Source organism: Pongo abelii, chromosome X (genome assembly GCF_028885655.2).
Source record: "Pongo abelii isolate AG06213 chromosome X, NHGRI_mPonAbe1-v2.0_pri, whole genome shotgun sequence".
Taxonomy (NCBI): domain Eukaryota; kingdom Metazoa; phylum Chordata; class Mammalia; order Primates; family Hominidae; genus Pongo; species Pongo abelii.
Genome location: NC_072008.2, coordinates 25100506 through 25171955, shown reverse-complemented (window position 1 = coordinate 25171955; position 71450 = coordinate 25100506). Strand labels below are relative to the sequence as shown.

General features: G+C 46.2%; 3 protein-coding genes across 5 annotated transcripts in view; 1 reads left to right on the top strand and 2 right to left on the bottom strand.

Moving 5' to 3' along the window:
* Positions 1–34695: 34695 nt before the first annotated feature.
* On the bottom strand, positions 34696–35450 carry LOC100433628 (platelet-activating factor acetylhydrolase IB subunit alpha2-like). Its single transcript, XM_054544203.2, has one exon. The coding sequence runs from the start codon at positions 35448–35450 to the stop codon at positions 34761–34763; it is 690 nt and encodes a 229-aa protein (XP_054400178.1). The 3' UTR covers positions 34696–34760.
* Positions 35451–49172: 13722 nt separating this feature from the next.
* On the top strand, positions 49173–61143 carry ARX (aristaless related homeobox). The gene is made up of 5 exons (XM_024240811.3): positions 49173–49596; positions 51342–52218; positions 54797–54842; positions 57695–58023; positions 60215–61143. Exons 1-5 carry the CDS (start codon positions 49401–49403, stop codon positions 60453–60455), a joined length of 1689 nt encoding a protein of 562 aa, XP_024096579.1. The 5' UTR covers positions 49173–49400; the 3' UTR covers positions 60456–61143.
* Positions 61144–68032: 6889 nt separating this feature from the next.
* Positions 68033–71450, bottom strand: part of POLA1 (DNA polymerase alpha 1, catalytic subunit) — a 304169-nt gene continuing 300751 nt past the window's right edge. For all 3 annotated transcript variants that reach the window (XM_009234677.4, XM_024240735.3, XM_002831471.6), the window contains one exon: positions 68033–69206. In XM_009234677.4, the coding sequence (XP_009232952.1) occupies positions 69061–69206 (146 nt within the window). In that variant the 3' untranslated portion in view covers positions 68033–69060. The remainder of the gene's footprint in view (positions 69207–71450) is intronic.

Below are 71450 nucleotides of genomic sequence, written 5' to 3'. Positions count from 1 at the left end.
TATTATTAAATAAGAAGAGCTAGCCTAATAGTAATGAGCACTCCATGACCCAGATTGTGATTACTAAATACTAATTCCCATTAAAAGGAACCAGGACTTTTTGGAGAAATAGCAAGGACAAGAAAAATGTGTAAGATGAGCCTGGATCACCCTGTTATGCCAGAAAGCAAAGAAACTATAATAATCCTGGTGCTGCATCAAAAGAACTAGGGCGCCAACTTGAAGAGTCCATTAACCAAATAGGGGATAATGGGAATATCAATAATAATAACAATGGAAATTAATTTAAATGCATCAAATATTTGAAAAATCCATGAGTTCATAAAATCACTTTAAAAAAACCCCAAAATTAAACTCTTGTTAATCACCTTTGTGGATGCAAAGGAACCAATTCACTTGTATAAAAACTAGTAAATAAAAGCAAAGAAACAAGCATTTATCTTGCCTTCTTTTAACAAAGTCTGCCTCAAAGTAACGAAATAATAAATAAGGGAAAGTTTCTATTCATAGAATTATTCCAGCTAACAATCAAAGAAGGAATGACAGAATTAGAATAACCTCTAATGAATTAATGGACCTAAACAATGATCATTAATTGCTGTTAACATCACAGAAAGAGAAACCACTGGATACTATGTGTCTCCCGTATACAACACTCCTTATGAAATATTCTTGCCAAAGAATCAAACCTGAATCTGAGCAAGCCTCTGTGTCTAACTACCAATTTATCAATTTATGGAAAATACAGGAAACAAAATAAGATGTTAAATGTCAACGTAGGGATGCAACTGGCAAAATCTAGACCCTGGAAAATTCTACAGGTCAAACAACCCAGATTCTTTAACAAATAAATAGGAAATTTTGAAAAGCTTAAAGGACTTGTAGATTAAAAGAGAAAAGAGATATTGAAAAATTGCAATGAATGGGCCATTTTTTTTTTAATTTCAACTTTTATTTTAGATACAGGGTGTGCATGTGCAGACTTGTTACATGGGAATACTGCGTGATGCTGAGGTTTGAGGTATGGACCCCATCACCCAGGTAGTGAGTGTAGTACCCAATAGATAGTTTTTCAACCCATGCCACCTCTAGTAGTCTGCAGTGTCTATTGTTCCCACGTTTATGTTCATGTGTGCTCAATGTTTAGCTCCCACTTATAAGTGAGAACATGTGGTATATGGCTTTCTGTTCCTGTGTTAATTCACTTAGGATAATGGCCTCCAGCTCCATCCTTGTTGCTGCAAATGATATCATTTCATTTTTGTAAATGGCTGCATAGTATTCCATGGTGTACATGTACCACATTTTCTTTATCCAATCTACCATTGATGGGCACCTGGGTTGATTCCATGTCTTAGCTATTGTGAATCGTGCAGCAATGAACATACAAGTGCATGTGTCTTTTTGGTAGAATGATTTACTTTCCTTTGTGTATATATCTAGTAATGGGACTGCTAGGTTGAATAGCAGCTCTGTTTTAAGTTCTTTGAGAAATCTCCAGACTGCTTTCTGGAGTGGTTGGACTAATTTACATTCGAATAGGCCTTATTTGAATCCTATTTCAAACAACCAGACTGTTAAAAACTAGGTTTATGGCACAATTGGGGAATTTTTTTTTTTTTTTTTTTTTTGACACAGTCTTACTCTGTCACCCAGGCTGGAGTGCCATGGTGCAGTCTCGGCTCACTGCAACCTCTGCTTCCCAGGTTCAAGCGATTCTCCTGCCTCAGCCTCATGAGTAGCTGGGATTATAGGCGCCCATCACCACGCCCGGCTAATTTTTGTATTTTTAGTAGAGCCAGGGTTTCATCATGTTAGCCAGGCTGGTCTCGAACTTCTGACCTCAACTGATCTGCCCACTTCAGCCTCCCAAAGTGCTGGGATTACAGGCATGAGCCACCACACCCGGCCACAAATGGGGAAATTTAAATATTGACTGGGTATGAGCTTATTTTAAGAAATTACTGTTGGCCAGGCACAGTGGCTCATGCTTGTAATCCCAGCACTTTGGTAGGCCAAGGCGGGTGGATCACTTGAGGTCAGGAGTTCCAGACCAGCCTGGGCAACATAGCAAAACCCTGTCTCTACTGAAAACACAAACACTAGCCAAGCATGTAAGCCCAGCTACTCGGGAGACAGAGGCAGAAGAATCACTTCAACCCAGAAGGTGGAGGTTGCAGTGAGCTGAGACTGAGCCATTGCACTCCAGCCTGGGTGATAGAGTGAGACTCTATCTCAAAAAAAAAAGAAGTTACTGTTTTGTAGGTATGATTATGGTATTGTGGTTATGCTCTAAAAAGAATTCTGTGGTACATACATACAATGGAATATTATTATTCAGCCTTACAAAGGGGTGAAATTCTGGTACATGCTACAACATGGAGGAATCTTAAAAACATGCGGCCGGGCATGGTAACTCACGCCTTTAATCCCAGCACTTTGGGAGGCCAAGGCGGGCAGATCACCTGAGGTCAGGAGTTTTAGACCAGCCTGGCCAACATAGTGAAACCCTGTCTCTATTAAAAATACAGAAATTAGCCAGAAGTGGTGGCGCACACCTGTAATCCCAGCTACTCAGGAGGCTGAGACAGGAGAATCATTTGAACTGGGGAGGCAGAGGTTGCAGTGAGCCGAGATTGCACCACTGCTCTCCAGCCTGGGTGACAGAGCAAGAATCCATCTATTTGTTTCTCAAGCATGAAATGATAGCCTACACACAATCTTTTCGTATTGTAGCCACTCTGTGATCTTTCAAAATGAAAATAAAGAGGTCTTGTCACTAGGTGTACAATCTGTTTTCCTTGACTTGAAATCTCATCTTTTTTTTCAAAGCGCATAAGGACTTTTTCTTTTTTTTTTTAATTATATTGAGTTTATTCATTGATTTCAGTCACTTGTATATCTTTTTTTTTTTTTGAGTTAATTGGGCAATCTTCTATCTGCATGTGTGGCCAAGGATTTTTCATACTGTCTTATATTGGCTGGGAAAGTTGACTTCTGAGTTCCCTGACAAATCTGAGATTCTATGACTTTATTAATCATAACTATTAATAACTACAGGTTATATGTTAATAGTTATAGTGGTTATAATTATTAGTTATAATTACTATTTTGTGCAATAGATTCTCAGAATCTGAAGCACCATAGAGGTTAAAAGAGGTAATAGCCATCTTCCTGTCTATAACAGTCTCCTTTTCAACATCTTGGGAGTTAACAACAGCAACTACACGCTCTGCTCAAACACCTCCAACAAAATAGAACTCCCCAGGTCTCACAACCATTTTTACTGTACAGTGTTTTCCTGTCATAAGAAAAATAATTTGCATTCACTGTAATAATTTTAGAAAACAAAACCAAAATGTATAAAATAAAAATTAAAAATATCTGTAATACTAAAAAAAAAAGAATCCATCTAAAAAAATTATGCTAAGTGGAATAAGCCAAATGCAAAAATGACAAATATTGTATGATTCTATTTATAAGGTACCTAGAGTAGTCAAATCCATAGAGACAGAAAGTAGAGTGGTAGGTGCCAGGGGCTGATGGGAGTGGGAGTGAAGCGTGTCGTTTAACAGGTCCACAGTTGTTGCGGATACTGAAAAACTTCTGGAGACTAATGGTGGTGATGGTAGCACAACAATGTGACCGTACTTAATGCCCTGAAATGTACACCTAAAAATGGTTAAAATGGTAAATTTTAATTTGTAAATATAGCCATCATTTTTTAAAAGTCCTCATCTTTTAGAGATGCAGATGTAGTGATGTCTGGGATTTGCTTCAAAATATTCAGGATGGGAAAGTGAATGAGGATAAGAATAAAGCAAGAGTTGATAACTGTTGAAGATAAGTGATGGATTCATGAAAATGTATTATGTTGGTGGTTCTACTTCGAGATGTGCTTGAAATTATCCATTAAAAAAAGGAAAAGGAGCTGGGCATGGTGGCACGTGCCTGTAGTGCCAGCTACTCAGGAGGCTAAGGCAGGAGGATCATTTGAGTCCAAGAGTTCTGGGTTGTAATGCACTGTGTCTATCAGGTGTTTGCACTAAGTTCAGCATCAATATAGTGACCTCCCAGGAGTGGGGGACCACCAGGCTGCCTATGAACCAGCCCAGGTTGGAAATGGAGCAGGTCAAAACTCCCACGCTGATCAGTATTGGGACTGTACCTGTGAATAGCCACTGCGCTCCAGCCTGGGCAACACAGTGAGACCCTGTCTCTAAAAATAATAATAAAAATAACAAAAAAGAAAGAAGAGGAGAAAGAAAAGGAGCAGACTGATTTATATTCTGTCATACATTGTCCAGGTCAGCCCATTGATGCCCTTCATTTTGAGTAACTCAGCCAATCTTGGATGGAACCTCAGCAGGTGAGGTATGGAATTAGTTATGCTGCTATCAGCCCAGGACCCAGAGTGACTACAGTTATAACTGGGAATACACAGCTCTCAACATTTCAGTTCTTCCCTAATCCTTCCAAGTAGTCACTCATACAACAGTACTTCTATCTCAATTTCTTGCTTTGTGCCCTATCTCTCTCCTGGAATACAAACCTACTCTAAAGCTGTCCACCTATCTGAGACCTTCACACCCTGTCTCCTCCCTGCTTTTTCCCTTATAATCTCAGCCTCTGTGTTCAATTTCTCCCTCAAGGAACAAATAATAAAAATATAATAAACACTTATGAAGTACTTATTGCATGCCAGGCATGGTTTCAAATGCATTACATATGTCAGCTCATTCAATCCTCACAATAGACCTATGATTCTAGTGCCATTTTAATCTCCACTTTGCAGATGAGGAAACTCAGGCACTGAGTGGTTTAAGTCCCATGCCCATGCTGACATACCACATGCCAAGGCAGTGGTAGAGCTGGGATTCAGACCCAGGTACAGTGGGCCCAGAGTCCTTGATTTTCTCCCCATATTGGAGATCTATGTCTCTTTCAAATAGAACATTCATTTCACTTACTAACAAATCCAGCTTACTTCTCCCCTGCTAAATCCCTACCTAAGGCTCTTGAGTGCTTTATTTAAGGTCAGTGGCCCTGACGGTCAAGCAGCTGGAATTGGAAAAGTTGCAGCAGAGAAACCCTGCTGCTGATGACAGAAATTCTGGCTGCCTGAGAGCGTTGTGAATCCACGCTGTTTCATCCCCAGCCCCTCAGCTGGAGAAACAGGGTATGAGAGCTGGGAAGGCAATTTCTATCGTACACCAAATGATACAGGAAGTATTTGACACACCTGCAGAGTTCACTGTAATGGTATTTGACCCGTACTAAAAGTCTCTAATTTGAAGAGAGAAAATGAATATTTGTATGTTGAGGGCGACACAGAGAGGATACATTATAGTGTGACAGATGGAAATGGATTTACTAAGACATTAATAGTATCTAGACAGGTTTTCAAGCACACCTGGGAATACATTACTGACACATTACAGAAATACACTGATACACTTTTATTCCCATAGCAGGCAGAAAAACACTTTATCTTTTACAATTCAAAAGAAAACTGCACTCCAATGACACCCGAATCTATTAATTTTGTCTTCTGGGCTAAAACTCTCAATCTTTCTGAGTTTTGGGCATCATTGGTGAGGGGAAAGTATTTTGGGGAGGAAATTCACCAAGATCAAGTCTCTCTTTTGCTATCATTTCAATGTCATATGGCTAATAATATGTTAATCCTTCATAAATGTATTACATACACACAAAATACACATTCATCCATGTACATAAACATATATACATTTATACATACATACATATACATATATAAATCTCACTATTAAAATGTGAATTTCTCCTAAATGTATTATACATGTACATATACATACATTTTTATATACATTTGTGTATGCTTTTAATACTCTCCACCAGAATTCTAAGTAACTGAGTTAGGAGTGGAGGAAAATGATTTTGAAGTTCATGTGGAAGAATAAATCACTGAAAGTTGATTACCTGTATATTTTTAAAGTGAAAAATAGTGAAGTCTTATCTCAAGATTAAAAATTACTTTTAAAATACTAAAATAAAAACAGGATGGCATAGAAATAGATAAATCAGTAGAAGAAAATGGAGAGTTCAGAAATAAACTGAAACATATCTAAGAACTCACTACATGAGCAGAAATTCTGCAAAAATGGAATTCCTAAAAATTCACATTTCAACAAAGGTGGAATTTCAAATCTTTGCCAAAAGGATGAATTATTTAACATACAATGCTGATATCATCGCTAGCTATTCAAAAGGAACCAAAACTAGACTCTGTCATATCATGTAATAAAGAAAAATAGAGGCCGGGCATGGTGGCTCACGCCTGTAATCCCAGCACTTTGGGAGGCCGAGGAGGGCAGATCACCTGAGGTAGGGAGTTCAAGACCAGCCTGGCCAGCATGGTGAAACCGTCTCTACTAAAAATACAAAAAATAGCCGGGTGTGGTAGCAGGTGCCTGTAATCCCAGCTACTTGGGAAGCTAAGGCAGGAGAATCGCTTGAACCCAGGAGGCTGAGGTTGCAGTGAGCTGAGATCACACCATTGCACTCCAGCCTGGGCAACAGAGTGAGATTCCGTCTCAAAAAAAAAAAAGAAGAAAAGAAAAATATAGTAATAATAAAATAAAATTTAGGATAATTTTATATTATCTTAGTGTAGGGAGACTTTCTGAAACCAGACAGGCAACCCAGGAACCAGGAATCATAAAGGCAAAGACAGACATATGGGACTACATTTTTCAAATCTAAATTTTTTTATATAGCAAAAGAATCATAAGTAAGGTGAAATATTGGGGGGAAACAGGCAAAGAGTAATAATAGAAAAGGATATCTAAAGAGTAAAAAATTATATAATAGGCTGCACAGCCTCATTAGTACTCACAGACATGCAAAATACAATATAGGATTTTACCCATCAGACTTGGGGGGTGGGGATTAAAAGGTAATTATATCCAATAATGTTGAAGATTTGGGGAAACAAGCAGTCTCGCATACTGTTGATAGAAATGTTACCAATTTTTTGGGAATTTTGTAATGCCAAATACAATTTTTAAATGCCAAATGAATAAATAAATGTCAAAATTAAAAATTTACATGCTTCTTGACCCACATTGGGAAATCTATTCCACAGAAATACACACACCAATATTTCAGAACGCTTAAATTCAAGATTGTTCATGAAACAATTCAGTGGCAAAAAAAAAATGGAAACAAACTGAATGTCTACCAATAAACAAATGCTTGAAGGCCGGGTGTGGTGGCTCATGCCTGTAATCCCAGCACTTTGGGAGGCTGAGACAGGCGGATCGCTTGAGGTCAGGAGTTTGAGATCAGCCTGGCCAACATGGTGAAACCCCATCTCTACTAAAAAAATACAAAAATTAGCCGGGCATAGTGGTGCGTGCCTGTAATCCCAGCTACTTGGGAGGCTGAGGTAGGAGAATTGCTTGAATCCAGAAGGCAGAAGTTCCAGTGAGCCAAGATAGCACCATTGCACTCCAGCCTGGGTGACAAAGCCAGACTCCATCTCAAAAAAAAAAAAAAAAAAAAAAAAAGAAAAGAAAAAAGAAAGAAAGAAATGCTTGAATAAACTGTAGCTTGTTTATTCATATTTATTCATATAAACAGGCTATGCAATGTAACATTACACTTATCTTAAAAGAATGTTAAAGAAAAACATACCTTTAGAACAGAAGAGGTTTGGTGGTCACCACCTTAACCAATTTATCAAATCACTTACAGTGGGACAGTCTGATATTACACACCTCCTGATGATATATAATAGAAGTACACAGAATCATTTACAAACTATTCTTGCTAAATATATCCAAACCTAAATCTAACCAAGCCTTTAGACTTAACTTTCAGTTTCCAGGAAACACAGGGAATAGAAGAACAAGCTAAACAACACCCAGAGGAAATAATCGGACAAATACAGAATGTGGGGCATTCTGCAAGACAACTGACCTGGTCTCTTCCCAAGGTCAAGAATAAGGAACAAAAAAGGTGGGGAACTATTCTAAATTAAGAGAGACTTAAGAGACATAAAATGAACTGTAATGTGTGATATTTTATTGGATTCTGATTCTTTAAAAAGTAGCTGTAAAAAGATTTTAGCCTGGCATGGTGGCTCATACCTGTAATCCCAACACTTTGGGAGGTCGAGGTGGGTGAATCACTTGAGGTCAGGAGTTCGAGACCAGCCTGGCCAACATGGCAAAACCCCATCTCTACTGAAAATATAAATATCAGCCAGCCATGGTGGCACATGCCTGTAATCTCAGCTACTCAAGAGGCTGAGGTACTAGAATCACTTGAACCCAGGAGGCAAAGGTTGCAGTGAACTCAGATCGTGCCACTGCACTCCAGCCTGGGCCACAGAGCGAGACTCTGTCTCAAAAAAAAAGAGAGATTTTAGATACAATGAGGGAAATTTAAATATAAACTGGATATAAGCTATAAGGGAATTATTGATTTTCTAAGATATGATAATGACCTCATGGGTATGTACAAAAAAGTCCTTAAGTTTTAGGCAATACATGTGATTTATTTATGAGTGAAACATTATAATGTCCAACTTACTCTGTCTCAAATGATTCAGGAAAAAATATTAGGTTGTACTGTATCAAAATGCCATTTTTAAGATCAAAAACAGTTGAGTATTTAAAATTTTGCATGGCTTAACCTGACGAATGGAAGGAAGAATATGAGCACAAATATAGTAAAATGCTAATAAATAAATCTAGACCAAGGTTACATAGGTATTCGATATACTATTATTTCAATTTTTCACACTAGAAATTGAAGGAAAAACACAGACCTATGTCTGTTGGCCTGGATTGATACATGATATATTGTCTAATTTTTTTTAATGCTGAGAAACATTTATAGAAGACACCATGATGATTTGGCTCTGTGTCCCCATCCAAATCTCACCTTGAATTGTAACAATCCCCATGTGTTGTGGGAGGGACCCAGTGAGAGGTAATTGAATCATGGGGGCAGGTTTTTTGGTGCTGTTCTCGTGATAATGAGTAAGTCTCACGAGATCTGATGGTTTTATAAAGGGGAGTTCCCCTGCACATGCTCTGTTTGCCCGCTGTTATGGAAGACGACCCTTTGCTCTTCTGCCATGATTGTGAGGTCTCCCCAGCCATGTGGCACTGTGAGTCCATTTAACCTCTTTCCTTTATAAATTACCCAGTCTCGGGTATGTCTTTATTAGCAGCATGAAAATGGACTAATACAACCCATCAAAGGAGTGATGCAGAGGAACAACCTAAATGTTTTTATAGATATGTCTACCCACAAAGAAAAGTGTTAATTGTGAATTAAGCTATTAATATTTTTATCTGAGGATAGTGAGAATGGAGGGAGCGAAAGATTAATAACACTTTTTTTTTTTTGAGATGGAGTTTTGCTCTTGTTGCCCAGGCTGGAGTGCAATGGCGTGATCTCAGCTCACCGCAACCTCCGCTTCCCGGGTTCAAGCGATTCTCCTTCCTCAGCCTCCCGAGTAGCTGGGATTACAGGCATGCATCATCACGCCCGGCTAATTTTGTATTTTTAGTAGAGATGGGGTTTCTCCGTGTTGGTCAGGCTGGTCTCAAACTCCTGACCTCAGGTGATCCGTCTGCCTTGGTCTCCCAAAGTGCTGAGATTACAGGCGTGAGCTACCATGCCCAGCCAATAACGCTCCTTAATATATCTCCAAATTGTTTCACTTGTCAAAATGAGGATGTTTTACTTGTATAATTTTTGAAAACCTAATTGAAAATGCACACACGCTCACACATACCCCACCTATACAGAATCTCCCAGAAATTTGGGGTATGTACTATTTTTCAAATGGCCTACAAAGATTTCCCCAATTTTTTAACCCTATATTTTCATTTAGATCAGGGGTTGGCAAATGCCATACTATGGCTAAATCCTGCCCACCACCTGTTTTTGTAAATAAAGTTTATTGGAACACAGCCAAGCTCATTCATATAAATATTGTCTATAGCCAATTTCACAATACAATGGCAGAGTAGAGTTGTTGTGAAAGACTGTATGCCCCTCGATGCTTAAAGTATTTACTATCAGGTTCTGTCCTTTACAGAGAAAGTTTGCTAATTCCTGATTTAGATGGTCATCTTAATGGATGTTCTGGATAACCTGGACAATCTGCCCTATAATGAAAGGTTACTATCCTATTTCAGTGCTCTAATTTTCAGACGGATTTATAATCATTTCAGCCAGAGTAAAATGGCTTGGATTGTGGTGACCTAGTGATAAAATAATATAGGTAGGTTTAAAAAGTAATTCCAGGGTGAGTACGGTGGCTCATGCCTGCAGTCCCAGCACTTTGGGAGGCTGAGGTGGGAGCATTGCTTGAGCCCAGAAGTTTGAGGCCAGTATGGACAACATAGCGAGACCCCATCACTACAAAAAATAAAATAAAATAAAATAAAAAATTACACAAGTGTGGTAGTACATGCCTGTAGTCCTAGCCCCTCAGGAGGCTGAGGCAAGAAGATCCTTGAGCCCAGGAGTTCAAGGCTGCAGTGTGCTATGACTGCCCATTGCATTCCATCCCGGGCAACAGAATGAGACACTGTCCCAAAATTTTTAAAAAAAGTATTTCCAGAAAAACAACATCATCTTTTGCTCTAAATTAATATTGTTAATTTAAATGTTACAGGGTATATATTTGCTAGTTATATGCTGCTTGATTTGGTTTTATACTTGTATAAAAGCTGTAAGCAGAAGGAGTTATAACTGATCATATATTAGCACATAATAAAAATAATTTAGGTCAACACTGGGCTCCAATAAATGTTTTCTCTTTTAAAAGGTTCTGAATATGTATGTTGAAAATTTCCATAATAAAAAGTGTATAATTAAGTAATTAAAGATCTGTATATTATTCACTTTTGAGAATCATTCCCTTTTACAGTTGAAATAACAACCAAGAATATGAAGCTAAAAAAACCCTCTGGGTCTAATTACACAGATTTAAGTATTGACTCAAAGTTGCCATATTTGTTATATACTTAAATAATATACTATAGTATACAATGGAATTTCCTTCTTTAGATTTCCTTTTCTCTTTTAAATAGGAGAGTCAAAACTATCTATAAAGATTTACCCCATCTTCCCCTCTGACTCAGGAAGTGGCCTATTCTAGAACATTTCCAGATGGGATTCCCTCCTGTATTTTGAATTTATGAGTGAGAAATAAATTCTTTTCACCTTCACACACAATCTAAACACTCAGGTGATTTCCTAAACTTAACAACACACACAAATCCTTTCAGCTTCTAATGGAGATTTTTTTTTCTAATGGAGATATTTTAAGGTTGGCTTTCTCTCAAAACAAACAAAAAAGCAGGATATTTTTAAAAGGCCATCACAGTTGGGCATATTTCAATTATTCTGAAATGAACATTGGCAAAAATTAACTTCCAAAACGACCCTGTAGCAAACACATCCTGCAAATGCAGCCGGATTCCATTGGCTCTGCCTCTCAGCATGCTTCTCAATCTGAGAAACCAGAATGATGCGAAAGCAAGATGCATGTCTGCAAGGAATATGATGCAATAATCATGTGTCTACAATTCCATTATGATATAATTAATCTTAATTACACATTAAATTCTGCCTGAATTAAAAGACTAACATAGCTTGAATCTTGTTTGTGTTGCCTATAATTTTACCGTGTTATTTTAAGAAATGTAAAATAAACCTTCTAAAGCAAAATGGTGACTTTGGGGTACCCTGTTCCTAAGGGCTCTTACAGCTCAACTGCAGTCATCCCAGCCCATTTTACCCATTTGCTGAGGACCAGGCGGGAGTGTTTTGTATCCTTATCTCCCATTCCCAGGCTCAGAGGTAGTCAGGACATGGGAAAGGAAGTGCTGATTACATATCCAGTCACCTGACAGAAGGGGGCATCACCCTTACTCTCCTTGTATTTATGTCTCTCTACATTGTTCTGAAGCCAAACTAGAGACTTGGCGTTTGCCTCCTTCTCTGTGCACCATTGTAAGAATTTTCTGAGTTACCTTTCAGTCTTCTCTCTCTTGCTTACACAGGTACTTGCTAACCTTCTGAAGCTTCTCCAGGCACACTCAACAACTACAAGAGCAGAGGATCTTCTTAGAAGGCAGAAAGCTGCACCACAGCAGCCCCTTTATTGTGGTACAATACAGACACAGTCTGTATTATCTGTGGGGCCAGCATCATGAGATCCTTTTTCCATTTCTACCTATTGAGCCATGGTGCAAATGAGAACTGTTTTTTGTTTGTTTGTTTGTTTGCTTGTTTTTCCATTTCCATGGAGATGGGAATTCCAATGTCCTATGCCTTGCCAAGGGGGCAAAAATGTCTGGAACTACTAGAAAAACTTGATGTCAAAAAAAAAACATGAACATAAAACAATGGCTTATACATTTTAGCAGAGCATATTTTGACCCTGAGAAAGACAAATTTGCTTATTTTTGGAACAGGGAAGAAAGTGTTCACTAAGAGTTCTGCACCAAAAGTGGAAATTACCAAAGGCACTATGCTCCTCATAATACTGAAACTCTCGGCTAAGAAACTGGAGCAAAGGTGGCAAGGAATGATGGAGGGTGCCCTGGGAGAGAGGAAGACACTGAACACCTGCAGTAGGAAAGATGATAAAAGAGTATGGTAGCTGGCAAATGGGAGGCTCCACATGGAAGCTATAACCACTCCATGAAGCCTGGGAACACATCTACATCCTTCCTAGAGGATATAGTAAAGTGGAACATCGATGCAGAAACCCTCAAACTCCCCAAAAAATGTCTGAACTTAGCCTCTCTCTTCTTGATTTTCCTGTATTTTCCAGGGAGGTTACTGAATCATAAAAAGTCCCTTAGGTCAGGCACAGTGGCACACGCCTGTAATCCCAGCACTTTGGGAGGCTGAAGCAGGAGGATCACTTGAGCTCAGGAATTCAGGATCAGCCTGGGCAACATAGGGAGACCCCTGTCTCTACAAAAAAATTAAAAATTAGCCAGATGTGATGTCACATGCCTGTGGTCCCAGCAACTCGGGAGGCTGAGGTGGGAAGATTGCTTGGGTCCAGAGGTTGAGGCTATAGTGAGCTATGATTGTGCCACTACACTCCAGCCTGAGTGATAGAGTGAGACCTTGTCTCAAAAAAAAAAAAAAAAAAAAAAAAAAGGAGTCCCTTTATCTGAGATATACCATGTTCATAGATTAGCGCACTTGAGATTGTGTAGATGTCAATTTTCCCCAAAAAAGTCTAGAAACAGACCTGGTTTATGTAACCTGGTTTATGAAAAAGCAGAGAGTTCCTGGAGTGCTGTTAATGTACTGCTCCTTGATCTGGGTGCTAGTTACATCAGAGTGTTGAGTTTGTGAAAAATTAACAAGCTGTACATTTATGATATGTGTACTTTTCTGTTCATATATTCTACTTCAATTAAAACTTTGTTTTCAATCCCTTTATAAGCATTCAAATGGCATTTTTCAAAGACTAAACTGTTGTTCAAAGTCAAAAAATAAAAGAAAATGTTCAAAATTTGGATGAATTCAATGGTGATTTGGTTCCTAGTTTCTTGCTTGCCCCTTTTAAATACCTAGATAACTATTTGTTTTTCTCCACTCTTGCAATATTCTGGCCTCTTTTCTTGGACTGTTTATCTTCACATTCTTTTTCCTACCAGTATACTTCAAGGCATTTGAAAAGCTATTGATTAACAGATCTCTTCCATCGTGCAATTAAACCAAGTGCCCCAGGATGCTTTGCTCCAGCCGCTGTATCAAGCTTCTTTGTTAACAGAAAACAAGTAGAGTAACTGCACTGAAGGAAAGATATAACTTAATAAGTGTTTAAAAGTCACACTTCAAATGTTTCCTCCTCTCCCACTAAGAAACTCCTCACTTTTACAGGGAGCGCACAATTCTTCCTAAAGGCTATTGGTACTGAGACTGTTACATTTTCTGTGGTAAAGTCACTTATCTTTAGCTGAATGCTTTCATAGATAACAAACAATTAGGTTTTGCGGGACACCCTGTAAGCCAGTAATGATCATTTATTACTTAGCTCCGTTTGGAAATCTGTAACCCAAGACTCACTGAAGTCAATAAATAGTGGAAAAAAGGGTATTCTGGCATGAAGACTGTTTATATGTTATACTGGATTTGTGCTCATTTTCCATTAAACTCATTGAAGGTGCCTGGAAATTTGATTGTTTTCTATTTCGGAAATTCCACTTACCTAGAGAACCATCCCCAAATAGTGAAATAAGATACATGGCTTTACATATCATATGTGCCTCTGGAAAATGAGGGGCACAGACAATGGCAACACAAAGATATATTAAAAACTACATAATGTAACTTGTCTTAATATACTTTTCTGAGTCTAAAAATATGCCAGACCAAAAGAAACATATTTACATAAAAAGCAGACAAGGTCAAATAACAAAGAAAGCCCTTAATTAGTTGTAATCAACTTTAATTTGCATACCGTATATAATTCCTAAATGACTGTTAATAATAACTTTATATAATGGACTTCCAATTTTCATGAAAATGGCACATTTTGATAAGCAGACACAAAACCCTAGTACTAATAAGGTTTAATTTGCATACATTAGACTGATTATCCAAACAAAAGGATTACAGTATTACTTCTCCATACCTTTATGTCCTTATTATGCACATTTATTAACTTCACAAAAGCTAGCTGTTAGTGACAAACAATAGCCATGGTTGAAAGAGAAATCTACCGAATGAATAAGGTACATTTTAATGCTAAGGAGCAAAGTTTATACATCATAAATGCTGAATTTAACTGTTTGTTAGCTAAAGGGACTAGAATTACACAAAGGGTGCTTCATCCTTTGCATAAACCAGCTTGTATCTGTGACCTGGAAAAAATATGCCCTAACACACTTTATCACTCCCATTTCATAATGAACTTATCTCAAGCTAGGAAGCCTCAACACTGTAGTACGCTGACAATTCATGAACAGCCACAGAATGAAGCTTTAAATGTGTAGTGCTGGGGTGCAGTGTTAATAAATATATTTCAACAAGCTTAGTTTTCAGCAGAGTAAATAATAATATAGGTGGCATTAGTATTGATATCGGTTCCTAATGGTATCATTTGTACCCTGCAATTAAAGTTTAAGCACTAAATAAAGCATTATTAGGAGATCCGGGTTGGCTTTTCTTATATGTGAACACAAATGAAGCTCACAAGTGTTTGGATAAAAGCCAAAAAACTTGAAACTTAACCACAAGTTACTTCCGGGGTTTTCCTCCACATTTTTGCTACTTGGCAAGATACAGAATTAGAACACCAGGAAATGATTTCCAAAGAAGGCAGGAGGAAATGGAAGCCCCAGGAACCGAACTGAACACCACCATGGTTAACTCTGAACATTCCACAACATCTTTGCTGAAGGATCTTTAAACCTTCCCATGTTACCCATGAACTGCTGCTCTCTGCTCAGAGCTCCAAAGAACTACCAAGGGCTGGTTTAGGAAGGAGATGCATTTTAACTGATAATCCCGTATTGAGCAGGATTCTCCAACTTTCCTTCTTGCATTTTCCAGAGCCTAGAAAATACATGATTCAAACGACCATTCAGTGCCCCTTTCTCAAATGCCTGAACACTATACAAGGAATGCTGGCTCAGAGATGCCCTTGTCCACTCCTCACCCCCAGGTGTGATTTCCCCACTGTAAATTCCTCACCTGGGAGCTGCTCTAAACGGCCACAGACATCTGACGTGAAACATCTTTAAACCAATCTAAGACTGGAAGGCTAATCGAAAGTTATGTTCTTTAAAGTGAGCAATGGAGTTCCAAAGAATTTTGTTTTTCCCAGTATGAACTTACAGCCTTTAAATCAATTTCAAATTGGACAAGTAGCAGTAAATGTCTCCAGTATTCAGTGTAAGAATCACCACACAAGACACATCAAATAACAACAAATGCTACTGCTCTGAATAGAGATATTATCATGACCCCAAATTAGGGTAGTTAGAATTTCAAAATACCACAATAAAACAAGAATGCATTGTTTTTACCGTGCAATGACTACATTGACATGAGATGGTGATAGTGACTCTACTATTTTGCCAATCCCAAAGTCAATATCTGAATGTGTCCAAGATGTTGCCGTTGACTTCAGCAGGGTCACCTACATATACAGGAACACCGAATTTTGGTCCAGAAAATAAACAAACACTATACTAATTCAGTTCATCCAAAGACAAAAATTTAGATGGCGACTTTCTACAAACTCAAAGGTTTGGCAAGTTGATCATTTTATTATGTCCTCAATTATCTCTCTTTACATGTGGACTTGCAAAAAGGGGAAAGTATGGCCCAGCCTGGTTAGGGGCGTATTCCTTTCGACCAGGGACAGAGCTGGAATGGGCATGGATTAATCCTCTCACCCAGGCAGCTGTTCCTTTTGCTGTTCCACTGTGGCCCACTGAGTGGGAGGCTATGCTTCTGGACCCAGCACACAAACATAATACAACAACATGAGACAGGAAACGCAGTCTTGAAGCAGGAACATAACCTCTATTAGCATTTCCTTTGCTCAAACTGATAGCTCACACTCCTGAATAAATAAATTCACACTCCAATTCTCTTTCTACCTTGTCTCTGTGCATTGTGAAATAGAAATAAAGATCTCTTTGTCAATTCAGACGTGCTGCTTTTCATGTGCTATGCTGCAGATCAGAGAGCACTTCAGATTATGCAGAGAACAAACGCCAGCTTGCCTACTTACCTGATTACTGAGAAATGTCCATCTATAGCTCTGCCTTCTAATAGTACATCAGCTGCCACCGTGATTCAATCACATTCCAGCAAGACTTCTAGCAAAGGTATGAAACCTACCTCAAGCTTTAGAAGATAAGAAACACAAAATGAAAACGTATGTAAATTACTGTCCTGTTAATCTCACCTACAAGTCCCCAAATCATTCTGGCCTAAAGGGGCTAGCTAGAACTGCACCCAGGCTCCAAATGAATCATTTGAAACATTCAAATTCTGTGCATACTGTTGAATCTCATCTACTTGCATGAGAATATAAATGCATTGTACATTAGTTTGCCTGGGATATGACGCTACTGAACCTACCCTCTTTTGCTTACTAATTCCACTAGTTAATATCTTTCAGTGAAGACTTGTCCAATCTTCTTTTCACCCACCACAGTCTTCTCTGAGAGTGAAAACTCAAATTACTTCATTAAGGTTAAGAATGCTAAAGCAATAAATCCTTCTGGTGAATTCCTAAATGCCCTTTGGAAGCAAGAAAGAGAACTGGCAATGGTAAGTTTTGTGCTTATTACTTTCCTCTCTCTCACTTAGCCCAGGATTCCTGTCTGTGAAACTGAGATGTTACAGCATATCCAAGAGAATGAGCTTTTAGGAAAAAAATCATTGTGCATCACAGATCTTATGTCACCACATCATCGGACAAAGCAAGTATATATCCACTGACATTTCACCTATGCCTGGGTGATCATGTCTCCCATTTTAGCCAAGACAGTCCTGGGTTTTGCCTGTTGTTCTAGAGTAACTATTAAACACATTCCACTCCTTTTCACACTCCAAAGTGTTCTGGTTTGGACAATAAACTATATAGTCCATTGAAGGTGTTTCTCATCATTAGCATATGTAAGCGAGTACTAGATAACATCATTTACAGATGTCTATGTTGAAGGTCCTTCTCAAGTTCTAGAACATTAGTTCAACTTCATATTGATAAACTATATTGATATTTCATACTGATGTTTCATATTGATACTTTATATTGATATTTCATGCTGACATTTTAACATTTTTAAATCACTTTTGGGTATTTACATTTTTTATCCATATAACAGGCCCACATAGTGTAAGTAGAGATGTTAGCATCCTCATTGACAGCTAAGACAAAGATCATCAATTTACCTGACCAGACAGTAAGCCTTCTTTATTTCTTACTGTAGAAGTACTCTTTCTATCATGCCATAATAGAAGCCTATATAATAGTACCCCCACAAATATGTACAATTTTATGTGTCAATTAATAACAAAATAAAATACAAATAGTTTAAAATGGGCCTATAGAATACAACTGAGATCTCACTGACTATTTTTGAGACATCATTCACCTTATTAAGTTTTAACTCAAGCTTACTTCCCCAGCAGAAGGATGCTTTTGAAACAAATCCTACAGCTTTTTGTGGCCTGACAATAACCCTTTCACAAGAGTTGAATTTCTCATCTCTCCGGATCAAATCAAACCACAACCTGATTTAAGACTTTTTAAATTATAAAGTCGGTGGGGTTTGGACCGCGGAAGGAAAGGGACTCATGACAGTGGGGTTTTTTCTGTTTTGTTTTGTTTTTTGAGACAGAGTCTCATTCTGTCACCCAGGCTGGAGTGCAGTGGTGCAATCTCAGCTCATTGCAACCTCCACCCCCTGGGTTCAAGCGATTCTCCTGCCTCAGCCTCCCAAGTAGCTGGGATTACAGGTGCCCGCCACCACGCCCAGGTAATTTGTGTATTTTTAGTAGAGACGGAGTTTCACCATGTTGGTCTGGTCAGGCTGGTCTCAAACTCCTGACCTCAGGTGATCCATCTGCCTCAGCCTCCCAAAGTGCTAGGATTACAGGCATGAGCCACCGCACCCTCAAGACAGTGTTTATAAGACTTCACATGTGATTCAGGCAAGTATTTTAAGCCTTGAAGCTCTGTCTTCTATATTAAAGAGAAATGAATCAAAACAGAAACATTTTCCACCAGGGGCATTTCCTAAAATGATACCTACCTAGTACTTTCTTTACATCCAACCTAGAATCACTGGGACCTGGGACACCAGAGAGCAAGGAAGACTGAATGTCCTCTTGCCTTGGTTTTCAGGACACCGCGCTCTCCTGATTCTACCTGCCTGGCCACCCCACATCCTTTTGTACCAGACTATTCTATTCTTTTTTTTTTTTTTTTTTTTTTTGAGACAGTCTCACTTCTGTCACCAAGGCTGGAGTGCAATGGTTTGATCACGCTCACTGCAGCCTCGGCCTCCCAGGCTCAGGTGATCTTCCCGCCTCTGCCTCTCAAGTAGCTGGGACTACAGGCGTGTACCACCACACCCAGCTAATCTTTGAATTTTAAGTATAGACAGAGTTTCACCATTTTGCCCAGGCTGGTCTCCAATTCCTGGGCTCAAGAGAGCCACCCTGCCTCAGCCTCCCAAAGTGCTGGAATTACAGGCATGAACCACTGCATCCAGCCCTATACCAGAGCTTCAAATTTGTTCACTCAACTGAATTCCTCACAATTTTGTCCTACACACTCTTCCTTGCAAAGGCTATCAAATGACAGCCCCCCTTTAATACACATGTGTTTTATTTGGCCCACATCAATTTTTTTTTTTTATATATACAGAGTCTTGCTCTGTCGCCCAGGCTGGAGTCCAGTGGCACAATCTTAGCTCACTGCAACTTCCACCTCCCGGGTTCAAGTGATTCTTGTGCCTCAGCCTCCTGAATAGCTGGGACTACAGGTGGGCGCCACCACACCTGGCTAATTTTTGTATTTTTAGTAGAGATGGGGTTTCACCATGTTGGCCAGGCTGGTCTCCAACTCCTGACCTCAAATGATCTGCCCCCCTCTACTTCCCAAAGTGCTGGGATTACAGGCATAAGCCACCACACCCAGCCATGGCCCACATTAATTTTTCAAATTGAACCAATATCTAAACCCAAGACATTTCATGGTAAAATCCAGATTCCTGGCTTCAGTTGAAAATCCATGCAATTCCATTTTCAGTTGAAAATCCATGCAATTTCAATACAGCTGGAGTAGACAGTCCCAACCATTGACCCAAAGTATGCATCTGGCCCGCATTCTCACATGTTACCTGCCTGGCCGCTCTAGGCACTGGAGTTTGCAATCTCTGTTCCACATACCTAGCATGGATTCAGGGACCATCTCTTTGCACGCTAACAACGTCCATTTGGACATTTTCTAAAGTCCAGCCCCACACACCCACACATCCTCTAAGGTCCAAACCACCACAAACCACAGGTTCTCTGAGGTTACCCATAATCCTAAATGTCCTCTGAGGTCCAAGGCCATATATTCTGCTGCCTAACCAACAACTCTAATTAGATGATTAAAAACAAAAGCATTCCATATTCAGCATCTCCAAAACTGCTCTTTCTCCCAAATGTGACCATCAGTGTGGCTTATCTCAGAAAACAAAACATTTCAAGCTAGACATTTGAGAATTATATCAGATACCTCCTTATCCTTCAACCTCTATACCCAATAATCACCAAGTTCTATTGATTGGCCTCCGAAACATCTTTCCAATGCTTCCATCTTCACTTTATCCACCTTAAACCATCTCACCATCATTTCCATCCTAGACTAGGCAGTAGCTTCCTAATTGCTATCCCCACATGCATACTTGCACCTTTCCAATCCATTCCCTTGCTTAAAATTCTTCAATGGTGGCCACGCATGGTGGCTCACGCCTGGAATCCCAGCACTTTGGGAGGCCAAGGCAGGCGGATCACGAGGTCAGGAGTTTGAGACCAGCCTGGCCAATATGGTGAAACCTCGTCTCTACTAAAAATACAAAAATTAGCCAGGCGTGGTGGCACATGCCTGTAGTCCCAGCTACTCTGGAAGCTGAGGCAGGAGAATCACTTGAGCCAGTAGGTGAAGCTTGCAGTGAGCCGAGATTGCACCACTGCACTCCAGCCTGGATGACAGAGCCAGACTCCGTCTCAAAAAAAAAAAAAAAAAGAAAGAAAAAACCTTCAATGGCTTCTCCTTTATGTCCTTAATGAGGTCCTCCAAGCCCTAGATGAGCTGACCCTCTAAATTATTCTTCCATCGTCCTCCCTGGACTTTCTCCTCTACAGCTTCACTGGTTTTCTCTCAGTTCTGTGAAGATGCAGCACTGTTTCCTGCTGCAAGGCCCTCAGACAAACTCCTCTCTTTATCTAACAGTTATCACCTGCCTCTACCCATTTGACCAGCTCAGCTCTTCTCAAACCTTTGCTGTTATAGTAGATAAGTATGATATTGGTATCACATGCTGGGAGAACACATGAGACCACCCACAGCTAGAGATTACCACTTTTGAGTTCTGCCCCAGCCCCTTGGCTGCCCCTGAGAGGTGAGGTAGAGCAATTTTTCAGCTGGCCTATAACCCACCTTCAGCATTGTGCTCAAGCATGTTTGTTGGGAGATATAGTACAGATCAATTGATTCTCAAAGTATGGTCCCTGAACAACAGCATCAATATCACCCCAGACCTACTGAATTAGAAACTCCTGGGTGGGGCCCAGCCATCTGTGTTTTACGAGTGCTCCAGATAATTCCGTTGCACACTCCAATTTAAGAACCACTGATTTTAATAACATCGTAGATAACGCCTACTCATCCCTCGGACCTTTCACTTCCTCAAGTCAGATCCCCTTGCTGTTTATTTTCATAGCACAAAGTACTTTTCCTTCATAATACGTATCCCAAGTATTGCCAATTAAATATTTGTGTAGTCATCTGTTTCATGTCTCCACAATACATCAACTTCATATTAATATACTGTATTGATATTTTATATTGATACTTTATGTTGCTATTTCATGTTGATATTTTAACATTTTTAAATCACTTTTGGTATTTTGTCTTATATTCTGTCTTATGAGACCAATTTTAAATCACTTTTGGGTATTTTGTCTTATAAGACCAATTTTGTCCTATGTACTTTGATCCACAGTGCACGAAGAAATGAGGCAGGTCGGGGAGAGCCTTTTTTTTTTTTGGAGATGGAGTCTCACTCTGTCACCCAGGCTGGAGTGCAGTGGCGCAGTCCTGGTTCACTGCAACCTCTGCCTCCTCGGTTCAAGCAATTCTCCTGCCTTAGCCTCTCGAGTAGCTGGGATTACAGGCATGTGCCATCACCCCCAGCTAATTCTGTATATTTAGTAGAGGCGGGGTTTCACCATGTTAGCCAGGCTGATCTCGAACTCCCGACCTCAGGTGATCCATCCGCCTTGGTCTCCCAAAGTGCTGGGATTACAGGCATGAGCCACCGTGCCTGGCCAGGGGGAGAGACTTTAACAAGAATAAGGAAACTCCTTTTGACAAACCCTCGAGGCTTTTAAAATACCTATTGGACATGCTCTCTGCTGAGACCATTGCCGGCCTAGGTCCAAGATCTTATCTTGGGTTGAGTGCACAAAAGGTACAGCTCAAAGGAGAGGCTCACCAAAACTGAAGCCACCAACAAAAGCCAGTGGCCAAGGATCAGCAGTGTGATATTGACCACCCAAACTTCACGTCCAACCACCAGGACCTTAAAGACTTAAAATGGGCTGGGCATGGTAGCTCATGCCTGTAATCCCAGCACTTTGGGAGGCCGAGGTGGGCGGATCACCTGAGGTCAGGAGTTCAAGACCAGCCTGACCAACATAGGGAAACCCCGTCTCTACTAAAAATACAAAACTAGCCAGGTGTGGTGGTGCATGCCTGTAATCCCAGCTACTCAAGTGACTGAGGCAGGAAAATCGCTTGAAACTGGGAGGCGGAGTTTGCGGTGAGCCGAAATCACACCACTGCACTCCAGCCTGGGCAACAAGAGCAAAACTCTGTCTCAAAAAAAAAAAAAAAAAAAAAAAAAAAAAAAAAAAAAAGACTTAAAATGGGTTTCAGAGAACTCAGCTGGTTCAAGACACCAAGTTGTTAAGATCAACAATAAGGCCGGGCGCTGTGGCTCACGCCTGTAATCCCAGCACTTTGGGAGGCCGAGGCGGGTAGATCACCTGAGGTCACGAGTTCAAGACCAGCCTGGCCAACATGGTGAAAACCCTGTCTCTACTAAAAATACAAAAATTAGCCAGGCGTGGTGGCTGGTGCCTGTAATCCCAGCTACTTGGGAGGCTGAGGCAGGAGAATCACTTGAACCCAGGAGGCGGAGGTTGCAGTGAGCAGAGACGGCACCATTGCACTCCAGCCTGGGCAACAAGAGTGAAACTCCGTCTCAAAAAAGAATAATAATAATAATAAAGAGCAACAATACTAGCTACTATAGGAGATTACTTCTGAATTTTCCATGTCTCAGCTAAATTAAAGTCTATTGCTCATTTATGTCACCTGTCCAGTAAGATTGGAGAAGGGGAGTATTTGTTCAACTCCATACAGTCATTCAAGGGCCTAGGTTCCTTCTATCTTGTGGGTCTGCCCTTCTCTAGGTCCATGAAATCCTCTCCACCTAACTATAGATGGAGACATAGAGAGAGGATGGCATCTGGTATGTTTATCATGAGCCAGGCCTGGATATGGCTCACATCACATCCACTCAAATTCTGTTGGCCAGAACTTAGTCACACGGCCACACTCAACTGCAAGGGAAGCTAGGGCCCAGGAAAAAAGAGAACAAGGACACTGATAAACATTTACAATCTTGCCATATTCCTCTCTTCTGGTCAACAAATATGCATTACACGCTTCAACCTAGACACAAACCACCTCCCCAAAGAAAGAAAAAACAAAGTGTTACCTGGTCACTGCATCCAGATAAAAGACCATGATCTCTGGGGCATGTGCTGTTCTCCCCATCTGCTGAAGTCCAGATTTGGCTTCTCTTCTTCCGAAAGCCTATGAATTAATAAGACAAATTATCAGCACCCTGAAGAACCTGGTCACCAGCCTGTCTGCCCACTAGAGGTCCCCAGGTTATTTCAGCCCTGATATGGTTTGGATGTTTGTCCCCTCCAAATCTCATGTTGAAATGTAATCCCCAGTTTTGGAGGTGGGGCCTGGTGGGAGGTGTTTGGATCATGAGGGCTGATTCCTCATGAATGGCTGAGCACCATCCCCTTGGTGATGAATGAGTTCATGGGAGATCTGGTTGTTTAAAAGTAAGTGGCACCTCCCCACTCTCTTGCTCCGGCTCTTGCCTGCTCCCCATTCACTTTCCACCATGATTGTAGGCTTCCTGAGGCCTACAGAAACAGATGCCAGCACCACACTTCCTGTACCGCCTGCAGAACCGTCAGTCAATTAAATCACTTTTCTTTCTAAATTATCCAGTCTCTGGTATTTCTTTATGGTAATCCAAACGAAGTAATACAGGACCCCAGACTGCTACATGCCAAAGAACAGAGGACCAACCAGACATCGGCCTGCCCAAATGCCATGGGAATGAGAACCCTTTTGGCCACCTTACAGGCCTCATGCTGTGGGAAGCCAAGGGCTCTTCTGGTCCCAGGCCACAGGTGCACTGTGGACATGAGAACCCATTGGGCCACTATGCTTCACCTGCACTGGTTCATGGAAGGTCCCATGAACCCACCCACTAGGGTTCTGCCTGGTCATTTTGTCCCCCAGCTTCCATGGGTGCTGGGGAACAAACAATCAACCAGCCAGCCGGGCATGGTGGCTCACGCCTGTAATCCCAGCACTTTGGGAGGCCGAGGTAGGTGGATCACGAGGTCAGAATTTCGAGACCAGCCTGACCAACATGGTGAAACCCCATCTCTACTAAAAATACAAAAATTAGCCGGGGGTGGTGGCATGTACCCCCACGGTGGCTCACGCCTGTAATCCCAGCTACTCAGGAGGCTGAGGCAGGAGAATCCTTGAACCTGAAAGGCGGAGGTTGCAGTGAGCTGAGAGTGCCATTGCATTCCAGCCTGGGTAACAGAGCAAGATTCCGTCACAAAAAAAAAAAAAAAAAAAAAAGTCAACCAGCCATCGGTCTTCAACTTGCTGTGGAAATAAGAGCACTTTGGACCACCTTACAGCCTTTGCACAGTGGAGAGGCAAGGGCCCTTGTGGTCCTTCCTGCCTGTGTGCTGTGGAAGTGGGAGGTTTCTCAGCCACCCTTCTTCTAAGTGCTGGTGTCCCAAGGGACTTCCCCATCAGAAACCTGGCCGCCGTTTAATGTCCCCTTGGTGATTTCAACCCCTGGCCTAAATGCATGCTGAGAAAGGGAGCGCCAACCATCACTGGGACATGCCCTGTGGAAATGAGAGCCTTTTTGACTACCATATGGGCCTCGCGTGGTGGGGATCTGAGGGCTCGGCTGGCTTCAGATCTCAGGTTTACCGTGGCCAGGAGACTCCTCTGGGCCACCATACTTCTCCCTCTCTGGTTCACACTGGTGGGGCAGGGAACGGGGTTCCAGTCAGAAAAATGCCCACCCACTAGAGTTCCCTGGGTCATTTTAGCCCCCGACCTGCCTGGGACTGGGGAACCAAGCGCCAACCAGTCTTCAGCCGGCCAGTGTGCTTTGGAAATGAAAGTGCCTTTTGGCCACCAAATGGACTCCCCAGGGGTGGGGAACCGAGGGTCCTTCCTGCTACAACTTGCCCACGTACTGCAGAAGTTAGATCCCGCTCAGCCACTGTCCTTCTCTCCATACTGGTGCACTGAGAGCACTTCCGGCTACTCACTGCTTTCCAACTGGAAAACTGAATTGGAGGCCATTCCAGCCACCAGGCAGCCCAAAATCCACACATCCATGGATCCTTAAGGTCCCCAGGCTGCAGCAGACAGGGGAACTAAAAGCCCTTACAGTCTCAGGCCTCCCAAGTGCTGTGAAAACAAAAGCCCATTTGGCAACCATCTTTCTCACACTGGTGTTCCAGAGGCCCTGCCGGTCAGCAACCTGGCTGTTCACTAGGGTTCCGTGGCTCATTTCGGCCCCCAGCTTCCGGCATGGTGGGGAATGGAGGCCATTCCAGCAATTCTACAGCTGATAACTATGTAACTGATAGCCACTTCCGCCACCATCCCGGCCTCACATGCTATAGAGCCAAGGGCCCTTTGTATCTTCACACCAACCACGTTTTGAGGAAGCAGGAGCTCTTTCAGCTACCATCCTGCCGTACGCGCTGGTGCCCCCAAGGGGTCTTCCTGTAAGAAATCTGGCCACTTGCTAAGGTTCCGTGGGTCATTTCAACACCACACTACCCCCCTCCCCGCCTTGCTTTACTTGCTGAGAAACAGAGGGTAAAATGGCCATCAGTGAGCTGCTTACTGTGGAAATGAGACCTCTTTGGGCCACCATATGGGCCTCACTCACCACAGATTTGAGGACTTTTCTGGTCTCAGGCTGTAGGTATACTGGGGAAGTGAGAGCCCTCTCAGCCACCATCCTTCTTTCCATTCTTCATGCGGGTGTATCAAGGACCCTTCCGACTACCAGCTAATCAGCAGCTGGATAACTGGATTGGAGGCCCTTCTGAGCACCAGCCATCCTGAAATCCACACACCAGCGGATCCTTCATGTCACCAACCTGTGGTGGACCGAGGAACTCTAAGACCCGCCCCCAGGTCTCCAGGCACTGTGTAAGACAGATGCCTTTTGGCAACTGTTTCCCATACCCTGGTATCCTGGAGGGACTTCCGGTCCCTAACCTGTCTCTCAGCGAGAGTTCTGCAGGTCATTTTGGCCCTCCAGCTTCCATGCATGTTGGGGAACTGAGGACCATCCAGAAGTTCTCTTGCCCACATACTGTATTGATGAGACCCTTTTTGTCTTCTTACAGCTCTTGCATGCTGGAAAGCAGAGTTACCTTCTGGCCACAGGCTGCTTGCCTGCTGGGAAAGTGAGGACTTTTTCAGCCACCATCTTGCACGATGATGCCCTCGGGCTCCTTCCAGCCACCTGCCTGTCCGCACGACAGGGTTCTGCCAGTCCTTCAATCTCTCAGCATGCTCACGTGCAGTAGTAAGCCAGGGCCCATTCGGCCAGTGTCCTTCTAGAGTACCGGTGTAAAGAAGGCCCTTTAGGTCACCCAGTTGCTTGTGAGCTAGGGAACTGTATTGGAGACCCTTAGGGTCACCAGCCTGCACATGAACTAGTGTCCTTGGAACCCTTTCAGCCACCAGCCTGCCCAGATGCCATGTAGCAGTCAGTCCTTCTAAGCTCCAGCCTGCGTTCACCTGGGAAACTGAAGGCCCTTCTGGCCTCTTGTGGCCTGAGTGTTGTGGAAGCAAGAGCCCCTTTAGGCTCTTCTTCACCATCCTTTCCTTGGGACCGTGTCCCAGTGGCCCTTGTCACCAACTTGCAAACTCACTAAGGTTCTAGGAATCATTTTATCCCCCAGCCTGCCTGCAGGCCAGGGAACAGGAGGCCATTAGTCATCAACTTGCTCACAAGTAGTTGAGTCTAGAGCCCTTTCAGCCACCATCCTTCCAGTGTTCTGGTGCCCGGGAGCCCTTTCCAGCCATCAACTGGCTTTGCTCTAGTGCCATGGGGTCCTTCCAGTCCCTAGCCCACCCACAGGCCACAGTTCCCTTTGTCCTTCAGGCTCCCTACCTGCACATGTGCTGAAGAACTGAAGGTCCTTCCATCCATCAGCCTGCCTTCATTCTGTGGAATGAAGAGCCACTGTCAGTCTCTTGCACTGGTGCTCTGGTGGCAGGGAGGGGACCTTCCAGACAGTAGCCAGCTTGCATGCCAAGGTTCCAATGGTCCTACCAGCCCCCAATCTGCCAAGGAGTTGTGCTCAGAGGTCCCTTTCAGTCACCAGCCTGACAACATATTGGGGTCATGGAGGAGTGAGGTTACTCAGGGCAGTAGCCTGCTCACTTGCTATAGAATCTACAGCTCTATCGACAATCATTCTCCCTCATACGGTTTCTCCAGGATCCTTTCAGCCACCATCAGTCTCACAGTCAGTCCCTTGTGTTGGTGACCTGGGGGAACTGTCCAGCCACCAACCAGCCCACACACTAGGGTACCAGGGATCCTTTTGGCCCCTACACTGTCCACATGCTGGAGAACCAAGGGCACTTGTAGTGCAAAAGTAGCCATAAACCATGCAAATAAGTGGGCATGGTTGGATTTGGCCCACAGGTGTATATTTCCATCTGATTATCTATAGTAGTCGCTCTCTAAAGTTCTAGCCAGGCACAAGGCTGTACAGAATAAATACTACAGTTCTGAACCTTTTTTGCATGTAGATGTGACAATGTATCTAAGTTCTGCTCATTGAGATATGATAAAGAGCAATGTGTGCAACTGCTAAACCATACCCAAAAAGAGAAGGGAGGTGACCTCTCCTTTCCTCTCCCCTGTTCCAGGGATGGAACGTTGACATGCACTAAGTCAGGTCATGCAGATGAAGTCAACACCCTAGGGACAAAAAAGCAAAAAGACAGAAGGATCCTGGGATCTCTATGACTTCTTGGAATAGAGCCACCATATCAGTTCCAACATCTATATGAAAGTGAAATAGGCTTCCAACTTGTTTAAACCACTGTTGTCACTGACTTGCATACAGTCCAATCTAACAAATATGCCTAGCTTCACCAAAAATTAAGTTAGTTCACTTCAACCTCTCAATAACAAATAAAAACCAAAACCAGGAACCCAAGCACAAAAGTATGAGTGAGAAATAGCTCTTGAATCTTTTGACTTCTCTCCAACTCCTGCACTACTATCTTCTCCCCTTTAGACCACTGCCATTCAACAGCTTAGAACCCTCAGTGGTTTTTCAATGCTTTTAAAACATTGACCAGACTCACAAAAACAACCTACTCATTCTCCCATCTGCAACCTTCTCTGGCCTCATGCATACCAAACTCACCTCATTCTCCCAACTCTAGCTACATCCTCTTTCTGCCCATTGTATTTGCCACGCTCTCTCCTACTGCAGAACCGCTGTGCTGTCACCTCCACCTGCAACGCTCTTCCCTATCCTCATCACGGAGTTAACTCCAGCCTACTTTTCAGACATCAGCTCAAATATCACTTCCTGACCCTGTCTTCCTTGATTCAGCAAAGGCTGTATTATGGGCTATGCTGACACCATGAGCTTGTCTGTCAAAGGCTTGTGTCAGTTACAGTTTTCCATTTGCTCTGTGATGATTTGACTAACTATAAGCTAATCATGTCTTAGGGGCTATGTCTGATTTTGTTCACCATTGTATCCAGATGCAGGGTTCCCATAAAGTAGACAAATGAATTATTGTACATAAGCCCCTGTTGCAAAGGCAAGGCAACATGCTTCATAATGGAATTTGGTCTTGTCCTATGTCTCTGAGGATTAGGTTCAGCTGCAAAGAACAGAAAATAAAACAAAAAGACAATGGCTTCAATCAGAAAAGAGATATATTTCCCTTTCATATAAAATATGTGTGGAAATAGTAGGTTCAGGACTGGAGTATGATAGCTCTCTAAGCTTGTCGGAGATCCGGGTACCTTCCAACCAGCCATTCTGCCATCCCTAGGATGTGGTTCTTGTCTTCATGGTTCCTGGCTCCAGCCATCACATCTATTCCAGGCAGCAAATTTGAGGAATGCAGAAAAAGGCCTGCCTCCTCTCTTTTAAGATAACTTCCTGGAAGCACCACAAAAAACGTGTCCTTCTCCAGAATTAGTTAAATTGGCCACTCTTTCCCAAAAGGGAGGCCAAAAAAATGTGGTCTTTCAGCTGCACATGCCCAGGTAAAAATCAGGGTTTGGGTACTAAATGATATAGGGAGTGTTTTGGTTATCCATTGCTGCCTAGTAAACCACCCTAAAACTTAGTGGCTTAAAATGATAGCAACCAAAAATAAATAATACAGCAATAACCATATTATTATCTTTCATAAATCTGTGGGTTGAGTGGGCTCAGCTGGGCAGTTCTTACGCTGGCCTCACTTGGGGTCTCACGCAGTTGGCAGTCAACTGATATGCTTGGACCTGTCTCTTCCTCGTTATGATCTCTTGGCCTCTCCTCTCCACACGTTCTCTCCATGTGACCTCTCTCCCACTGATGGTCCAAAACCACAAAGCAGAATCTTCCAGCCGTCTCAAAGCTTAGGCAAAGTGGCACTTCACCACCCTCTACCGGTCAAAGCAGTCCCAGGGCCAGTCCAAATTCAAGGGGGAGGAGAAATAAACTTCACTTCTCTATGAGGGGAGTGACACAACAATTTTTTTTTTTTGAGCAAAATGTTTACATTTCTATTGAAATATACACTAAAACAGAATGAGTTGTACTAGTCAATGAAACTTCGTCAAAGCAAAATCACAAACTTCCACTGGGGAGGCCCAGTCAGCTAGCAGCAGTGATCCCCAAGCAGGAACACCAAGGAGAAGCCTGGGGGACCCCTCTCCAAAAAGCCTCCTTTCAAGAGGCCCCCAACTCACTTGTCCCATATGCACCCACACAGATTTAGGAGCTTGGACATTTTCCAATGACACTGGAAAATGAGCTCCTCATTTTCATATTTTTTAGTTTCTTCTTCACTGCAATAAATATAAAATTGGCAATGCTCATACACCACAGCACAGACAATATTTCGGGCTTTAGCATACAACTGTAAACAGTGACTAGGTTAAAAAAAAGAAAAAAGAAAAAGAAAGTAAGTTGGACTTCCCCCCCCCCCACCGCCCCCCGAGATGGAGTCTTGCTCTGTCTCCCAGGCTGGAGTGCAGTGGCGCAATCTTGGCTCACTACAACCTCCGCCTCCTGGGTTCAAGAGATCCTTCTGCCTCAGCCTCCCAAGTAGCTAGGATTACAGGTGCCCACCACCACGCCCAGCTAATTTTTGTATTTTTAGTAGTGATGGAGTTTCACCATGTTGGCCAGGCTGGTCTCGAACTCCTGACCTCATGATCTGCCCGCCTCGGCCACCCAAAGTGCTGGGATTACAGGCGTGAGCCACCACGCCTGGCCGCCTTTTTTTAAAAAAAAAAAAAAAAGAAAGAAAGAAACAAAATTCTTAAGAGCCAGGCATGAGCTACTCAAGATTTATTTTGTTGGGCTAAGGTTTCAGACAAAAGATTCTGGTTTAGGCAGATGCCCTTGACAGTCCAAGTAGACCCAGGGTGGTAGCCAGAGCATGGTCTATGGCAATCTAGAACACACGCACTGGAAGACAACCTGCCCTACGTCACTCTTGGCAGTCTATCTTCAAGCTGCCACGTTCGAGATACGACCACAGACATCTTTATAGTTCCATCATTGGCTGCCATCTAGTGTAGCAGGAATGTGTGGGTGAAGGAATAAAAATGTGCTGGGAGAGGAAGAGAATAGTATCTCTACTAGCTGCCTGGAAAGTTGGCCCCTTGATCACAATGACAACTAGGACATTTCACTTGGACAGTGCATTAAATTTATAGATTTCTTTTAAAGTACAAAGACTAAGCAGTAAGTTCTGTCACTGAAGCAAACTGGGATGTCAATCAAAGAAAAATAGATTAACTATTTTGCTTAAAGTAGTGCAAAGAAGTCTGGCAAAAAAATGAAAGTGAACTCAATATCTGCACCTGAGTAACGGGGCAGAATTTTATTTAAATGCTATTTATTTAATAGTATATAGCTATTAAATATACATATAATATAGAAAATATATAATATATATAAATATAAATAGCTAATAACAGTATTTATTTAAATAGTATTGCTTAATAGCTCTGATAGTTATAAAATATAGTAACATCTGAGGTTTATACACATGAGCAAAGGAGCTGAAGGCCAGGGATATGGGATTCTAGTTCAAGAGAGAAGCTAAAAGTGCATGCTGCAGGAGTAACCTAATGGATTTGTTTGGATCATACTCTCATCTTCTGACAAACAGAAAAAGACCTGGATAGAAAACTGTCATTCCGGCCAGGCGTGGTGGCTGACGCCTGTAATCCCAGCACTTTGGGAGGCCAAGGTGGGTGGATCACCTGAGGTAAGGAGTTTGAGACCAGCCTGACCAACATGGCAAAACCCCGTCTCTACTAAAAATACAAAAATTAGCCGGGCTGGTGGCATGCACCTGTAATCCCAGTTACTCGGGAGGGTGAGGCACAAGAATTGCTTGAACCAGGGAGGCAGAGGTTGCAGTGAGCTGAGATGGTGCCATTGCACTCCAGCCTGGGCGACAAGAGTGAAACTTTGTCTCAAAAAAAGAAAAAAAAAGAAAAAGAAAAGAAAACTGTCTTTCCACACACAAAAATCTGACTTAATTCTTCTTCCTATACAACTATACCTCAGCTAAGAAAAAAAAACTCTCATGAAAAACTCAATAACCTGGGCTACTAAAAATAAAAAGGAAATTTTTAATATCATAAACAAGTTTAATAAATACCATGTGGATTTTCTGTTGTTAATGAAGACATGATACATTCAAAAAAGTGTTTTTTTTGAGACGAAGTCTCACTCTGTTGCCCAAAAAAAGTATTTTTTTAAAAAAAGAATAAAACAAAAAAAAATTATAGAAAGAGACTTCACAAGAAAAAATGAGCCCAAGTTAGGCCAGGCGCGGTGGCTCATGCCTGTAATCCCAGCACTGTGGGAGGCTGAGGCGGGCAGATCACGAGGTCAGGAGATCGAGACCATCCTGGCTAACACGGTGAAACCCCGTCTCCACTAAAAATACAAAAAATGAGCTGGGCATGGTGGCGGACGCCTGTAGTCCCAGCTACTCGGGAGGCTGAGGCGGGATAATGGCGTGAACGGGAGAGGCGGAGCTTGCAGTGAGCCGAGATCACACCACTGCACTCCAGCCTGGACGACAGAGTGAGACTCCGTCTCAAGAAAAAAGAAAAGAAAAGAAAAAAATGAGCCCAACTTCTATCCCTCACAATCAGAAGTGGGTCTTAGCACAAATCACTAACCCCTCCTCCAACACACAAATGCACTGCCATTTGCCTTTCCAGTAGAACATAAAACATTCTTTACTGAATTAGAACATTAAGCAGAATCACTGTAGAGCACATTTTGATGGGTTACTTCAATACCCACCCGGTCCAGTCCAAAATATCTGTAGATCCATTTTGTACATATTCATTAGGTATACTGAATAAACCATCTATTATCCCATTATTTTTTAGAAATGGCTGTTCTTACAGCTCAAGCAAACATCAAGATTATAAAGAGTGCTCTTAAAACAAATTCTCAGATGAAGTACACCTTAGATGAGACACCTTAGAAGTGAAACAAACCTAGTTCTTTTTTACTAAAATAATGGGATAAAGGTAGTCTATGCTGAAGAGCAGCTTCACTTGTTTCCCCATGGAAAAAGGCCCAAAATTTTTTGGACGATAATTTAAAAACTAAGCCAATAAAAAATAAAATATACAGGCCAGGCGCAGTGGCTCATGCCTGTAATGCCAGCACTTTGGTAGGCCAAGGCAGGCGGATCACCTGAAGTCAGGAGTTTGAGACCAACCTGGCCAACATGGTGAAACCCTGTCTGTACTAAAAATACAAAAATTAGCTGGGCGTGGTGGTGGGCGCCTGTAGTCCCAGCTACTCAGGAGGCTGAGGCAAGAGAATTGCTTGCACCCGGGAGGCAGAGGCTGCAGTGAGCCGAAATCGTGCCACTGCACTCCAGCCTGGGCAACAGAGCAAGACTCTGTCACAAAATAAATAAATAAATAAATAAAACAAAATCGAATATATACCTTAAAATATTATACAACTTGAAATAATGTCAGGTGATATGGAATGGGAAACAGAGTTCTGATTCCCCACCCCCCCCCCCACCCAGCAAAAAACAAAAAACAAAAAACAAAAAACAAAAAAAAAAACTGTAACAGGTTTTAAGGGAAAAACAAAACAAACCAAAACTCTGAATATGAATAGCAATACACAGACTTTATAGCACAGAATACCACACAAGAATGAGTTTTATAGCAGTACCATCATAAGAGTAGCTGGCTGGAGACTATACTTCCAGCAACAGGGCTCCTACATCAAAAATGTGTTAAAAGCTTGTAATGTCAACAAGGATCAAAAAAAGAAAAAAAAAAAAAAAGAGGGGATGACGGAGAAACGGGAGGAAAGGCTGCATGCACGGGTCCATTATAGACATGATATTCAGCAGCATAAAAATAATACCCTCCAAAGAGTCCCCCTACTGGGGCAAAACCTGTTTTTCATTGCTAAGCACGGGAAAGATTAAGAAAGCGGAATAAATTCACTTGTAACTATAGCATCTTCCATATTTGAATAACAAGCATGTTCAACCTGATGCTGCATGTTAAGAAAATATTCAGCCAGGCATGGTGGCTCACTTTGGGAGGCCGAGGTGGGCAGATCACGAGGTCAGGAGTTTGAGAGCAGCCTGACCAAGGTGTTGAAACCCCATCTCTACTAAAAATACAAAAATTAGCCAGGCGTGGTGGTGGGTGCCCGTAGTCCCGGCTACTTGGGAGGCTGAGGCAAAGAATCGCTTAAACCCAGGAGGCGGAGGTTGCAGTGAGTCGAGATCGCGTCACTGCACTCCAGCCTGGTGACAGAGCAAGACTCCATCTTAAAAAAAAAAAAGAAAAAAAGGAAAGAAAATATTCAATATGCATATGAATCTAAGCAACATAAAAACCAAAGACTAAATTATGAACCTTAAAAAAAGGAAAAAAACATGTTTTAAAGCCAAGTAGGTATGATTCTGAGAATTATTATATACAATGTAATCCAAGAAAGGCCAAGAAAAGAATCTTCATGTTGTTCAGTATTTAGGCTTGATGTTGTCCTGGGAAAACAGTGATAATTCAATGAACATGTTATGCATACAACTAAAAAGTCCCCTTCTGGTTTCAAATGAATTGAAACAACAGTCTTCCTTGGCTAATTTTTCTCCTCTGTCAAACAAACTTTCTATGCACAGGACCAGTTTAAACCCCTCCTCTCCTTCAAACACTAGATGTGAACATCCAGGAACATTCTGCAATGCAAAGTGCCTTAAGAAAGAGGATTCTGGAGTGCTGGTGATATAACTGATCTGAGGAAGCTGAGATGCTATTGACACTGATGGGAGCCAGTCAGGCAATGGTGGTTTGTTTCTCCTCAGGTGTTTCCTCCAACAACTGCATGATCAGTTCATTCAGGGGTTTGCAGACCTTTGAGTAGCCCCCTCCTGTCAAATGCAGAAAATCAAACATGTCGTGGCAGGAGATGGCATGGTCGGAGTGCACGAAACCCCTGTCAGTATCCAGGAGCTGCACGTTGGTAAGTTTCAGCAGTGAAATCTTGACGAGTGGGTTCACCTTGGCGTTCTTTTGCCTCAAAGAGTTGGGTTTCTCACCTTGAGGTAACAGATCAAATACAATGATTTTGGCTTGTGGCTGCCTTGTGTTGATAAGTTGTATGATGGCCGCCATACCACCTGCTACCTCTTCTGCCATATTTTCATGCTTGTTTCTTCCTAGCCAGAAAACAGTGACCTTAGGCTTAACATTCCCCAGTTCTCCGTTCTTTACTCTCCACAAAACATGTCTTGCTGTATCTCCCCCAGTTCCAAAATTCAGTGCATGAAGTGGGGAAAAAAGTTCTCGCCATATCTCATATGGCTGCATTAACTGCACCACGGAGCCTCCCACAAATGGTACATCAGGCTGTTTGTCTTTACAGTCCAAAACAAATCTGTTGTGCTGAGACATCCCTGTGTCATCTCCTTGAATGTCTTCTGCCGCATGCGGAATAGCTGCTGGGTTTGAGTCTCCTTGGTTCATTCTACACTGAAGCAGAGGGTCCGTGTAGGCCCCAAGCGGCTGAGGTGTCGGCGGGTGTCATGTCTGTTGCTCCCTTGGTCAGGCGGCCCCACTCAGGCATATCCCTCCTCAGGCCCCAGTACCAGCAGCAGCCGAGAGTGACACAAAATTTGCAGTCTCTTTAACCCACCACCAGAAGAATGGATATTTGGATGCAATTAGCAGTCTTTGTCTCACATTCCTTCAAGAGAGGGACATTGGTCTATAAAACTCCTCTCTTTTAAGATGACTTCCTGAAAACACCACACAAAACGTGTCCTTCTCCAGAATTTAGTTAAATTGGCCACTCCTTCCTGAAAGGGAGGCCAAGAAGTGTGATCTTTCAGCTCGTGAAATAAACTCATGAAAACGCATGAAAATAAACACTGGCCATTATGCTTAGAAGCTAAAGGAAATCAGAGTAAAACTAATGATAATCTCACAGTGATTCTCATGGCAGCTTTTTATAAAGCTCTAGCAAACTTTTAAGACATACCACCCGTGGGTAAAATAATTTGCACATTAGTAAGCAATTGAGAACAGATGAGTCATGGAAGAGGCAATACAATTGGCCAATTGTCACATGAAAGAAATGCTTGACCTCACTAATAATGAAAGAAAAGCACATAAAAATAATAAGCTCTGCCAGGTGCAGTGGCTCATGCCTGTAATCCCAACACTTTGGGAGGCGGAGGAGGGGAGATCGCTTGAGCTCAGGAGTATAAGACCAGCCTGGGCAACATGGCGAAACCCCGTCTCTACAAAAATACAAAGAATTAGCCGGGCGTGGTGGCATGTGCCTGTAGTCCCAGCTACTCCGGACGCTGAGGTGGGAAGATCACCTGAGCCCAGGAGGTCAAGGCTGCAGTGAGCCATGATTGCACCATTGCCCTCCAGCCTGGGTGACAGAGTTATCCCCTGTCTAAAATAATAATAATAATAATAAGCTCTTGGGTGTTCTTCATGAAACTAACAATATTTTACAAGATTGAAAATACCCAGTGCTATCAATGTTGTTTGTCAAAGCACAAAGTCAAATAGTCTTTTTAAAGGACATTTTGTCAATATCTATAGTTTAAACCATACATACCTTTAAATGGAGCAATTCCAGTCCTGAGTCAATACTCCATAAGAATAATTACACAGGTATTCAAAAACGTATGTAAAATAAGGCCAGGTGCTGTGGTTCACACCTGTAATCCCAACACTTTGGGAGGCCAAGCCGGGCGGGTCACTTGAGGTCAGGAGTTCAAGACCAGACTGGCCAACATGGTAGAAACCCGTCTCTACTAAAAATACAAAAATTAGCCAGGTGTGGTGGGGCACACCTGTAGTCCCAGCTACTCAAGAGGCTGAGGTAGGAGAATCACTTGAGCCCAGGAGGAGGAGGTTGCAGTGAGCTGAGATCACACCACTGCACTCCAGCCTCGGTGACAGAGCAAGACTCTGTCTCAAAAAAAAAGCATGTAAAATAATGTGCATTTCAGTATTCATGTGTCACACAATATAAGCTAACTTTTATTTAGCATCTATAGTGTAGCACAGTGCTGCAGGTACTTCTATCATCTTCAATTTTCAGGTGAAGAAACTGAAGGTTAATTTGATTGCCCATGTCTACAGAGCCAGAAGTAGAAAGAATTGGCTCCAAGACCTGTCTCATTGATTCCAGAGCCCAGGGCCTCACATACTGCACATTCTGTTACAGATGTCTTCCAAACCTTGCCGAGCATGGCAGATGTGCACTGCTTTAGGATTACCTTTCTTTCTTTTTTTTTTTTGAGACGGAGTTTTGCTCTTGTTGCCCAGGCTGGAGTGCAGTGGCGCAATCTCGGCTCGCTGCAACCTCCACCTCCCAAGTTCAAGTGATTCTCCTGCCTCAGCCTCCTGAGTAGCTGGAATCACAGGCGCCTGCCACCACACCTGGCTAACTTTTTGTATTTTTAGTAGAGATGGGGTTTCACCATATTAACCAGGCTGGTCTCAAACTCCTGACCTCAGGTGATCCACCCGCCTTACAGGTGTGAGCCACCGTGCCCGGCCAGGATTACCTTTCTTCTCATGTATTCTTGTCGTCTTAGTTCAAGCCATTCAGACAGGCAAGAGATAGAGATGCTGGAGTGAGGGGGAAGATACCGAGCATAGAGTTAGGAGAACTAGATTCAAGTATAGAGTTATTTAAATCACCATATTTTGAGGTGGGGGTGGCAGAGGGAAGCTGTAATACATAATGCTGGCAAGGTTGTAGCAAAATTGGTACATTCATGTAAAGGTAGTGTCAATTGGTTCAACCAGTTGGAGACATTTTGGCAATATTTCAAGAGACTAAAATGTTCATACTCTTTAATCAGTAATCCCACTCTCAGGAAATTATGTAAAGGAAATAATGCAAAAGAATAAGGTGCACAAAGGTTTTCATTACAATGCTATTTGCGATAGCAAAACAATTAAAATAACACAAATGTCTAATATGGGAGAATGATTAAGCAACGATTAAGAGTTTGTGTTTGACAAGAACCACAGCTGTTCACCTTTTTTCTCAGAATCCTTTGGCTCATCAAGCCCTGATCCTCACGCAGCCCCGGGTGCTTGTGTTAAATAAAACAACAACAGTCATCAAGGCACATTTTGGCTCTGCGGAACCAGAATGGAGTCAGCCCAATGTTTTCTTCACATGTAAAAAACTGAGAACAGCTCCACCTGCCCTCTTTTAGCTCTGCATAAGTCTCTGGTCTTTAGCACATTTGCTGTTTACAGTTGCAACTCCCTCACAGTTTTCTCGTCATTTCCAAAATGTTTTCTTCCCTGAAGTTGTGCCTAAGCTTCTGGCATTCAGGATGCCCGCCAGGAGAGGCTCTGGGGCCTGGCTGCCTCCAGCATCAGCATGACAGAGGCCAAATCGCCACTTTACGAACTGCAGAGCCTCACCAAGAGATGACCTATAATTATAAGAAATACAACAAATAGTGATTATTTTTATTGGTGTCAAACTGCATTTTTACAACGAGATGTGTTCCAAGTGAGAATGCCTTCTTTCCTGGCCGATGCCCAGCTACAACCTGCTTACCAACTCCATGCGCAGAACATAATCAGTTCTTGCAGGTTTGTCCGAAAGGTCCTAGAGAAGCTGTTTGGAAACAATGTCCACTGCAGGGGGCTGCCAGTTTTGAGGATGACGTGAGGTGGAACAATGACCATCATTAGTGAACAATAATGGAATCAGAACAATATACTAAATGCTTTAGGGAGTTAAAATGTTCCCTGCCTAATGACCACATGTGCCATATAATTATTTTCTTTGTGTACTTATTGCAATTTTGAAATTGTCTTTCATTATAAATTGTGTTTACAATATAGGTGACCTCCTTTTGCTACGTATTCTAATACTGCCAGGTCGTGATGTTTCTCAATATGGTAGATGTCTTTTTCTTGGATATGTTTATTTATTTAGCTCCTTACTTCCATCTTTAAGATTTTTTTTAAAGCTGCTTTCTTTTCTACACAACCTCTTTCAGAAGGTAGCTGAGAGTAGAAAGGAGGTGTGATTTGTTAGTCCCAAATTGTAGTCATCCACCCACTACTAGTAAGCTGTGTGACTGTGGACAAGTCAGTTCATCTCTCTCTAATGCCCCAAGTTACTCATTCTGTAAAAACGGGTGAGATTTACAGAGGATAAGAGCAGCAGATTCCAGAGTCAGACTGCCTAGCTCATTCCCATCCTGGCTCCACCTCTGCGACCTTGGGCAAACTATTTTTCCCTGTGCCTCAGGTGAGCAACCATCGCAGTTTGCCTGGGATTGAGGGATTTCCCAGGATACAGGACTTTCAGCTGGAAAACCAGGCAAATCCTGGGAAAACCAGGCTGAATTGGACACCCTCTCTGTGCCTCGGTTTTCTCATCTGTAAAAGAGGGATTCTAATAGAACCATCGCTATATGGTTGTCTGGAGGATTAGTTGATCCACGTGAAAAGCACTTAGAACAGCAGTCTAGCATTTTGGTGTTCTTTATATGAAGGAAACATTTTTTTTTTTTTTTTGAGACAGAGTCTTGCTGTATCACCCAAGCTGGAGTGCAGTGGCGCGATCTCGGCTCACTGCAACCTCTGCCTCCTGGGTTCAAGCAATTCTCCCACCTCAGCCTTCTGAGCAGCTGGGATTACAGGTGCGTGCCACAATGCCTGGCTCATTTTTTTGTATTTTTAGTAGAGACAAGGTTTCACCATGCTGACCAGGCTGGTCTCAAACTCCTGACCTCAAGTGATCCGCCCACCTTGGCCTCCCAAAGTGCTGGGATTACAGGCCTGAGCCACCACACCTGGCCAGGAAACACATTTTAAGTACTGGCAAAGAGTAAGCACTCAATCTGTGCCACCTTTTATTCTCACGATTGTCTTCTCTTAGGCATCTTCTGTCTCTCTCTTCCATCCCCCTCTGATACTATTTCACCATCCCCTTTCTCCTCTCTTCTATTTAATAGCTTAAAGACTTAAATGTGAGCATAGTTTGTATTAAACCCGACATGCTGTGAAATCCTTTGTTTCACTTACCACTACAGACAATACCAATGATGCCTTCGAAATGTTTTTAAGCAATTTAATACAGCTCTCACTGGAATGTCACAATTTTCAAAGTTATAGTTCAATCTCCTTTTAGTGTAATGCAATAAAAAGGTTACTCTAATGTCATTTCCTTCGTATAAATAACATCAAAATGCTTCAACCCAGAAGCTGAAGAAGAGAGAAAGAGGGTGAGGAGAAACAGGTAAGAACTGGTCCATGATGACATGCAAGGGCAGCATTGCCTGGGCCGGTTTCCCTCTCTGTCTTTGACAAGACATTTCTGGGTGAGATATTTTTGCATTCCATGCAGTGGGAGCCAAGCCTGACCAATGGGATCCTGGGAAGGTGGGGGGACAGCTGTTGAAGAGATGGCTGGGAACAAATGAATGCAGAGAAAACCTCCATAAACAAGGCTCCCTTTGAGAGGAAAACAGGACTCAACATATGCCAGATGGAAGTGGGACCTCCCAGGGAATGGAGCCTTGGGACAGCCCTCTCTGCTTCTTTTTCTTTTCCCAATCTGTGATGTCCAATAACTAAATAGGCCATATTTTTGGAGGAGATCAAGAGAAATGAGTGAAAGAAAGGACAGGCATTTTCTCTGATGATCAGTCCCTTTTGCAGCTGGCAGAGAGTAAAGCCCCTCCTCGATATTTTTGCAGGGTGTGTGTGTTGGGGGGGGGCAGAAATTAAATCAGCCTATCCTTGTTTATAACTCTCTGTGTGGGGTACACACCACCATACCCCAAAAGCCAGGCCTGCATGAGGAAGGAAGGAAGGAAGGAAGGGAGGGAGGGAGGGAGGGAGGGAGGGAGGGAAGGAAGGAAGGAAGGAAGAAGAAAGAAAGAGAGAGAGAAAGAAAGAAAGAGAGAAAAGAAAGAGAGAGAAAGCAAGCTAGCTTAGAATTGACTCTATAGTGTGAAAGATTGTCAACAACAGCATTTTCTTTTTGTACTGTTTAAGATAGTGTTGGTGGTCTCTTCATTTGTCAGAAAAGGGAAATTTTACACCTGTTAGATTATAGTCTTGCAGCTATTTATTAGGTAGAACGTACAGTGACAGATAACGCCAACTCTCTATTATCCATGAAAAGAAATATGTAAAAATCACTCCTATGTCTAAATTTCACTTGAACCGTGGGTTTCAATCGCCTTTCTTTCCAGCCTTTCTGGGATTCTCTAAGCAAAATACATTGCTTTTAATTTCTTTTTAGTCCCTTGCAAGCCTTAAACCGTAGGAGTAATGAACAATGAAATGGCCCCAACAGCAGTAATGGGAGAATTGAGGGAAAAGAATAAGGCCTGGATAAATAAGGGATGGGGGCAGGGGAAAAGATCAATCAGCGCCCACCTCATGAGGATGAAACATCAAGTGCCATTTGCCCAAATAAAAGTACCTACTACACTCCCACAGCCACAGTGCAATTTTCTGGTTCGGGAAAGATGTTCCTGGGTACCAGGAACTGTACTAAGACCTGCAAAGCCTAAAGTGGGGGCAAAGAATGTGACGTTGATTAGAGGCGTGCAACACAAAATTTCATGCGATTGTGAGAAATCTACAATTTCCTACTCAAAAACAAATCCGTTTGAGATTTCATTTACTCTCCAAAGAAAAAACAGCTAAGGCTCACTTTCTGTGCATTAGCATCTGAGTAGATGTATTTGCTCTCCTCCTCCCACTCCTTCTGCCTCCACTCTCCGCCTGCACCTGCTACCACGGTCATTTTCGAGGCGCGATCGAGTCTGTGCGTCCTGGGGGCCCGTCGGTCACGAGCCCCAAGCGGAGCCCGGCGCCTCTCCTCCCGGGCCCTCCCAGCCCGCGCCCTCTCGCGGGCGCCCCTAAGTCCAGCGGTCCTCATTCACCCGCGCCATTGGGGCCACCGGGGGTCGGGTCTTGGCTTTGTTCACCGGGTCCCCGAGACGCTGGAGGCGATTTGACAAGTGGCGTCGGGGCCGCCGCCGCAACGCCCCTAAGTAGCGCGGCCCCAGCAGGGCGCCCGGAGCTCCCCTGCCCCCGGGCTCCTGCACCTCCTTCCAGACAGGGAAACCGGGGCCGCCTCAGGCAAGCGGTGCCCTGAGGAGGGCCCTGCCCGGGGTGCCCGGTTAGAAGAGGAGGTGACGCCGTCGGTGCCGGACAGGCCCGGCCTCAGCGGCCCCACGAGGCCCCTAGGCCGTGAGTGCCCCAGTTCTCCGCCACCGTCGCTGTCCCAACCTCAGCCTGGGAGCCGTCTCCCTTCCCTCAGAGATGCTGGGTGTCCTCAAAAGGGATCCCGGGTGGGCTGGAAAGTCGGGAGCAGAGTGGGGGTCGTTGGGAGAAGGATAGAACTGCCCCGGGTTTGGAGGAGTCGCCTGTCAGAGAGTTGAATGTAAGCCCTTTTGCGCAGTTATTTTTATTCCGGGGCCTTTCTTCCTCGTCCTCGTCCTCCTCCTCTATTTTTTCCCCCTTCTGTTCAGCTATTTGTGTTTTCTGATCGGGGAAGTGATTTGCGGCAGGAAATTAGGTATCTTTATTCCGGAAACACTGTGGTTCTAATGGTATCTATTCCAGAGCCGGCTCCGTCTTAGTAGCGGGCTTTTTTTTTTTTTTTCTTTCTTTCTTTCTTTCTTTCTTTCTTTCTTTCTTTCTTTTTCACTTGCAGGTTATTTTGCGATGAAGGGAACAGAGGGCTGTGCAGCCCGGCATCTTTCCTCCTCCCTTCCACACAATACAACTCTTAATTAAACACAGGGACACCCACACCTCCCTTCCCACAGGACCCCTTCCATCTGCTCCTCCCGCTCTGAAATACCAGCCTTGTATGGGCAGGGAAAGCCTCGTGTTGAACTTCCCAATTAGCAAGGCACATCGCAAAATAAGGGACTCTGGGAGCTGTTGTCGCTACTATTTTTGGATTCTTCCTTTCTAGGCCCTACCTAGTAAGTGTTTTGGTGGCCTTGGTATAACTTTAAAATCCTGCAGGTCTTTAGAAGCACGATTTCTGTTTTTCTGATTGATGAGTTCGGATTAACACACTCGGTGCAAAAGAAGTAAGTTATGGATCGATTTGAACTGGCAATTTTTTACATTTGTAAAAGCTTCGTCTTTAACTTTTTTTTAAAACCAGAGGTTGTAAGGGCTTCAAGAAAATTCAGTTATTTCCAGGTTGAACAAGTCAAAGAGGGTTGGACAAGAACCCTGCATTTCTCTTTTCTCAATTTCTGGCCAGACCAAGAGGGAGTAGGTAATGTATGAGTAGTGGAAGTAGCGGAAGCTGGGATTTGAGGATTTCCAGATGCAAATGTTGCAGGAGAAGTGAAAGGAGGGGGACAGGAGGATGCCTGGGGGGAGATGGTGCAGGGTGGTGGCCCAGAAGTCCATCAAGTCAGAAGATGGAGAAATCCCAGAGACAGGAGGTAGGGGATCATCTAGCCAAAAAGTGGACACTCCTAGCTTCAGAAGATGGGAGCCCCAAAATCTGAGCTCAGGGAACTTAGATTGAGTTCTAAGTTGAATACCCCACAGAGTGGGGTATTCTCAAATCAGCAGATGGGAGGGGACCATGAGTGATATGGTACCACAGAGGCCGATGTCAAATCAGAGAAATCTCAGAGTAGCTGCCTTCGGACGATCCTCCACCACCACCACCACCACCACCACCAGGCACTGAGGAATCTGAGCGGTCAGGCCGCCAGGCCTCCATGAACACCCCAGAGACTGCGGATTCAGACTTCCTGACTGGTGTCGCATCCTCGGCACGCTTGCCTTGGCCCCACCCCCAATTATTTCACTTCTCAGTCCAGCGTTTCCCGAGGTTCGCCGACAAGAATCCACCCAGCAATTATCTCCCTTCTCGCGCGCATGGGGGGACATTAACCACGAACGCGCTGGAGAAGAAAGGTACAGATGGGTCTTTTATTGAACACTTGGAAATGTTTCCAAGGCTTTTGTTTTTTTCCCCCATTCATTCCTGCCGGATCACTGGGATCTGCCAACTTCAGTCCCCAGAGGTTGCGGCAGGAGAGCCCGGCCCACTCGGAGCCCCCGCTAGGGGGCGCGCTCTGGCCGTGGCGCTGAGCCGAGCCCGAAAAGGGGGCTGAGGTGGGGAGGCTGGGGGTGCGGACGCCGACAGCCCAGCTCGGGTCCGCGCGGCCTGGGAATTGACACACGCGTTGGGTCGCCCGCTGCATCTTACTCTAGCTCCAATCTGTGCCCACCCGCCCCCACCTTCCACCCGGTCCAGGGTCTCCCGGAGCAGCAGCTACTGAGTCAACGCTGCACCGGGGACGCCTCGACCCTGGCCGCAGGCGGGGTCCCGCCGTCCGGCGGAGGAGAGGAGAAAGCAGATGGTGGTGATTACAGGGCACAGTAAAGTTTCCCTCTCTCTCCGATCTGTAAACCTGGAGGGATGGGTGCGGCAGGAGATGGGGAACTCCCGCCAAGGAACTCCGTGAGAGCTCAGAGCCCAACCACCTGCTTCTCGCCCATGGGAGGGGACACACGCCCCCTCTTCTGAGAGCAGACAGGAGGCTGCGACCATCTCGTCCAGCTTTGTGCTTGGAGCAAAGCTTGAAAAAGGCTCGGCTGCCGCCTGGATGGCTGATGGTGGTGGCGGTGAGGGGGTCTCTTTCCTCTCTAGTTCTTGCTCCCCCACCCCCTCCCCCGGCTGCTGACGGGCAACAGAAAGTGAGGAAGTTTGCAAATAAGGGGAGTTGTCCTAACATAGCCATCACACTCACGCGTCCATACCTTGAGGGCTCGGCCGTGGTCCTCGGGAGGCTTCCAAAAAAGCTGCTTCCCAACAAACCTCTCCCAGCCAAGCCCTAACTGTGGAACCCACGGCTTAGGCGGAGGACACGGCGAAGAGGGAAGGATTAGCAAACGCGACAGAGTCTTCCCAGGAAATCCAAGTTCTATCAGTCCCTTTGGACCTTTCCACGGGCTGTTTCTTTGAAAATACATCAACAAATAAACACCGTCCACAGAGAGATCCCAACAGCCGTGGGGAGAACTGAGGCAGGGTAGGAAGTGGAGAGCACGCAGGAGGCCGAGAAGGCGAGGGACAAGTTCTAGGCAAGCGGATTATGTTACACTTCCTCCTATTACCAGACTTCCAGGAGGAGACACCTCGATTTGTGCATAAAATGCATACCCTGAAGTGGATAAGTCTCTGAAAGCAGCGTTTGAGGAGGTTAACCTTGACTGGTTGGAGTTAAGGGGGGGGTGGGGGGAAGCAAATATTTCTGTTTGTGCCCTCCGGCTCTTCCCAGCACCGGCTGTCAATCCCGACGCTTGTTATCCTCACAAGGCTTCAGTTTGTTTGCCTGATCTCAGCAAGGTTTTCTTCCACAAGTAGAACTATAATTGCTATAATTCTACTGTATCATTTGGATCATTGCAGTATTGTTGTTTTCTCTCTCTCTTTCTCTCCTCCTAACACTGCAATAACGCGCTCCAGTGTTAAATTAGCAGGTTGCAGAAGACCATAAATGAATGAAAGTTTGTTTAAAAAAAAAAAAGAAATTAAATAAATAAAACAGCAAAATGACTTGGCAAAAGGGATATCACATCACAGAGAATCCTTGCGTGTAATCAGGTCTTATTGTCTTCTCTTCCAATGGCTTCCAAATTGGTCGCTAGATTCCAATGAAGTTTATTTCCATTGTTTAAATATATGTTTTGAAGAGGCTGATCGTAATTTAAGGAGACCTGAGCTGTCCGGTGCAACTGGAAGCCCATCACAGCTTGATTTATCTATGTGTATATTGCACAATAAATTAAAACATCTCAAATGAAAAGTATGTGAGGTTAACTCTCTTCCAAACATTTTTTTTTCTGGATAATGACATCTAACTGCCACCCCCCCCCCTTATTCCACATTTCTTGCAAATGTAATTTTAAAACTACAATGTAGAATTAGCTCTCAGAAAAGAAAGGGGTTTCTCCTTCCACACTCCTCTTCTAGGTAAATTATTATTTCCAGTTCTAGGAACAAGCCCCATTTTTCACCATAAACAACAGTTCTAAACACATGTGACCTTCACTTCCAGCCATTATTGTCATTTTTATTTAGTGATTGATTTTAAAAGCAGATAAACTGCAAACCATTGTTTTCCAAGCAGCCCAGGAAAAGCAAACCAACAGCTACAGACCCCAAAGATTAGAGGAGCCTGGACTTGTGAATAACAAAGTACAAACAAGAATGATATTATCACTAAAATGCAATTACTTTTGATTAGTGAGTACAAGTGAGGCAAAAAGAAAGTGAAGTGTCGTTTTCCTGGCAAAGTAAAATTAAATTGGGCTAAACTGTAAGTTCTTTCATACATAATCCTATAGCCCAATTCTTAAAAGTCTGCCCACTCAACACATCAGTTACCCTCTTCCTAGATATTAGAGGCATAATTTTATGTTTCTAAAATGATATATAGAATAACATATTATATATATACATATATATGTGTGTGTGTGTGTATATATATATATATATATATATATATCTCCCATATCCTGATTAGACATTGTGGAGACCACAGCATAGTCTTATGTCTCTCCACCCAGCACCTTAGAAAAGTTTTCTGTAATTTTTAAAATTTAATCTCTTAGAAATAGCAAAAGTCAATTGTAGATTTTTGAAGTTGGGTATTGAATTGTGACAAAGGTGGTCTCAGGGCCACTGGGTGTAGAGTGAGCTAGGTCAGGCCCTTCTCCCCGAGGTGAATGGACGTGTTTCCCAACAGCATCCTCACTTGGGAAGATTGATTAGAAAACAACAAAAATAAATAAAATAACAGAACAAATAAAACTAGTGTTTTCACACAGGTCTCCCCCGAAAACACTTTATGTTCCATTAATAGAATTAGATCTAATTCCAGGGATCATTAAGTCAGAATCAGAAATTCTTTGTTAACCTCCCCTTTTACAGTGGATGATTAAAATTAGAATACACCCCAGCAGAAAGTCCGACTTCTTTTAAAAGAAGAACAGCTGCACAAGGGGGAGGAGGGGGATGGAGGCGAAGAAGTCTTCCACCCAGAGAGTTGAAACTCCGTTGGGCTCTCAGAAATGATTTGTGCATTTGTCTTTTTGTTTAACACGATCTTTCTTGGACTCATTTTCAGCCCACTCCCTGCGTGTGCGGAGCCGACTCTGAAGTCACTGAGCCACCCGGCAGCCGGGTCTTGTGGATTTCCAACGCGGGGCCCGCCGGGGAGGGAAAAGTGCCTCTGTCTCTCCCAACCACCAAGCCGCAGGGACGCCCGCGAGGGTCCGCGGCTGGAGGCTAGGAGGAAACCGAAGCGTCTTTACTCCTCTTGGCTGCGAAGAGACCCGCGCGCCTGGAATGGGCTTTCGGGGCCGGGGAAGGGAAGGTGGGAGGAAATCAGCGCGCAGAATGTTAGTTTAAAGCTGAACCGGACGGTGTAAAAACACCGAACTCTTGGTGGGGATGGAAAAGGAAGAATGCGGGAAAGGCAAGGAGAGATCCCAGGTGACTTGGAATCGCAGAGAGGGCTTAAAGGAAAATCAAATGTCAGCGATGGCTCGGGTTCTCCTCCGCTCCCCACCACAGCCCGCCCCATCATCCAAGTGCAGGAAAAACGGATGAGAATTAAGCTAAAAGCCAGAGAGAGAGACAGAGGGGGACAGAGAAATTCTTTTTGTCCTGTCTTTAATAGTAGTAGTAGTATCAGTATTAGTATTCGCATTATTAATGTGCCTGTTCCCAACCCTTCGTCCCCTCCCCCCAGTTTTGTCTTGAAGGCCCCTGCCAGGGCAGCCCGATCTGTCTGCTACCCACCCACCAGCATCTAAGAGTTATGCAGATGTTTATGGCTGAAAAAAAAAATCCCAGTTATGCATCCTTGTATTTTTAAATACTGACTGTAAGTGATTCAAGTATAATCCTTTGTAAAATGCTTTTCTCTTTGACACATTGAAGGGAGTTGAGAGAGGAAAACCCGGCGTGGATTCCCCCTCCCTGGCCCCTCTCTCACCCACCACCCTCGCCCCAATTCTGCCAGCGTTGGGGCCCCTGGAAATCCCTGGGAACCTGCACCCAGTCAGGGAAGGCGTCCGTGCTGGCCCAGGCTCAACCCAACATCAGTTGGAGTTGGGTTTTAGTTCTCGGCGCTGGAAACTGTTTGGGAAGAAAGGCGCTCTCTCTAAGGTTCACTCTTTCACCTTTGCTCAAGGGAGCCAGGCCATGAGAATTCAGAATTTTAGACGCTTAGATTTGGCTGCAGCCGAATTTGGGTTCCTTCCACCCTGGAGAGGTCAGGGATCCCCGAGGGTTCTGCTCCCCAGCTGCGATTGGAAGGTGAACAGCCTCAGGGTGACGGCCTAACAGATATGAATTTGTGGGGGAAAGAGGGAAGAGAGTCCAGGGAGAAAGAGGAGGCCCCCAGACTCGTCCCCAGTCGCCCCTCCTCGCTGCTGATACTCGCCTGTCCCTTCCCACCCAGTAAATGCTCTAGGGAAGGCCGCGCGCCTATGGCAGAGCTTTGTCTGTAAGGAGGCTTTTTCCCATTCCAGAGTTTAAAACGGAGAGGAGAGCGGTTGGGGGACGCTACAAACAAGAGAGCCACAGTCGGGCACAGGGTGAAGACAGACAGCGCAATGCCTTGGGCCGCAAGAGAAAAGCGAACTCCCAGACGGCAGATGTTTGCTTGGGGCGGTCACCCTGGCCGCCCGACGCCCGTCCGGCCTAGAGAGGACGGCAATTGAGCGCCAGTGAGGTCAAGGCGGTGTCCTGGGAGCCCAATATCGGCTTTGAAAAGTGCCAAGTGAGTCTGAACGTGAGCCTCGAGGCCTCGCCTCCAGGGAGCGAGGTCCTCGGGTTGGTGGAAGGGGCGCACGCCGCCCAGATGGCAGTCACAGGCCTGGCATCCCAATAAGCTAGAACTTCGGCCAACACTAAAGGGTCAAAGGAGGAGCTGCAGGAAGAAGATAGCGGACTTAGAAAATTGGTAATTTAAAAAAAGAAAGAAAGAAAAGGAAAATTGGCTCTGGTGCGTGCCCGCTGCCCCCACCCCCGCCTGCCCCTCTGGAATCCAGTCCGGGCTTTGCGCCGCGCCCACAGGCCGACGCAGCCCGGCCTCTGGCGAGAGCCAATCAGAGGGCTTCTCTCAGCACGTGGAGGAGAGAGACTCCAGAGCTCAGCGCCCGCTGCTCACTACACTTGTTACCGCTTGTCCTGAGCGCGGAGAGGGCGAGCTCGGGCCGCGGGCAGGGCGGGAGCCGGCAGCCGGCAACCGAGGGAGGCAGAAAGGCACAAAGATCGCAATAATATCCGTTATAACCCGCTATCTAACCCCACCCCCAACACACACCCATCCATCCCACCCTCCGGGAGAGGCAGCCTGCGATCCGCTCTCTGCGCCCTGGGAAAAAGCCCCAGCCATGAGCAATCAGTACCAGGAGGAGGGCTGCTCCGAGAGGCCTGAGTGCAAAAGTAAATCTCCAACTTTGCTCTCCTCCTACTGCATCGACAGCATCCTGGGCCGGAGGAGCCCGTGTAAAATGCGGTTGCTGGGAGCCGCGCAGAGCTTGCCTGCTCCGCTGACCAGCCGCGCCGACCCAGAAAAGGCCGTGCAAGGTAAGGATGCGCCCGTCAGGCACTTACTAAGGGCATTGGGCCCTGATTTGGATGTTTGGTGTTCGGGGGCCAGTGGCCTGGAATTGTCAATTTGGAGAGGAAGGAAGGAGAGGGCATAACTCTGAGGCCTGCTGCCTCAAAGAGCGTTAAACATCTCGCCAGGGGCTGTCTCTCCCTCACTCCCTGCTTCCAGAAAAAGGCCCGTTTTCGCTTAGGGAGCCTTTAGGTTTTCGGTGTTGATCGTTAGGTTGTTTAAATGCCCCTTTTGGTGGCCTTGGGTGTGCTCTGAAGAGGGGCGACAGGTCAGAAACAGTAGATGGTCGGTGGACCCTTGTAGCCACAACTTGATGAAGACAAGAAGCCCAAAAGCTGGTGAATCGGGGTCTCCAGGCTGAGTGAGCCTTGGCCTTTCCTCTTTGGAAGATTTCTGTATATGCAGTGTTTTGGTTTTATTTTTTTAATTGTAGATTACTTGTGACCTTTTAAACCCAAGCTTTGCAGAAAACATCTTCCTGGGATTCTCCAAATGCTCCTTAATGTATTTAAAATGTATGAAATGTGTGACTTCTGGATGCTAATTTTTCCTCTGCTATTTTATTTTTTAAAATAGACGAACTGTTTAAAATATTTTATTTTTTTCTGAAATTAAAAATTCCAGAACAACTGTCCTTTTACCCCGAACCTGTTACCCTCAAGTTTCGCCTCGAGCTTGCTGCAGAGGTGTCGCAGGGAAAGGAAAGAACTGTTGGTTTCTTTTAAAATCCAAAAACCAGCGGTCCAGCCACAGCGCAATTTGGATGGCAGGAGCAGACGGTTGAGAAGGGGGCATTTAGATAAAATTGACTTTTTTGTTTTCTTTTTTTAGCCTGCAGTGGTACCTATGCCAGGCGCTTCCTCAAAAGGAAGGAGCGGCCTGTGCCTTCTGCACTCCCACTCCCTCTCTGCCCCAGGCCTTTCCCAGAACATTTTTGCCAGGATGATTTTTCTTTGCCTTTTTGTGCAAGAAGCACCCCCCCACCCTCTCCCGCTGTGGGCTGTTGGGGCGCGGCCTGCACTTGGGGCCACAGGGCCGCTTCCTCCCACCCCGCCCCGCAGCGGTCGCCTTCAGGGCTGCACCCCTCTTGCCAACCCTTGCCCTCATGGTGGAGCAGCGGGCAGAGGTCGTGCGCAAAGTTTTCAGGATGGTGGTGATTTTCTTTTAAAGTTGTAGAATGTTTTCGGATTTTCCTCTGCCCCGACGTGGGAAGGGAAATAAAAATGAGAGAGTAGGAAAGGGGAAAGAGAAAGGAATAAAGAAGAAAGAAGGAGAGAGGGGAGAGAAAGCCTGCAAAAAGAGAAAGAAAGGGGGAGAGAAGGAGAAAGAGAGATGAGGAAAAGAAGGGAGGGGGGGAAAGAAAAAGAAAAAAGGGAAGGAGAGAAAAGGAAGGGAGAGAGGGGCAAGAGGAATAGATAAGGGAAGGAAGATAGGAAATAAAAGGGGGAGAGTGAGACAGGGAAAGGAAAGAAGGGAGAGGGAAGGGAAAAAAAAAGAAGGAACCCAGAGAAAGGGAGAAGGAGAGAAAGAAAGAAAAAGAAAGAGCAAGAAAGGTGAAGAAAGAGGCCAAGGCGTCGAAGTCTGGTGGTGCGCGGTCCCCGCACGCCTGGGCCTAGGCACTGGGGGAGCAACTGCGGGCGGGGCCCCGGCAGCAGCCCTGGCTGGGACTCCCCGGCCGGCCGGCTGGCTGATTGCTCTCCCTTGCCCGCAGGCTCCCCCAAGAGCAGCAGCGCCCCGTTCGAGGCCGAGCTGCACCTGCCGCCCAAGCTGCGGCGCCTGTACGGCCCGGGCGGGGGCCGCCTCCTTCAGGGTGCGGCAGCGGCGGCGGCGGCGGCGGCGGCGGCGGCGGCAGCGGCCGCCACGGCCACGGCGGGTCCACGCGGGGAGGCCCCTCCGCCGCCACCGCCAACCGCGCGGCCCGGGGAACGGCCGGACGGCGCAGGGGCCGCCGCGGCCGCCGCGGCCGCGGCCGCCGCGGCCTGGGACACGCTCAAGATCAGCCAGGCGCCGCAGGTGAGCATCAGCCGCAGCAAGTCGTACCGCGAGAACGGGGCGCCCTTCGTGCCGCCGCCGCCCGCGCTGGACGAGCTGGGCGGCCCGGGGGGCGTCACGCACCCGGAGGAGCGCCTCGGCGCGGCCGGCGGCCCGGGCAGCGCCCCGGCTGCGGGTGGTGGCACCGGCACCGAGGACGACGAGGAGGAGCTGCTGGAGGACGAAGAAGATGAGGACGAGGAAGAGGAACTGCTGGAGGACGACGAGGAGGAGCTGCTGGAGGACGACGCCCGCGCGCTGCTCAAGGAGCCCCGGCGCTGTGCTGTGGCCGCCACTGGCGCCGTGGCCGCAGCAGCTGCCGCTGCAGTGGCCACAGAGGGCGGGGAGCTGTCACCCAAGGAAGAGCTGCTGCTGCACCCGGAAGACGCTGAGGGCAAGGACGGCGAGGACAGCGTGTGCCTGTCTGCGGGCAGCGACTCGGAGGAGGGGCTGCTGAAACGCAAACAGAGGCGCTACCGCACCACGTTCACCAGCTACCAGCTGGAGGAACTGGAGCGGGCCTTCCAGAAGACGCACTACCCGGACGTCTTCACCAGGTATGCGCGTAGGGTGGTCGTGGCCGCAGCGGCAGAGAGCGCACGCGGGCCTCAGGGAGGGACAGCGGGCGGGCAGGGGCCCCCAACACACCCACCCTTGCTCACCCAAACTACCCACTCCCCCCACCCCCACCCCGGTTCGGGCTTTAAGTTTAGGCTGGAATGGTTTCTCTCCTTCCCAAGGTCGTTGCAGTTTAATGTTTTCAAATTACAAGTTTTAGTTAGAGAGAGGAAAAAAACAGCCTCTCCAAAGAGCGCCCGAAAGCGCCACCTTGGAGACGCGCGCACCGCAGAGGGCACAGACACAAGGCCTCCGGAGCTGCGGTCCCGGCTAGGTCCCCGGCGAGGCTCAGGAAGCGCTGTCCGCGGACAGAGCAAAGCAGGGGCTATTTTTGGTCGCTGTGCTGTGCGCTCGCCACCCCCGCCTGGTGCCCCAGGAGCCTGGTGGGTATCAGTTACGCAGTTCGCAGTGAAGCTGGAGCCCGTGCCAGCGGAGAAGGCCTTTAAAAAGATCCGAGTTCTGTCGTTTCAGGACTCCTGAAATAACCAAAGGAAGTCAGAACTGGGCATGGTTTGGTGTCTGAACACCTGAGGGGCCCCAGCCAGAATCTCCCCTTCTACTCTCTGTCCTTTCCCGACGCACACATTAAACCCACCGTGCGTTTAATGTAAACGGGTTTACTGGGTGGACAATGATTGCTGGAAGCCTGGCAGGGAGTAGACAAAGCAGTTGGGGGAATTTTCTCTTTGGATCAGTGTCCAAGCCGGGTGTTCGACCTGGTCACGCTCCACCTCCCACTTGTTTTTCTGGGAAACATGTGCTTGTGTGATGACTGGACCCTCGGCCCCAGCTTATTCACCACCTGGGGCGCCGGCCCGGGTAGGGGTCCTTCTCTCCCACCCCAAGGCCAAGTTCTCAGCTCAGGCGAGGAGCCAGGCTTAGGGCAAACGTCCCCCAGTAAGGGGGAGAAAGGGATCGGTGACTGCCTAGCTCGGGGCTTGTCAAGCGCGGGCAGTTCCTTCGAAGGAGACGTGCGCAGCTTTTCAATGTGCATTTTAGAAGGGGAATGCTGCCTGCCCCTTTGAACCAGAGGAGAAATCGCTGCTTAGGGCTCGGGAGGCCGAGCTACTCCAAAATGTAGTTGGCCTGGCAATTGCCTAACTCTCTCCCAACCAGAAACAGAAAAGAGCGGACTTAATGCCAGGCAAAGGCACTTAAACCTGGTCATCCCTTCGGCTACACTTGGTCTTCCCCTGTGTCACCCAGTCCTTTCCTTATCTTTAAAAAAGGAAATAAGTTTAAAAACCTATGTGCGCTATCAAATCGCGAATTGGCCAACCAGCGTTTTGCGTTTATCGTACGTGTGTATTTCCAAAGAAGAAACTGAGCTTGTGTCAGTTGGCATCCACATCCGCCCTTTCTTAGCTTCTGGCGGGCTTAGGGGCGGGGGAGGACCGAAGTGCATGAGGAGGGGCAGTTCCTCTTCCCCGCCCCACTCCCACCTCTTTCCACCCCAGGGGTTTGAGCCCCTTGGCTCCGGCCCTGAGCCAGCCTCGAGTGCCGCTTTAGATTTGCTGATGCCCACTGTAGCTGGGGGCAACGGCAACGGAGGGCACTTATGGAGACGGTTTACCTCTGGTGCTGAAGTTTCAGGTGTGGACTGGGGGCCTACCGGCAGGGCAACCCCAGGTCCCAGGCTTCGGCGGCCCCCGCTCTTTCACATTAGCGAGCAGAGGGCCAATTATTCTCGGCGCGCTCATATTTTCGGTAAACAGGTTGTAAGCCGTTTTACAGCATCTTAATGGTTTCCTATTTGCCTTAATTGTCGCAGTAATAACTGCAATGACGGGGTAGAGTTTCAGTTAAATTGACTTCCCCTGAGATGGGCAGGCTTTGTAGTGGGCACTGGAGTCAGGAGGTGCGCAGAATTTTGTTTAATCGAAAAATTACCCCACTGAACTCTTAACAAGCTTAACATACCTGCAGAGGGTAACGGGGAGTGTGACCCAAGGGGATGATGGAGGGAGGAAGGCGGGGGAGAGAGAGATGGAGGGAAAGGCATAGAGCTGGAAAGAGAAGAAGGAAGAAGGAGGGAAGAGAAATTTTTAAAAAGAAGGCAGAACGAAACCAAGAGGACAGGAAAATATTTTCTTAGTTAACTGCTGAGTTCCTATCCCACTTAATATTAGGACAAAACAGGGTATAAGCTGCGTGTGTGTGTGTGTGTGTGTGTGTGTGTGTTGTCTAACTCTGGCTTAAGAGGGTGAGAGAGAACCTGTGTACCCAGGTTTGTAGACTTAGAGACTCAAGAAGCCACCCTTGCTTGTCACACACGAATGTAGTATGATATAATAGATAATATCATATATCTGGTAATGTGCTTCGTGTTTTTGCATTTTCAGTCAAACAGTTGGCACTCCAGGGGTGATGGAATGGTAATGCCCATATGTTTGAGGGTGGGGGGCAGGCAGCCAGGGGAGACCCTAGTGGAGTAGGCCTGCCATAGAGGAGGGAATAGCTGAGAGGGCATTGCTGGGGCCTGCAGTGACCTCCTGTCTGTGTGTTGCTTTCTCATAGGGAGGAACTGGCCATGAGGCTGGACTTGACCGAGGCCCGAGTCCAGGTGAGCTGCACAATAGAGGGAAGAGGGAGGAGGGCTGGGGGCCAGCGGGAGAGAGAGAGATGGGTTGGTGGCGGGGGGGGTGTGGTGCGGGGGGTGAGATCTCCTTCACAAAACCAACAGAAGCAGAATCAGAAAAGTAGACCCAAGCACTCTCTCACACACAAAGATATTTAAAACTTAAGACATGGGAGGTGGAAGGGGGAGGTTTCTGGGTTTGGGAGCCCAAAGAAGGAGTCCAGGATCAGAACAAGGGCTTTAGAGTCCCTGAGACTGCAGTTTGGGAGCCCCTAGCCGCAAAGCCCCTATAGGAAACAATCCACCGATCTGCTTCTCCTGATTGAAATAATGGGATGGAGCATGGATTTGGTTGTTAGACAAATCCGCTCAGCTCCAAGCAGGTATTTGGCTGCGATTAAGTCTCCAATCGGGCTTCATAAAAGCCCACTTAGTGCTAGAACAAACAGGGCCATTTGAAGGCAAAATGCTGTTTGATTTCCCCTCCGCCCCGCACAAGGAGCTGGCTAATGCTATTTGATTTCCCATTTTTTATAGCAATGAACCCACATTGATCTAATAGGGAGTGAGTGCAATGCTATTAAAGGTGTTTGCAGCCCCATACCAGAGTGCATTTCCGAACCCAGGCCTCATAACCAAAGAGACGATCAACACTGAGCAGCCCCGATGGCCAACAGAAAACAGATGTCCCCGAGTTAGGAGCTGAGTGAATCACTTTACAGTCAAAATCAAGCGCTGATAAAGCACAATAAATTCCATATGGCTCATTTAATACACAACAGCTTCTTGCATTAGAGGGCTAATGATGAGGCCTGTCCCCTCCTTTCTGTTGACACATTTCTCCATTGTCAAACAGAGATGTGACAGCAACTCCGTATTTTCAGCTCAGGGGAACGAGTCGTGGGAAAGTTAAATAACTTTTAAAAAGAAAGAGAGTGCCCCCTCCCTTTCTCCTCTCCCCCTATTCACTGGAGAAGATGTAATTAAGTGAATATGAATTATTAGAGTCCTTTCGTTTACCTTTGGGGGGCCTCAGAGGTATTAATTCAATAATGAGGAATTGCAGGGGGACATCTTGATAATTGCAGTTGAGCCGGGAGAGACGATCTGTCTGTAAAAAGGTTTCCACGTTCTTTGAGGGCATTCTGAGTCCACTGCCCCCAGTTCCCCTTCTTTCACTGCGATCAAGGAGTGGCGGATATTCTTGTCTAGACAGATTTGGATACACAAAAGCTGCCCACCCAGTCCGGTCCCATCTACAGTCTTACTTTTTCAAGCCTCTGGGTTTCCACGCTGAAGTGTTTCTGAAATTCACGAATAGATTATTTTGAAGGCTGTGGAATGGTGTGAATGGGCCCCCTTTTGGCAGACTTGGAAGTAATTGACCGATTTGGATTCTTGATTTTTCTTGCCCTGGGGGGCTGTCTAGAAGTCAAACCAAGCTTAGATGCTAGTTGCTGGTAACAACAAGCCCCAGTGTGTAGATTTGAAAAACACGGATGTGTTTCACTTTTTAAAATATATTCTTCTGGGATAATTTACATTATATTTTAATATAACTCTGTATAGCCCTGGAGTTCATTCTTAATTTTCAGACTTGTGTGCAGTTATAAACCCAGCCCTAAAAGTATTAATGCCTTCAGGGGAGAAGGAGCATATCTTCCCAGCTGTGGGTGTGATGAGCAGGTCACATAAAAATAATTTCATGCTCCTGGGGTTTATTTTTAGATGATGGTAGCTGCCATGTTTCAGGTAAAGGTCTCTATTAAAACTGCTTTCTATTAGCAATTAGGAAAATACCTCAGGCTGAAAACCTCCCTCCAAGCCTAGAACTATCTTATTTAAATAACCGATTTAAACCACATCTCCAAAAGGAAATAAAAGACTTGTTAGCTCTGAAGATGTGAAAAGTCTACACCTATCATGCCCTCTGATTTCTATGCGCCCAGTTACTGCTGCCTGCTTCATCCATGTAGTCAGTGCCTTCCTGCATAGAACTGGGTCCTGCAGGGATCCCCTGCCAAGAGCAGGTTGTGTATCCCTATTTCATTTCATAGAGGACTGACCCCCTGAAATGTATGCTTGCTAATTAACTCGAGCATTTCTTCCTTCCCTCTCATCCCTCTCTGAACCCCAGAACCCAGCATAGTGCTCTTTGGTGTTCAATAAATATTTCTGGAAAGAATAAATGAACTATCTCTCCACTTTCCTCTTCCATACAGAGCAAGAATTTTGCCAGCTCTTGCGTAAATCTGAAATAGGTGAAAATAGCTGATATGCAGTAAAACAAGCACGTCCCTCATCTCTTGGTGGCTGCCCATTCCCTAGAGTCACCATTGAATGCATGCTTTCACTTGCCTTGTTTTACCCAGTCCTCATAACAGCCTTATGAGTGAAGTTTTATTATCCCCATTTTTCAGATTCGAAAACTGAGGTTCAGAGAGGTTTAAGTGACCTGCCTAAAGATCCTAGCAAGCGTCAGCACAGACGTTTAAACTTTGGTTTCCCCAACTCTAAACACACTGAATCACTTTCCTTCCCCAACTCTAAACACACTGAATCACTTTCCTTAAACTTGGAAAACTGGTCCAGTTGGAATGCCGGCAGAAAGGGTTTGCTTGTCCTGTTTCCTGCTGACTTGAAGTTGCGGCTCCTATTCACGGCTCATTTGGCCCCAGACGTGTCCGAAAACAACCTGAGGCCAAAGAGGGGCAGGTGGGCGCGGGCCGCGGTGGAAAGGAAGGGAGCCCCGCAGCGTGCTAGGGAAGGGACGGGTACGGGCCCGGTGCGCCCGCCGGGCCGAGCCGCGCCGACCCTGGGCTCTCTCTGCCTTGCAGGTCTGGTTCCAGAACCGTCGGGCCAAGTGGCGCAAGCGGGAGAAGGCAGGCGCGCAGACCCACCCCCCGGGGCTGCCCTTCCCGGGGCCGCTCTCTGCCACCCACCCGCTCAGCCCCTACCTGGACGCCAGCCCCTTCCCTCCGCACCACCCGGCGCTCGACTCCGCTTGGACTGCCGCTGCCGCCGCCGCCGCCGCCGCCTTCCCGAGCCTACCTCCGCCTCCGGGCTCGGCCAGCCTGCCGCCCAGCGGGGCGCCGCTGGGCCTGAGCACTTTCCTCGGAGCGGCAGTGTTCCGACACCCGGCTTTCATCAGCCCGGCATTCGGCAGGTAACGCGCGGCGTCGGAAGTCTGTCTGTCTGTCTGTCTCTCATACACACAGAGGCTGGGGGCAGGGAGGAGGCAGGAGTCAAACAGGGTTACACACATCTTTTTCTCTGACCCAACCTCAGAGAGTGTAGCCAAAGAAAATACTCTCTAATTGCGACTCAAACAAAAAAATGTGGGTCTTGAAGGGATTGACTTGGAACTTAATGGGAAAGGGGAAGGCAATGGCAGTGACGACAACCGTGACAACCGAGAATGAAAGCTGTAAAAGTACCATTTGAAGGCTGCAACAAGTCCCACCATAGGTGGTAAGCGAGCAAATATGTACAGATGTAGGACACAGAGCAGGGACGACTTTTTAAGTTTTGCAAAAGTTCTTCCTTATGCCCCCCAACCTGGCAGCCTGAGGAACACAGCCCTGATCCCCATTGGAGTCCTGGAGCCACCAGGCCCTCTGGGTGCACAGAATTCTTTCTTCTGCCCCAGACTACATCTTCCTTGTCACTCAAGTGACCCGCTGCCAATGACACCCCCATATGTGCAAGCCCCGATCTACACGGCAGTACAAGACAACGAAATAAAAGAAACAGTTCATCTTATAACTCCCTTTCTTTAATGAACATCGAATGAGGAAATAAAAAGTCTGTATAATCACACAGACAAACAAAGGAGGGATGTATTGTGTTAGCGCAGTGAAAATAAAACTGGATGCAGCTTCAATGATCACTCTTTGGGAGAACAAAGAAATAATAGATTCATCCAACTGCGCAGCAGCTTAACAAAAAATCATCTTACAGAAAATTAAGACTCGGAGTAAATTTAGTTTCTTATAACAAACCAATAAAATAAACAGCGAGCGCACTGAAGCAGAGTTAGTGACTCAGTTTACCTAATGGAACCAGGGCATGTTACGCCACCTTCGGGTCACACTTTATCATTTCTTTCTGAGAAAAATTTTAAACTTCTGTCTCTCCCCCCCCTCCACTTTTTCCCTCTGACAAGTGACTTGTAAACGCAGGCGAACCGTGGCTGGAGGACCGAGTTGCGAGATTCGGAGAGGCTGGAAGAGGGTCTGGGCTGGGGTGGTGCGAGGAGTGAGCAGTGGGCTTGGGAGAAGGAGGTGGCGCTCGGTGAGCCCAGGTGGGCTCATTTCTAACCCTGGAAATCCGGAATTGGCCCCGCGGGCCTGGAGCCAGACCCCTCAGGGAGGCGGTCGGGAAAGCTCGCGGGCGCTCCAAGGCGGTGGGCGTGGAGGTGGTGTCCGGTGGCCCCGGGCGGCTCCGGCCACAGCTAATGTCCCGGTGCTGTGTGCATGGGGTGGAAGCGTCACGTGGAGTAATCCGGCCGCCGAACGGAGGCGGTGGCGCTGGCGTGGGTCCCAGGCTTGGGCATCGCCTTGCGCCGCGCGCCAGGGTCGTGGGTCGGGGGCTCCCTGAGGCTAGAGGCTACAGGGGCGCGGGGAAGACAGCTGGGGTCGCCGCGGCAGGATGTGGGGCTGCTGGCAGGTGACACCCGCCCGTGGAGCGGAAATCAACAGGCGGTCGCCCTTCACTCTCACCCGCAGGCGCTGGCCAGACGCGGGTCGCTGAGTCCCGCGCGGAAGGGCGGCCGCGGCGGCGCGGGTGGCCCGGGAGGCCGGCGAGCTAGGCCTGTTTCTCCAGGGCGCAGAAAGTCCCGGGCCAAGGAGCCGGAGGGAGATCTCAGAGCCTGCGGCGTGCGTCCCGGCAGCTGGAATCCCACCTTCTCTGTCTTTTTTTCCTCCCCCCTCCCACCCTCCACCTTCCCTTCTTTTGCTCTCCTCTCCTTTTCTTCTTCCGCATTCTCTCCTGGAAGATAGTGTCATTGCAGCCCCTGGCCTTGGAATAAACCGTCCGTTTAAGCGAAACCACCGAATCCACACCACTGGGCCGTGGGGCTTGGGGGTCTCCACGCCGGCCTGTGGACCCCGGCCCGGCCCCTCGGGGAATATCTGGACTCGGTCTTTTCCCCCCAGTCGGTTCCCTGCCCCGGGAAAGCCCTCTCTGCGGGGTCCAGCTTCCGCCCGCGCCCTCTGCCCACTTCCCCGCCGCGGCCCATCCGGGTCCCGTGGGTACCGCGCCCCTCAGCTGCCCCGGCGACAAGCGGCGGGAGACGCTGCCCGAGGCGCCGCGCACAGCTCCTGAGGCCATGACCGCGCTGTTTGCTCTCCCCGCAGGCTCTTTTCCACAATGGCCCCCCTGACCAGCGCGTCGACCGCGGCCGCGCTCCTGAGACAGCCCACACCCGCCGTGGAGGGCGCAGTGGCATCGGGCGCCCTGGCCGACCCGGCCACGGCGGCCGCAGACAGACGCGCCTCTAGCATAGCCGCGCTGAGGCTCAAGGCCAAGGAGCACGCGGCGCAGCTCACGCAGCTCAACATCCTGCCGGGCACCAGCACGGGCAAGGAGGTGTGCTAAAGGCTGCCCTCCACACCCGCGCCCCGCGCGCGCCCCGAAAGGTCACCTCACTCAGCACCACTCAAGACCAAATGGAAACAGAGGACCAGCACACTCCCGAGACGGCACTGAGAGAGCGCAACCGCCTTCGCAGCAGTCTGGATGCGGGCATGGCAGCCCTCCGCGCTCCGGGACGTGGCACCTCCTCGGCTGGCTGTCCACCCGCCCCTGCCCCTGCCCCTGCCCCTGCCCCTGCTACTGCCAACCTCGCTCCAACTCCAACATCCTCTCTCTCTTGTTCTTATTTTCCTGAAAATATCGGGGAGGTTTTCTCCCCCAGACGCCTGATATTGAAGTAAAAAATTTAAAAAGCCCAACCTCTTCCTCCTGACACCCCACTTAGCCTTTGTTTTCTTTCTTTCTTTCTTTCTTTTTTTTTTAAATAGCATTTTGGCGCTCGAAGTTGGTCTCCCCAGCGAGGGCCCCAGCGTGAAGCCAGGGCCCGGGAAGCAAATGCGAGCCTGTAAGATAGCTAACAGTGCACTTAAAGGAAAGGGGCGTCTTGTTCTTGTTCTCTTCTTTATCATACACCAACCAAGGTTTTTATATCAAACCAAAGGGAAATACTCTGCTAGAATATGGACTGTTGAAGTCACCAAACTGTGATTATTGATTCTGTACATACCATTGTTATTAAAAAAAAAAAGAACAGAGCTTTGTATATTTGAAATGTTATAACGCAATTGCACTCAGCGTGGTATGGTAAAAGTTTGTCCTCCTGTAGATTCTTACTGTGTTGTAGATACGGTAGGGTTCCTAGACAAATATTTATGTACTCAAGCCCTTTATTTAACTTATTAACTGTAGAGGCTTCCGAAACCTTCAAGATAAAGGCAATGGTACAGTACTTTTGTGTAATGTGTAATTGTTACCACTTTTCCTTGCTATCTAGTGGAGAAGTGTCACGCTCAAAATAAAAAAATTATATGTTTAACAAAACGAAGTGTGAATGCTCCATACAGGCGCTGAGGGGACAGTAGAAGCCCCCACCCCCACCCCCCGGGAGTCAAGGGTGGGCTCCAGCGTCCAGGCATCTCCTGGGATTATCTGCACACGCTTTTTCCTGGCAGAGGCCCCTGGTTTGAATCCGATCCTCAAAGGGAACCGGATTTCCTACGAAGGTTAAGGACGCCGCCGCGGTACTTGCCACGCGCACCTCGGCTCTCCCGGGTCGTGTCGCAGCGGGAGCTGGGGGGTCCCGGGCCACGGAGGTGGGGTGGGTTCCAGGATGGGTGGGTGGATGGTGGGCGTTGTTGACGGTGGAGTCAGAATTTGAAGCAAGCGGGAGTCTTGGCTCGGAAGGCGAAGGGAGCTGTTGGAAAGTGCCACGTAGCCAGGAAGTGAAGTGCGCAGTCCGAGATGACAGGTAATGGCGAGAGCGAGAAGCCCAGGCGCTCCCTTCCGAGGGGGCGGGCTCCACGGCATGTTCGCAGGGAGGAGGGAGTGTGTGTGTGTATTGTGTTGTGTGTGCGTGTGAGAGAGAGAGAGAGAGAAACATGCGGGAGCAGTAGTGATGGAAAGGCAGCGAGGGGTATCCAAGTGGCAGATCTTAACTCGACAAATGTCATTACATCACTTATCCAGGCATTGGTAAATGTATACATTTAAAAAAATCTAAACAACTCAGGTTTCGTGAGGAGACCCAAACAGATTTGCAATCCTTAACCACTTCGGCGCACCCCTCCCTCCTCGCGGCGGGGACCGCAGCTTCTCCCTCCCCCGGGCCCTGCCCGCGCCCCTCCGGGTGACCGCTCGGTGGAAGCCCGCCCGCGGGGGCTGGGTCTCGCCGACGCTCCCAGGGTGATGGGAAAGGGAAGAGAAGCTTAATTAGTTTCAATTTGCTGTAATTAGCGCGCCGGACCTTTGGGGAGAGGGGCAGGCGGGAGGGGTGCGGGGGTGCCGCGGCGTGACTACCGCGATTGCGGAGCTGGGACCGGCAGCCCCGCCACGCCGCCGGCCAGTCGGTCGCCGCGGGGGGCGCGGGTGCGCCTCTGGGCCGGGGCCGTCGGGCTCCGCGCGCGCCCTGGAGGAGGGGGGCCGGGTCCCCTCGCGGCCCAGGGCGCAAGTGTGCGCCGCCGAGGGGAGGGTGCAGGGTCGGGCAGAGGTCAGCGGCCTGCCAGGCGCTGTGCCCACCTGGGTGTGGGCAGCCCGCCCGGCAGCTTCGGCGCTGGAGCCTGCACGTCCCGGGCTCGCCTCCTATCCTGCACCCCCCCCTTCACCCCCAACTTCAATCCCCCCTCCCCAACCCCGGATCCAGACGCCCGGAGACCACGCCCGCCCGAAACGTTGGGGAGCTCGCCGACCCGGCTTGCCGGCTGGTGGCCGCTTCTGGCACTTGGGCCGTCGGGTGGATCACCGCCACCCTACGCTAGCCCTGGACTCACGGGGGCGGCACTCGCAAGAAGGGCCCCGGCCTGGGGTATGGGGAGCGGCCGCCAACTACCATTCCTACCACACACTCCTTTCCCGGGTTTAGTAGGCCCGGTGGGAACTTTCTAGGGCCTTACTGGAGGTCTGAGAGTCTAAAACCCTCAGACTCCACATCCACAGGCTCTCCCTGAGTGAAAGCCGCTTTCCTGGGGTGGTCAGGGCCGCTGGAGAGTTTGGGGAGGAGACAGGGGACTGCTAGAGAAGACTGAGGGAAAGGAGTTGGGTGTGTGTTTTTTTGATTTTTTTTTGTTTTTTTTTTTTGTGGTCAATATCAATTTTGCGTCGATTTTGCCTTTTTGTTTAGTAGGGCTTCTTTTTCCCCCTCCAAGCTGCTAGTTGGATGGTATACGAGAAACAGTACCATTCTTCCTGTTAATGAACTCTTTTTTAAGTCATTTTTTCTCATTTGACCCTTCCATGGAACAGAAGCAAATTGCGTGAAATTACCTCCAAGGATTACATTTATTACTGGCCAATGAGAACCCCTCGCCTTGTTTTACAAACTCTTAATCCTATGTCATTCTGATGCTGCAAACAAGCCCGGTCCTGGGCCTCCTATTCTTTCAACTTTCCCCAGCTGGAGGGACCTCATTCTGCACTTAATATTCCCCATAAATATCACACGCTAAAGACCCCCTGACTTCCAGCAAGTCCACATTAAACATGTGACATGTCACGCATGACAAACTCTGAGTATCTTTTCAAAGCAGCATTAAAAGCAAAGAAACCAATTTTCTTCTCCTTCCAAACCTCCCCAAGTGCTGAATGATGGGGATTGGAAAGAGCCACTGGAGCGTACTTAGGGGGATTTTATGAGATTTTCCAGAATGATTTAATCTTATTGTGAGCATTATTAATGAATGGCAACCCAATTTGGCCCCAATATCTGGGAACTTGGTCACAATGCTGGGAGCGGCTGACCCCCCCCAACCTTAAGCAAACCTCTTCCACCATGGAGGACATGCAGAGCCCCAGGGAGTTTGCGAGGGCCCAGTTCAGGGCATAGCTGTGTCCTATCACACCCAAGGCAGAATGGCCCAACACCTGCTTTCCCAGAGCCACCCCCACAGCATCTTGGGGTGAGGGGTAATTGAAGCCTGGGACAGGCCTCTGTGGGAGGGTTGAGGGAAAGGAGTAAGTTAATTTGCTACATTTTCAGACAGGTTAGCCAGATCTGGAGGAGGTCCTGGAAGGCAAAAAGGGCGCATTTGGCATAATATTATCAGAGGTGTCCTTCCGTCACCAACTACCCATGGCCCGAACTGTAGTCAGGGCGGGCATCTTACATGTGTGGGGAGGCAAGTGGAAGAATTAGGGAGAGTGACTGTTGAGAAAGTTTGGGCCTCCTTGGGACTTGAAACTCAGACAACTAAAGTCCATGCTGAAATTGGCTCGGACCAGTTTCCCATTTTTTTTTCTCTTACTACCCACCCCCCACCCAACTGGGGCTAACATTGTTGTTTTTGATTTGTAGTATCAAGAGCCAAAGCACCTGTAGTTCTCTTTTTAGTATCCTTTTAAATGTGATCTTACTAGAGTGACAAAAGGGGCTGATGTAAGAGAAAAACAAATTATCATAGGTTAGCCCAACTTGCTTTTAGAGAAAAAAGAGTCCATGAGAGTGTGTTTATGTGTATACCCAAAAGTGAGTGTGTCTGAATGAAGGGGGTCTTAAATGGGGCCTAAAATAATATTTTGGAACACAGAAGTCCCCGGAACAACTGCATATTTCACTGATAGTGGCAGCCTGGCTGGGGGACAGGAATAAGAAAACTCACTACCTGAAGGTGGGGAGAGCAGGCGGGGGAGTGGGGTGGGGGGAAGCATTTTTCAAAGGAAGAAGTCTTGTTGTCCCTGGACATTATTAAGGGTCCAGTTTGAAGTATACATTTTTTTCCTTTAAAGAAATGGAAGTGATTACCAGTTATACATTAAGAAATGTCATTCAGTCATTTTTATTCATTCTCCGGAAATCTTCGTAAAAGCCTGAATCATACTTCTACAAGCAGCAATTTTGTTAATCCAGGGGGTTATTACTCTGGGCCCTTATTAGGTTCTACACCACTGCCAAGCAATCCTATAACCCTCTCAAAAGAAGTTTACCTCCCTGTTATAAAACCAGTAGTGGTATTTATACTGTGCAATAATTAGTGTATTACTTGAATCCACTAACACGTTCATTTTATCTCTGCACAAAACCTCTAGTCTGCTTATAGAAAGCTTGTGCCTCCTTTGGTGCTGTTAAAGTGGTGAAAGAGTGAATTGAAGGCTGGTTGCACTTTCTCCTTTTGCCTCGCCTTAATTCCCATCTCTTTTTGCTCTCATCCAATTAGCACAGTGTATTAAGCGGTTTATCATCTCATAGTCAGCTATTGAGAGAAACAAGGCGAGCACTTTGCAATAGAACCTGCGCTCCTTTGACACCCTCAGGTACTTACATATTCCACTGCGCTATGAATAATAGAGGAAGAATGGAGCGCTAATTCCCTCATCAAAGAATGCCTTGTCTGCTGCTTTGCTCAACAACACCATTCTGATCAAAAGAAAAGCAATAAAGCTTAGCATAACAAAACGAAACCTACTTATTAGCTTAGTGGTTAAATTAATGCAGAGCCGCTGCTATTCAAAACCAAGGTTTGAAAACAGCCTCCAACAACCTGATAATGCTGCCTTCGGGATGAAGGAATTTTAATCTGAAATTTGAGGCTGGCTGAGATGAGTTAATCTATTAAAGTGCTATAAGGAAGCTCCACCACAAACTGTTCAATTAAGAAATATTTAGGTGAGAGGGAGTGAGAAAGAGAGAGAGAGACAGAGAGAGAGAGAGAGAGAGAGAAGAAAGAGGGGGCGGGAGGGAGAGAGAGAGGAGCAGGGAATGGCAGCTTTAAATTTGGGATGGGAGCATCGAATTAAAGGGTCGGGCATCCTGACAAGAGGGTCTGGGGCTTGGTGTTTTTCTTAAAACCCTAAAACAAACAGGAAAATCTGTTTTTGGAGTTTCCTTACTGTTGCATCTTCCGCCAAACTAATTTTAAATGATGTTTGAAGAAGTATATTGAGGAGCATGGTGTGTGTGTTGCAGGTAAGAGGTAGTAAGAGCTGGAGAAAGGGGTGATGGTGAGGGGCAGTGAATTCATTCCCTTTCAACATCTCCCAAATTCCAGTCTTGGAACTTTGATTAACCCCCACATCCTGGGCAACAGTCACAAGATTAACTCCATCTGTTTTCTGGACAAACTAAAATCTTATCAAGCATACTCTGTGGGATTTTCCACTTCTGGCCCCCTCTATGCACCTTATATATAGGAGAGTGGAGGGTTAGCAGATTGTGTCCAAGATAAGCTTGTGTACAAGTGTCTGCTATAGGTAAAATCCTAGTTCCTAAATTAAACAGAAAAAGTGCCGTTTCCAGAGGCAGGGGGGCTCTGAGAAGAGCAGGGTTCTTTTAGGGTATAATTTCCCAACTGGCCCAGATAAACTTTGGCCCAGAGGTTTACTCTGGCCCACACAGAGTTTAAAGTTTTATTTTAAAAAATTAGTTGTCAAGGTTTAGAAATCAATAAGCTTTGTGGAATATTTGGATTCCTGGCTTCTCTTGAAAACTCGATCATGTGGCCATACTGGGCCCTGTCCCTCCCACCATCACTGAGTAGCTGCTGGCCCCTTTGGACAGGACCTGCCCACTCTTGTTTGCCACAGTCCCTGCCACTCACTCTACTGTGAACCTGGTTTGCTTCATCCATTCACTTTTAGAATTTGAGTTTAGGACACGTGCCAGAGTCCAGGGAGACCTGCAGGTCAGCTCTCTCCTTACAAATAAGATAGGCAAAGTTTCCGCATCAGTTCTACCGGGTGCACTATCAACCACACAAATCAAGGAGTAGAAATATCTCTCAGAGAAAAGTAAGTATGTGATATTCCCATCTTCTGACAGAGATTCACTGGAATTCTTAAAGTTGCAGTTTCAACTTTCCACAAAATTCTGGAATCCTTAGGTGCCTAGAGTTCTAACAGATCCCAATAAGAAAACATCAACTGCTGCATTAGCTTTTTTCAGGGACAGTACTTAGAAATGTCTCACATTCTAGAGAAATGGTCCTTGCCCCCAGGGTGGTTATAATCTAGAGGCAGAGACAAGAAACAATCCAGTGAGAAGTTACTTGAGTCTCTTGGAGTTTTCCGATGACCAAGTTCAGGGTAACTATATTTAATATAATCCCAGATCCCAGAAATCAAGGAAAACATGACTTCCCTTCAGAAAGCACACTTTAGAGAACCATCTCTCTAGCCTTATGTGAGAATAGCAATTATTCAAAGAGTTCACCAGAAGAGCAATAAAACCACATTAATCCCTTAGTTCCTGAAGCACCTTGGGTGCTCCAGTTTGTGACAGGCTGCAGAGCTTACACAGTACCAAGTTAGTTCATTAACTGACAGGGCTCGAAACCCACAGTGTTTCTACTTAGAATCTCAGTCTAAGAGCAGGAGGAGAAGGAGAGGGATGGGAGCCAGAGGGGAGGTGAGGAAGAGAAATAAAAAGAAAAAGCAACGTAAAAGGCAGCTTCATCTCCACTGCTTAACCCATCAGTATTCCTTCACTAGGGGGACCTTTTTTAGGGGGCACTTTTCTCTCAGGAGCCCTAGGCCTTGCTCTTCAAAAAGAGATGCTGCTGGGCTCTTGGCTTGGCTCTCTAAGTCAGCAAAGCACATAAGAAACCATACTTCATCTCTTAAATGACCTAAAGTCACAGAAATTATGAATGCTTCTCAGAACATTCGACCAAATATCATGCTGTGCACTCCTGAGCTGGGTTCTGATAGAGGTGGCTATGAAGAAACTGGGCTGAGGTTTGAAAAGGGGATGGCCTCTAGTCATATATATATATATATATGTATATGTATGTACGTGTGTATGTATTTAGAGGTGGTAGTCTCACTATGTTGCCCAGGCTGCTTTGAACTCCTGGGCTCAAGCCATCCTCCTGCCTCCACCTCCCGAGTAGCCGAGACTACAGGTGTGTGCCACAGCAACTGGCTCTAGTCACATTTTACTCCTTGCTGCCTCTCTAGTCAACTCTTTGCACCTCGTAAGGATTCACCATAATTGCTTTCCCTTTAGAAAACTTTATTCTTAAGTAGAAGGCACAACATACTTTTTCTTTTATAAAAACACACAGGTCAATGTTTTTAAAAAACACAGCATAATTGTACAAGGGGAAACATTTTGTTAGTATAATCTTACCAATAATGTAAGAGAGGAAAGACTGCCATACTGAAATACATTTTGCTGCTGCCAAAGACGGTCCTATTCTGAAGAAATGAGAAAAAAAATAGCAAGCACCAGGGCCAATTAAGCATCCCTCTCCCCCAGTTTTTCTGAATACAACACAGTGATCCTCAGCCCAACTCCTACACATGTTAATGGATTGTTAGAGTATCAAATTATTTTCAATGTGCTTTCTTGTTGTATAAACCTTTACCTGCACTTTCTATTTAAGGGGCAAAAAGGGAATGTGAGTGTAAAACACCTGCTCAGTGTGTGTCTGTTGGACTTTGGAGCAATTCAATAAACAAGCCTGCTCTGTTTAATCTATTTAGTGAGTGCAAGGCTTCTAAATCTCCCCCCTCAGCTACCTATATAAAAGACAAGACTGAAAAGGACAGCCACACCTGGATGGCTGGAGAAGCATTTGGATTTAGACCGGGTTTAATTGGCATGTGAAAAAGCAAAACGTCAGCTCTTCAGTCAGGCTCTGAGAACCTCTCTTTATGTGGTGGGGGGGACATAGGCTACAGGCCCTGAGGCAAAGCCTGGGGTCACTTACATTCCAGCTACTCTCAATCCAAGCAGCAATTTCCCTCCCTCAGAAACCGGGTCTTCAGGAGCTTGGGGAGGGGCTCTGGAGTTGTGTTTTAAAGCAGTACATCCTAATATGAAGACAGGAACTTCTATGATGCTTACAAACATTAGACTCAACATTTTTGCAGCCCCCTTTCCTGGTCCACATTCACACAAACATGAGACACAGTCCCAAGGGAGAAACAGATGCTGAAGGAGCAGTTAGGGCCAGAGTGGAAGCACAGAGGAAGCTGGGATTTTTCAACTACCCCCTCCTTGGTTACTCCCGGGATTCCCTTAGGATTTCATAGCACAACCAGCGAAGAGTTTGCTCAGATTCACTTCGGAGTAGCCACTTCGGGACAAGAATTGCTCTGCTGTGTTCTTGAGTTTTCTGTAGTCCTGCAGAACTTTGGGGGTAAAAAATTGCTTCTTCAATTTATCTAAAAAGAGAGAGAGAGAGATTAGAAGTCTCAGGTAGTTTCTTTAAAGAACATTCAGTATTCCACCAGAGAAGGGGATGCTGATTCCATTTGTATCTCCACCATCTTATCTCTGGTCTACCCCTGGGGCCAGTCAGATGCAGCCCCCGCCCACCATTCCTCTGTGAAAGCTTTTCTTCCTTTCCCCTGCCTATCCGCCTCTCAGCACCTAGCTGACTCAGCGCACTGGGGGACAGGGCCACCCTCTACTGATGTGAACTGCAGGTGCACGCTCACGTGCAGCAGACAAGGTGAGCTCTACTTGCAGACGCCACTTTCACCGGCGCTGCGAGCACACGCATGCAACTGCTTGCGAAGTCTGGACGTGGCAGGAAATACCTAGTCTCAAAGGGAGCTATGGCCTCTGGTGCCTTCCAGCCCCAATTCCCCAGATCAGCTGGGCCTAGTCAGCATTTTCTAGTCCCTCCAACCTAAGTCCCTCTGCTACACAAAATTTCCTTTGCTGAAAGAGGCGAGAGGTGAGTGGCCCCGAGGGCACCTGTCTGTCCATGGCCAAGATTTCTTTGCTCTTCTTTGTCCACACTGTGTGAACTCAGGGTATGCGGCACTCCTGCTCCTTCAACCCATTCATCCCTGGCCTTTCCCTTCTGAGCAGGATGCTACCAGCCAGAGAAAAGACCCTTCTCCTTTCCCTTCCCAGAGCCTGCTACTTCTACATGTTGTTTTTTTCTTTTTTTTTTGAGACAGAGTTTTGCTCTTGTTGCCCAGGCTGAAGTGCAGTGGTGTGATCTCGGCTCACTGCAACCTCCGCCTCCCGGGTTCAAGTGATTCTCCTGCCTCGGCCGAGGCAAAGTGCTAGGATTACAGGCGTGAGCCACTGCGCCCGGCCCTATATGTTGTTCTTTTAAAGGAGCAGTGGGGCTGTGATGCTCAGGTCTGATCTTTTGGGTGAAGAGGGTGATCACGTGGGGGATGACACTGTGTTCAGGAACCTGGTAAGGTGTCTGGAGAGGCCGCTTTCCCCGCGCCCCCCCCCCCACCCCCAATCCCCATTTGATGGCTGAGGAAACTGGGAGGTTAAGTCACTTACCCAAGGTTACACAGCAGGTAATCAGGGTTGTAGACACGCAAACCCAGGTAGCCAGAACCCCCAGCCCGCACCTGAGGAGAGGCTCACTTCTGCCCACTCCCCCTGCCACTACATCACAACTCCCACATAGAAATTTGCAGGCCTCAGACATCAGCTGATCCTGAGGTGAGGCCTCCGCCCCCATAAGATGCTGGCCTGTGCCAAAGGGCCTGGGAGCAGCAAGGCTGCCCAGCACCTCCCGATGGGAACCGGTCAGGAAGGAAACATGGAGGGGAGAGCGCGCCACTCACAGAAAGCAAACCTCCAACAGCAGCAACACGGAAGTCCACAAAACACCCGGAAAACGAAAACTCAGACTCCAGATTTTTGTTTCTTGGCTACACATTCGCATTTGCTCTCCACAACCTTTTCTGAATTACATAAGTTGTCTTTAAAGAACAACCACAGGTTTTATAGAGAATTAAAATGCCCAAAAGGGGTGGAAAAAGAGAGGGGGGCTGCAACAGAAAGACAATTTTAAAGTTCTAATGATCAGAGTCTGGGAATAAACAACAATGGCCCCAACCAGTGTCGGCTGCCTCCCGGCAGGCCAGAGCCACAGGCCAGCAACCCCGTGCATGTGAATGACACAAATGCATCTGATGACTGGGGAGAGCACATTTAAAGAGCTGCGGTAATACGGAGCAGGGGAGGAAAAGAGAGGACATAGCTCCTGATGTGTTTACCTCCTCTGCTGATGGGATATTGACTTTTCCCACCAGGTTGGTTAGAAAGGGGACTATTTACGCTGCCACACAGTAGAGTTAGAATGACAACCAGCGTCACTCAGTGCTCTTCCTCGTAAAAGACAACTGTGACCGCCAGCATATCCCATAGCCAGTCAATACGGCCAAGGCACCATTCCACGCCAGTTAGAGATGCAGATAAAAGCTCCCACTTGCTTCCCCAAAGAGAATTTAATCAATAACATATGGAAGGTCTTCTAGGAAACAGAACTGGACTAGCTGTCACAGGCTGCGTCAGGGGCAGGGGCTGGTGGGGGGAAGGAGTCACCCCTTCCTGGTTTTTCTCTTCCCCCTTTAGGCACCTAGGCCACCCACGTTAGGCCTCACATTAAACTGTTACCCTGTTTCTGTCAATACTATACCCACCAC

Coding starts and splice junctions, on each gene's coding strand:
- LOC100433628 (XM_054544203.2), bottom strand. CDS start 35,450: ATGAACCAAGGAGACTCAAACCCAGCAGCTATTCCGCATGCGGCAGAA.
- ARX (XM_024240811.3), top strand. CDS start 49,401: ATGAGCAATCAGTACCAGGAGGAGGGCTGCTCCGAGAGGCCTGAGTGC. Junction 52,219..54,796: donor TACCCGGACGTCTTCACCAG/GTATGCGCGTAG, acceptor GCTTTCTCATAG/GGAGGAACTGGCCATGAGGC. Junction 54,843..57,694: donor TGACCGAGGCCCGAGTCCAG/GTGAGCTGCACA, acceptor TCTGCCTTGCAG/GTCTGGTTCCAGAACCGTCG.